Raw genomic sequence first — 72089 nt, forward strand, 5'->3', positions numbered from 1 at the left:
CACCTGTCATCTTCACCTGCTGCCAATCTCCTGTCATTTCACTCACTGGTTAAATACACCACCAGTTCCCTCAGTTAGCTGTCAGGTCTCGTTGAAGCAACATCAACTTTCTGACTCTCCCATACCAAGTAGAAGACGACGTCACTACTTACCTGCTAGCACACTTACCTGCATCTTCGGATTCCTCTGCCAGTCCATCGTGTCTCCTGTCTGCTTCTGCCATTCATCTCCAGCCCGTCAGCATCCTCTGTGCATCTGCCAGCTATCACCTGTAACAGATAAGAGACTTTGTCAGTGTTATCTCTTCCATTGATCCTTCCTGCTTAATTCATCACTCATCTACTCACCTGCCGTGACTGTTCCATTGTGCAAATAAACATCCTTGTTACTTTACCTGTTTGTGTCGTTCTGATTCCTGACAGAATGTCATTTTTATTATTTTGTCAGTCTGAAAAATTTTTTGGTCATTGAAAGCCTTTCATTACTGAACCCAGTCCGTGCGCACCTGCCGGGCCTAACCCTGGCCTAACCATAATTTCAAAGAATAGTACAACGGCGAGCGCGTCAAGTATAAACGCCTCGTCCGTTTGGGGAGGTGCGCGCGCAGTCTGCGGAGACTCGCGCTGCGGAGCCAGGCGAAAGTATAAACAAGGCTTGAAACGTCAGGTAAAGCGCACAGGCTCGCAACTGAAGGAATACATATGCCTACAAATCAAATGCTTTGGGAAAGTCACACAAATTAAACATTGAAGTCCATGTTGCAAAAAAATAAACACTGAAGTTTATAATTACTATGCTGTTGTTTTTTGTTTTTTTTTACAGTGGGTCATAATATATCATATATTTTAGTTTGTCAGTGCGTTTTGTGGTGTTAGGAATTGTTTTTCTGCGCATTTCCGCACTAACTCAAAACGTGCGTACACCATCTCCTGAGCTGGTGTAGGATTTGAACGTGCTGTACGCCAAAGTCCATATTGATAAATCTCAAAGTCACCGTGGTTTTGGGTGTATGCCAGGTGTACGCTGGAAATTTGGTGTACGCACTTTTGATAAATGAGGGCCACTGAGACTAGTTTTACGACCAAAAGGAATTTCCAGAGAGCTGCGACTCTTTTAAGAGTATTTTAAGGAATTTTCATTTCTTATGAGTTTAGTTCATAATTTAAAAATAACTACATATAATTAATTACCATGATTATTTTACTTAGGACCTAAATATTTGGATCTGGTTAATGATGTTTGGGACAAAAATGCAACAAATGTTGCACATACATTCCACCCCAGGGGCCCTGCAACGGCCCCGGAAGAGCAAACAAATGCACAATTCAAGTCCGGTTAGTGTATCAAAGACAAAATCGGCAGGACAACTGCTTATGCTATGTTAACTAAATTATGTTGGGCACTGTTTTCAGACATATATGGAAAGCTGACATAAAGGTTTTCTCTCAGTAAAATATAAAATTTCAGACTGTTGCTCAAGTATGTCATAAATGTTTGTACAATGAACATATTTAGATATCCAGTTGTCCATTAAAGATATTATTTATTTAACATTTATTGTTTCATTACTAAACGTTTTAAACTACATTACCCACATATCTCTGTCATTCCATCAATGGAACAGGAAACATGGTGCTGTAGTTCATTGAAATGTGCACAAATGCTTAGGGTTAGGGTTGGGATCTCGGTAAAGGAGCATTTTTTCACAACATAGAGACACTTTATAGTTAACTTAATGTATAACTACGTAATAATAACACCAAAACATACTTTCTAACATGAAGCGCCATTTTATATGGGTTAAAATATATAAAAGAATGTCACAGCCAATAACAACCCATCTGAACAGATGCATCACACTTACTTGCCCATTTATGGTAAATGATGACAAATCTCTTCTGGTTCCGGCTGCAGGGATAGATACCTTAAATATTTAATATTTGGGCTTTTAACATGTATTCCTTCTAATTAAATAATAAAACTCACATTTAAAAACCATCCAAATCATCCAAAAACGAGTCTCATGATCAATGACACAAATTTGCTTATTTGATTAGACTGATGCATAAATACATTTAAAAGAGAAACTTTTTTTCTAAGCAATGGCCTACAGCAGGGGTAGTGTACTAAAGTGCTTCTAACATTTACAGTGCATGTGTAATATATAAAAGGTATGTCAATTATATTCAAATAAATGTAACAAAAGCATAATGAATGCACACAATTTTGAAAGCATATTCCAATACTTAATGTCAAACTGTTTAAAGACAAATGTAGTGCCCAAATTACTGCACAACAGTATAAAAATCAGTTAATTCTATAAAAAGAATAAGCCAGATACAGAGGCAATCTATTATAATTATTAGGCACGTTGATTTTCTGATAATATTTTTATTTTTTTGTTACATTTTACCTTCCAAACCACATTAATTGTAATAACTACTATTCATTTTGTATTTAATAATTTATAAGTGATATAGCCTATATTAAAATTGTAAAGTAAATATATATCTCCATAGGATACAGTAGTCCAAAAATGTACAACACCTTACACCTAAATAGTGGCTGTAATGTGCCTGACAGGAGGTTAAAAGAATCTATGCCCCTTTCTTTTAAAATCCCTCCAGAAAACTAGACACTGATCAAATAACTAGGAAATAATACAATAAAGAAATGTTAGCATTATTATGCATGCAAAAACTAACCAACTATAATAGTAACATTGGCTCAACCAATGGCATGTGTTTGGGGTGGGACTATCTGTTTTTCCAACCAATGGAAGATGGGGGAGTGTTTGGGAAACCTGGTATTCTAAACAGTGTTTAAGATAATTAAGATAATTCTGAATATTATTTTTGGAAGACAATTGCATATTATTATGCATATTTTAAGCTACCTCAAATAAAACCATAAAAAGTTTAATAACATTCCTTAAATATGATGCAAACCAAAATATAATGTGATATAATATATGTCCAATTATAAAATACTTTACAAAACTCTCAGATGTCACTATGGTTATATTCATAACAATTTATTTATATTAATTCCACATATTCTCAATGCTTTTTACATGGAAGAGGTCTTTGATGATTTTTTCACCAGGGTCAGACAAACACATTAGCCATCTGAAGGTTTACACAAAATAACAACTGATTATTACACAGTTTTACACTGTAAAAGATTGTATACTCCAACATCTATTCCATTGACTTCGCAGGGTCATAATCAAGGACAAAATTGTCATGATTGTCGGAAAATACTCAGTTATGTTGTATCCCAGATGGCTGGTTTTAAAGTATTACTTATAAAGCTAAATTAATAACATGGTGCATGGATCAAAAATATTGCTCTGTAGTCTTATACATCTTGCAATGACAGTATTAAATTATCTAATTTTAGCCACTTGTATGGAATATGCAACTTCTTCTGTCAGCAAGTCTTTTTTGTTTGCATGACAAAACAGGAATAATTGCACTGTCCAAGAGATCAATACTCTCAGCCCTTACAAAAAGTACTGTGGTGGTACTGTGGTATCAGATGATAATACAACAGTACTTGGTACTGTACCATGGTACTGTATAATCACCATATTCATGTACTGTAGAATATACAATACATTGTCATCCAAGATATTTCAAAAATACCATGGTACCATGTCCAAAAACATGGTACATTTTTGTAAGAGAAGACAAACATACTATCTCTTTCCTAGAACTATAAACACACACTTCCTTATTCTCTCACTCTCAAACAGACCTCCCCTCCAAACACACAAACAAACACACACATAAACACTTATTAGAGCACATTAGGAATGAGCAGGTGTCTGTATCATTCCATATTGATGCATTCCATACTCTAGACTATCAATGATAACTATAACCTATATGTCATATATACACTACTCTTTTCCAGCGTCTTATTCTGAATTCTGTCTATATCTATGTATTACACCTTGGGCAGGGTGGGATTTGTCAATGCAAAAACTACACTACACAGTCAAACATTCACACACACTGACAACAACAACAACAACAACAACAGCAACAACAATAACATACGTAAAGATTACAATATACCTCTTTAAGTCCAAAGCTTTTCTTCATTATACTTCAAGGGATCAAAGAAATAGTCCAAAAAAGTCATAATATTTTCAGGGTCATAAATGGGACTGTGCTCTTCAATTTTTTTGTCCAAACCAAGTGTTTTTCAGTAACTTGTCCAGCTGAAGACCACAAGGTGAAATTCAAAGCTCCCCTTTACTTGTGGACAAGCTCTCAGCAGAGATTTGGAAAAGAGCAATACAGCTTCCTAACATCATCAAAGAGAATATGATGTACATTTACTGCTCTTTGCACTGCCTTTAAAAAGAAATATTCATCGAACTCTCACCCCACATATTGTACACACATATACACACACTCACACATATAAGCATTTCTCTGCTTAATGATATTTAGAAAGCTTGTCACATAGTCTCTCTTAAAATTGTGCTTATCTCTGGAAGCAGCAAGACAGCAGGCCATATTTGCAGGTCAGGATATGTACTTGCAGTACCTATTCTGGCCACTAGAGTAAGACGAAAAGCTGGTGGAGAATGAAAAGGTGGAGAATGATGTTAGTCAAAATTTAGATCTTAGGCTTTTCTCTGAGATGCTCAACTGTAGACTTTTACACACGTTAGAATGGAAGAGCTTAATTTGCCCTATCGAGATTCCAATACTGCTGAGGCATCAAAGTTGGTTTCGGTTGTCCACACTGAGAAAGTGAAGCTTGTGTGTTTCACACTTCCTAAGGAATCTAATATATTATTTCATTTTTAATCTAACATGGCATCCAACTGGTCCGCAAGGTCATCAAACATGCTGCCAATGTCATCGAGAATGTTAACTGTGCTCTTGTTGTCCACAATGGAGCTGAAGAGGAAAAGAAACAGAAAGTAGAAGAAAAAGAATGGTGAGTTTCAACAAGTAACATCATCATCATGCAATGAAGAGACTGCTAAGTGCCAAGGAGGAAGAACATAATTTGTTTTAGTGTCTAGAAACATCTACTTTTATACCTGTCATCCTTCTTAATCTTCTCCTCCACTACCTCCAGAGCAGCAGCCAGGGACGCACTGGTCTCCTCCAGTCTGAGTTGCACCATGTTCCCTGAACCAGCTATCAATAACCCTTGGCTTTCCACCTCTGTTTTTCCAACTCCATCTTGTGGTTCACCCTCTACTTGTGTCTGTCTGGCTACGCCTACCTTCCTTCTTCTCATTACCACCGGTTCTGCGCCCTCCCCTGTCTCTTTGAAATGACTCCCTGCTGAGGAACCTGAAATCAGGCCTTGTTCACCTTGAAATGTTGGATCAACCTGGATCAGACCTGCCCTTTCCATTCTAGCAATTCCGACTTCCTCTACTCTTTCTTGCTTCCTCACTTCATCTTCCTCTCTCTGTTTTTCTACTTCTCTAAGCCTCTTTTGCATGTCTACTCCAGGCAACTCCACTTCCAGAGGGCTTGGGATGTCCACTGAGAGACCAGCCATGGAGGACCTTGGGGGCTTCACTGGAGCTGAACCTGGTGTAGAGGGTGTTTGTGGGGTTTGGGGTGTCTGGGGTGTCTGTGGGCTCTGAGCTGGAGAAGTTGCTGGACGTGGAGACAGCATGCTTCCCTCCATTGGTTTTGGGGTGACCGGACTCAAAGTCTGTGGTAGATGTTCCAGTTGTTCAATTGAAGCAGGGCTGAAGGAGGCACTAGATGGGCTGAGAACATCAGCCTGAGGAGAGCCGGGAGTTCCAGTGGTATGGATTGGCTTGATTTTTACAGGTTTGGGCAGTGTAGGAGGTGGACTTGGCTTGGGAGATACTGGAGGGGGGATTTTCTTAATCTCCACTATAAAGAGACAAAGAAACCATGTAATGTACAACTTTGTTAAATCCATTCAGAAAATATCTCTGTTGATATCAAGCTAAACAGAGGACCTGGTTTCATTGAACTGCTGTCTAAAAATACCCATAAAATGCATACATTTCTATGTTGGCTTGCTAGGCTGATTTATGCTTGTTTGCCAGTTTGCAGGACAAAGGGTGAGATAATATAAGGAACACAATGACCTCATAGATAACATTCTTACCTGGGCTATGTTGACCTTCTGGTCCAGGTAATGGAACCCTCCTTGAAGGAGTTGGGGGATCGAATTTGCGAAGTGCCATTGCTGGTTTAGGTGAAACTGGGGGTTTCAGTATTTGTCTGGGAAGAGAGCCAAAGCTGTCGTGTTGCAGTTCTGCCTCCCTTCCACCATCTCCAATGCAAGCTTCTGATACAGGTCTTCTCCGAAAGTTCTCTAGCCCATCTCCATCAGTGCCGTTACTCTGTGGTGGAGCCAATGCTTTGGGCCTTCGCTTTATCGTACTCGTTTCTGTCAGGTTAAAATGTTCACTATCTGAATAATGTGGAGGTCGTGGTCTTCTCAAAGTTGCAGTGGCATCCATCCGTGACCACTCCTCTTGTGGCAGAGAAGAAACAACTCCTTCCAGATGAGTGATCATGGAACGTGGACGTGGCTCAGGGGCCTGTTTAATTGGGTGGGATTCACAAGGTGCTGGTCCATGATGTGTGAGGTCCTGCATGGCTCGGCTCATCTCAGCCTCTTGTACATCATTGTCAGGCTGCTTTTGAGAGTCGTAAAATTCACTGATTGTGCGGCGGCGACTATCTGCATCGGAATTCAGAACTTCTCGGTTCTGCCGAAGGAGGTTTTGGCTTGCCTGAAGAACAGGTAAAACATCAAAACTCAGTTAGGCATCAATACATACCTAAGCATGCGTAAAACATTGCTATTTAACTAATAAAAATGAGTCCAGGAACTATTTAAGAAAGTAAATAGGGACGATTCTGATGTCAGGTAGATTGCAATAATCAGCAATAATTGCTCTGAATCTTAAAGTTGACCACAGAATGATTGTTTTATTTTGAGAGTAACTGTTTAATTACCTGCAAATAACCACTTCCTTTACCACTGCTTCCAAGATTGGACATTTCAAGCATGGCAGCAATGTCTCTAACGCTGCCCCCAGATGAAGTTTTTTCAGAGGCAATTCCACAATCGCTACGTCTGCGCTCCCTGTATGTCACATTGAGTAGCAAATTGTTAGCCCTTTTTTCGCCAGACATAACATCATCAGCCACAGCTTCATCAGCCAGGTTACCAGTGGAAATGGAAGAGCACGAGCGTTTTGGTGGAGTTGGAGGACGAGTCCGTCTGCGAGGCCGAGCTGTAGCGAATGACTGACTGCGATTGACACTGTTGATGTCAAGGGTTTCACCAGAGGCTTTCGCTGAACTGCAAGGAGTGACCCTGTGTCCACCTAGTGTTGCGTATTTCACGGAGGAGTCTGGCAAAGGTAAGTCATGCTCAGCATCAGTAACGATATACTGTCCACTTCTTGGCTGGGATGGAGTTTGACCATTGCCCTCTTCGGTTTCTCCTTCAGGTGGTAGGCAAAGTAATGGAACATTACGAGCGTGAGCATGCAAACGGGGAGAGTCACAAGGCCCTCTGGCCCTGCTCTGTGTTTTTAACGGGGAGGAAGGGATGTGTGAAGGAGAATTTGAAGCAGAAGATGAGGTTCTGCCTTTAGTAGGGGTGTGTGGAGGTGTTGGGGTGGGACTCTCAATTGAGCTAGGTTTTCTCAGAGGAGGAGGGGCATTAGCTCTTTGTATGCCTCGCCCATGGGTGCTGTGCCGGGGAGAGCCACGGCCTTCTGTTCTTTTACGTATTCGAACAGAGGGGACGGAGTTCACATCTGGTTCTGTGCTGGTTTCTAATGATTGTTTTGAGTCTGTGCTTTCTTCTATCTGGCTCTCCTTGGTGGGAATGTCTGCTTCTGGAGATTCACTCAGTCGTTTGACAGCTAACATCAACTTCTTCTGGTGTCCTAAGTGGGAAAGAAAAAAAGAGGTGGACAGTAATTATTTTTGTTTGTGAGGTTAAACCTGTAATCTTTTCCCTGATGAAAAGACCAACATAAATACTAATGGTGGATCAGTGTAGTCATATTGTTTATTTTGACCAAAAAACAACAAAAAACCTGACTTATTTTCATTGTTATTTTACCAGCATTAATGGCACCTGGTACCCTGAAATTGGCATTGGGCACAAATGCATCATAAACATTAAAACTGATATATGTAAAATTAGACAAAAACATCATGCATAAAAGAAGACTCAAAGAAACCATATCACTATTAACATTCAGCAGACGCTATTATCATCCTTCTCACAAGTGAGGAACATTAAAAGTTTTTCATACAAGATCCAAAAGTACTCACAAAACCACAATGCTAAATTAAAAAAAAAATAGTAAAACATCTAAACCAGAAGTAAAATTACATAAAGTAAGAGAAAAACATTTAGTTTAGTAAGTGCTTTTGATTGTGGTTTAAGTAAAGAGCTGAGGGAAGATGTGTGTCAGCTTCTTCTTGAAAGTACTCGTGTCACCACAGAGGAACAAAGAATGTTTTTTTAACTTTATGGCTAAAACCTGCATATAATATACATCTAACATCCAACTTGTTCCATTTCTGTGCTCCTGAGCGTTCAAATGTCCACTTATTCCTCATGCTATTCAATATGGCCATGCTTGGCCATACCAGCACATGCATCCCTCACTAGAGAACATCATCCAAAACACAATATACTAGTGATCAACTATGCCAGTCTTTTCAGCAGGGATATCAAGAATGTTTTATTTTTTATTATAAATATTATTAAATATAATTATTTGTAGTATACATGCCTAGTTTAGTGATGCCGATCTCCTTTAGGTCCTCCAGAGTAATATCACTAATGAAGTCCATATTGTCGTAGCCGTTTTGAACCAGAGTCTGGTAATATTGATTCAGAGCAATTGCAGACAGCCACTCAGCCAGACTGGGCTACAAAGTTACACAGATATTTAGTAACGGATTTGAACAGCAAGTTTGTGTATATATATATACATACAGTGGGGTCCAAAAGTCTAAAACCTAATGAAATAATAATTTTGACTTTTCAAAGAAAAAAAAAAATATTATCAGCAAAACCCTTTTACTCATATTTGGTTTATCCTTCTTTTGCTTCAATGACTACACAAAACCTGAAAATCATGTTCTACAATAAACGTCACAAATGTGCTTATTTGGTGTGAAACAAAGATAGTATACAGATAAATATTTTGTCTTCGTTTTTTTTATAATTTTTTTTTATAATAAAGCTTTCTTTTTTTATTTCTTTTTTATTATATGTTTAAATTATATTATGAGTTCCAGACTTCTGGAACCTGACTTTATTTCTCTTACTGGTTTCTCTTGAGGTATCCAGTCTGGGATGTTCATTTTGCTGATCTCTGAAAGCATTTTCTTCCTGTGCCCTGGTTTTGTCACCCCAATAGCAGTGAGGTCCTGTGGGGTACACACACACACACACACACACACACACACACACACAAACAGAATTTTAATTTAAGTGAACTATTCCTTTTTAAGTTAAGTTATAGAACTATTTGTGTTACCTCTGGTGTCATTCTGCTAATGGTCTGCAGGTCATAACCAGCAGTGAGAAAGTTTGCCGTGTAGAACTGCAGCTGTGCACTAGTGAGCCATTCAACAACAGCCTCTGAGCTCTACAACACAAACACACACACACACACACACACACACACACACACACACACACACACACACACACACACACACACACACACAAACAAACACAGTATGGCAGGGAAAGACGGAAACGCATCAATAATTCAGATATTGCTTTGACAGTATCATGATTCCAAGTCCTAGGATGAAAGTGTGTCATGTAGTACACACTAAAACCACTGTGTGGCAGCAAAAAATATTCTTGCTTCAAAATCATATATCACTAACCAAACATACCATAGAAATACAGTGTTTTTTGGATATATTATTTGAAACACCTTAAGTAAACCCTGATATATCTGAATATAGTAACCCTTAAACAGGCACGCATGCACAAGTGACAATAAAGACATGACAATTATTTCCATTTCAAATAAGTAATGTTCTTTTGAACTTTCTATTCATCAAAGAATCCTAAAAAATGTATCACAGTTTCAGCAAAAAAAGTAGCACAACTTTTTTTAACATTGATAATAATAAGAAATGTTTATTGAGCAACAAATCAGAATAGAATGATTTCTGAAGGATCATGTGACATGGTCTGAAGCTTGTCTGAAGTTTAAAATCATTGGTTACCCATAAGCCAATCACATAACGTTTGGTTATGACGTGTGTTATGCGCCGGCTCAGCCGCATCGAACTTCCACTGTAAACACATGTATGATGCGAAAACAAAACCATCGAGCGAAATACCGGAGTGAACATGGCTGTGAACGACTTTTGCAGATTATGTGAAGTAAATCTACGCATCCACGGTACAATCAGCGTCTACGTCACGGCTTTCAGCCCGCCCTCTGTTCGTTGATTGGCCGGCTGTTTTGAGGCCGGAGGAAAACTGGGAGATAGGTCGCTATCTCAGACTGACTGAGTACAGAAGCAAACTGAAATTGAGCGGAAGTACGAAGTCTGACGTAGTCAGGCTAGTGACACTGAAGACTGGAGTAATGATGCTTTGCATCACAGGAATAAATTACACATACAAATATATCCCATTAGAAAAAATGTTATTTTAAATTATAATAATACTTCACAATATTACTGTACTGTAAACACATAAATGCAGCCTGTTGAGAATAAAAGATTTATTTTATATATATATATATATATATATATATATATATATATATATATATATATATATATATATACATACACAGTATAAAACTTTCCCAAACTTTAGAAAAGTAGCCTATCTGTTTATAAGTGATTAATCAATTTTACTTTCATACTAATATTTATTCTCATTAACACACTAACAAATATAGACACATTATGATTCACATGAACAAATCTGTGCCACCACACACACACTTGCCTTGCTCTCAGCTGAAACTTCATCTTTCCTCTGGAGCAATGGATCCACAAAGGGTTTTTTCTTTTGCTGGCGCGGGGCAGCAGATGCACTCTGAGTGCGCGGAGAAGACACTACAGCAAAAAAGTGAATAAAATGAAAACCAATTAACGATTCATATTTTTAATTAACAGGACTTTGAATACACGTATGGGCTTATTAAAACATTTGGAGGCATTGAACAATGGATATATGAGATGTGTACAAATGAGACATAATGAGACAAACCTGTATTCTAAGATCAGTCTAATATTTGAATGTAAATATTGGTTTTAAATGCATAAAATTCAATATAAATTACAATGGCTACCAAAAGTATTTGCACACACTTTTAAAATTGATCTTATGGCATTTTATAGCAAAACATCAAGCCAGGGGCATTTATTTGAAAGAAACAAAGTGCAAACACACTCTTCGAAAAATTATAAATCAATAGATTGTTTTGCTGACTTCATACATCCCCTAAAATTCACTTGGACACCAGTAATTGTACAAGAAAAGTGAAGTTAGATCTGAGATTGTTGGTATACATTTCGTAGTACCTGAATTAGGATCTAAAGACTGTGATTGGTCCATAAGATGTTCTTTTGCTTTGGCTGACTGGGACAGCACCGTGGCCAACAGCTAAAACACACACGCAAATGCACACATACATGATCAGTAATGTGAGAAATAGAGAGAAAGACAGACAAAGAGAGAATTTACACATCTGTCCTCGTGTGCATCTATGGTCTTTGTGTGCGCCGCACCTTCACGCCCTCGGCCTGAGCATGCAGTCCCGGCACATTGAGGCCATGTGTGTTAACTCCGGGTGAGTGTGTGGGGGTGGTCGGCACGGGCACTGGTGAGTTGGTGAGGTGAGCGTTGGCATTACTGCTTTGTCCGCTAGTAGATGAACGTCCACTGGTCAGACTGCCTGTGCTGCCCATGCTGCCCCCTGCTGGCAGGTACAAGTTATCATGCAAGAAACCAGAAATAAAAAAAACGTGAAGTATGTCCATGTTTGTGCATATACTTTATTAAGATAGTACATTCTATCGATAGACATTCTACTAACTGTAAGTAACTTTGCAACTACATGTCAACTAGCAGTCATTCCAGTATAAGTTGACTGTCACCCCTAACCCTGACCTAACAGTCTTCTAATACTCTAAAAAAGTTGCAAAGTTATTTATAGTCAGTAGAATGTCTTAAGTGGAATATTGAAATAAAGTGTAACCATATTTAGGTTGTTGACAGATAACTTAAAACAAACTTCTTTTTTTTTGGATCTTCTGTAATTTCAAAACATTTAAGCGTATTATGTCCCGACATGCATAAGAGCCACAAATAACATCACTGATGTCTGTCGCGACGGCTCTTGAAGCACCACAAATGAATCCAGAAATGAGATTTGATGATATTTTCAGTGAATAACCACTTAAATGTCTTTTTATCATCCTATGGTATTGTATTGCTTCAGAAGACTTGGAATATTGTGCATTGTACTTAATGTGCTTTCTTCCTTTTAAGAGCTTGACCATGTGAATCACTGTCTATTTCTTTAATTGTATGAAAAAGAGCAGGTCAAATATTCTGCAATATATTTCCTTTTATTTTCCATGGAAAAAATAAAATCTTAAAGCCCCCCTGTAGTCAATCATATTATCCCTTAAAACTCACCTTTGATCACCAAAATGACATATTTACAATTTTTTTCTTCATTGCTTGAATGTAACTCTACACCCTTGCCTCATTTAGAATATGGGGTTCTATGAATATGCAAATTAGCCCCGCCTCCACTCACTCACACCAGCTCAGAGATCCACTCGTTGACGATCACACATTGATCTGATTGGTTACAAGGTTTGTGAATTTGCACATGGTTTGTCATTAATAACACCACATAGACATATAAACGTTTTTCACCACAGAGAGACTTTAAAGGTTTGGAATCCAATTAAATAGTCCTTTTTATTTATATATTTATAAACTATACCGTTCAAAAGTTTGGGGTCAGTAGGATATTTTTTGTTGAAAGAATACTTTTATTCAACAAGGACACCTTAAATTGGTAAAAATACAAACAGTAAAGACTTTTATAATATTACAAAAGACTTCTGTTTCAAATGCTGTTCTTTTAAACTTTCAATTCGTCAAACAATCCAAAAAAAAAAAAAAAAGCTATACCACATATAACAAATATTAAGCAGCACAACTGTTTCATACATTGATAATAATAATTGATAATAATAAGAAATGTTTCCTGAGCATCAAATCAGCATATTAGAATGATTTCTGAAGGATCATGTGACACTGAAGACTGGAGTAATGATGCTGAAAATACAGCCTTGCATCACAGGAATAAATTACATTTTAAAATATATTCTAAACAGTTATTAAATTGCATTAATATTTCACAACATAACTGTATTACTGTTTTTCTGATCAAATAAATGCTTTCTGGGTGACCATAAGAGACTTCTTTCAAAAACATTGAAAACATTTTACTGACTCCCAAATTTTTGAACGTTAGTGTATATTTTTAAAAGTGTAAATATCCCAGGTAGTTTCCCAGTTAATATGAGACCATATTAGCAGCAAATATAATAAACATAAATAAATATAAATCGTTTTAGATAAAGTATAGCATATCACGCTACAGGTCACTGCTCACGTCACATCAACTGTCCATTGAAAAACTGTGTCTTTACCAGCTAAAGGTTTTCTCAGAACCCAAATCTCCTCATTTGTGCTGCTTTGCTGGCCGCTGAGGGTTGGAGAACCATGAGGGCTGGAAACGGATCCCCTTGAGCCTGAAATATATCACACACACACACACACACACACACACACAATCATAGTGAGGTAGGAATGAAATACATTGCTTTGCAAGCTCCTAATTTGCAAAACCAGATACACACAGAGGAAGCAGATAGTAAAGGGATCATTTGGGGGCAGTTCAAATGGACTGTAGCATATCCAACAGTAATCTGGGATCCTTGCTGATGAACATGTGTGTTATATTTGTAAATACAGTACCAAAAAATATTCAGAACCCTTAATGAATTACAAAACTTTAGTTAGCTGTGAAATGTAATGTCTAGCACTGAAATTATTGCACTTTATTTTACAGTAGGCTATGTGTACTTACAGTGTATTAAAGAAAGTACTGGGTAATATAAGGTGCAGTAACTATATGGGTTAAGGTCAGGTTTAAGGGTAGGTTCAGAGTTAGTACCTAGTTATTGTAATTATAATAAGTACATAGTATGTACATGGGAAACAGGACTGTAAAATAAAGTGCTACCAAGATTTCTCATGACTGTAATATAGTCATTTCTGCAGTATTACAGAAAAAAAAGTACTGTAATACAATTTGTTTTATTTAAATAAAAAGGCTAATAATACATGATCATCGCTTGTAAAATATGCTGGTTAGGTGCTCAAGGCACATTTCTTATTATTAATGCTGAAAATGCTTAATATTTTTGTGGAAACTGATTTCAGGATTCTTTATTGAATAGAAAGTTCAAAAGAACAGCATTTATTTTAAATAAATATATTTTTTTAAACAATACTATCACTCTTAATCAATTTAATTCATAATTGCTCAATAGAAGTATTAATTTCTTTAAAATATATATGTATATAATATATAATTACTTTTTCAAACTAACTGTGATACTTTTTTGCACTATATGATAAAGAGAATTTAGGGAAAATAATTATGCTAAATAGACATTTAAAAAAGTCACAGCAGTTAAACAAATAATAATAATTCTACCACAAAACTTGGAAAACATCATTTGTTTTACTTTTTTCTTGGGGTAAATATGGCCTGGACATGTTCTTCACACAAATATCTCTGATACTGCTAATTTTGTATGTTACACATCCAACTTTCTCAAAGACATTCAGATTCACATCCTGTTTACTCCATTTTACTATGGTCATGAAGTTTAAAAAAAAGCCAGGTGTATGATATGATATGCTTATGACGGGTAAATGTGTATTTTTCTGACTGTATGTGTGTGTTTATACCTGTCTCTTTTTGTGGCTCCTCTGAGCAGGAGGAGGCTGGTTCATACCCAATTGTGCTGCAGGTAGGCATATTATAGCCAAATGAGGTGAAGAGGGGCTGATGGGTAAGGGGCTGGGTAGGAGGGGGTGGGGGAGTGAGGGGCAGAGAAAAAATGTGGGAGCAGTCACCGTTCACCATGACAACTGAACCAATTGCTGGCGGACGGATCTGTATCTTAAGATACTGTTGGGTCGAGGGACCTGGGTACAACAGAACAACAGGCGACACCAAAAAAACACAAACAACAACAACAAGAACAACAAAAAAACAGGAAAGGAAACACAAAACAAAACATGTTCAAGCAAAAATATCTAACTCTATGGCTGAGCTTATATTTACCCTGTAAGTTAACATGCAAGATGAAAATTAACACTTTAGAAAACAAAAAAAAAAGAACTATACTCATGCATGCTATTTTCACAAAACATACTTGAAATGCATTCCCAAAAACACCAAATTTATAACTGATCTATGTGTTATGCATGCAGACTACATTCATGCACGAAAAGGGAGGAAATGGGGATTTGAAGTGTGTTGGAATGTGTACATCAATCAGTATATGTAACATTTCAATATTGGTGCATTTCATATTGCAGTGGTGTAAAGTATTTGAGAAAATGTAATTATGTGCTTAAGTATCTTTTTGGCTACTTTGTACTTTGAGTATCAAATATATGAAAGCTTTAGCGTAGGTTCTACCAGAAAGACTCTAATGCTACGTCATTCATTCATAACTATGAGGTCTGGCCAATCACTGCTTGACACTTGGAATATGAGTGCTGAACTTTCTCTTTTACATTGGCGGTTGATGAGGCGGACGTCCCTCTCCATCCTCCCCACCTCTACCAGGTTGGTCCCTGTCCATCCGTCTGGGGGTGGCCTCTGCCCCTGCCTTCATCTTTCGGCAGGATCAGCCCGAATCTGCTTCCCCCAGGATCTGGATTAAGGACGGGGCCTAAGCCAAAGAACTTTTTTATAATAATAACTATATATGAATCATTGTAGCTCACTACCATCTGTTAATACTTTATGAAATAAATATTATGTAAACATGCACTTGCCCTCTGAGTCTTTCTGGTAGAAATTAGCAACCTTTAGTCTCTACTTGACTTCATTTTTGAACATATTCAAAATATTCCAATGCATTTGTGATGAGGTATGCAGTTACTCATTACATTTTGCAAGCACCTGACTTTTTTTGCAGTAGTTTATTTCTTCTACAAAAGAAGCGATATCGCCATCTACAGGGTATTGAAGGTATTATATCTTGTGCGTTTTGCCCTTATTCACACCAACTTGTCAAAAAGTCTACTTTACGCAAATGCATTAGCAGGTAGTTGCTGAATCGTAAGTGTTTCATATATGAGATAAGGATGTGGCTTCAGCCGTAGATGAGGCTTAACAATATTTCTACTTTAACTTTTAAGTATGGGTTTCAGGTACTCTTTACACCAATGCAATATTAAAGTAAACATTTTTAAAAAGTATAAAGTAATAATGAATTTCATGGACACATGGTCCATAGAGTCCCACTTGGAGTCTATGGCACATATCTGTATTACTGTGTGTATCACTGAGAAATGTCCTGCTCGAGTCGTCCTTGCGATGGAGGTTTGGGTTGAATAACTAATGTTTCATCATTGGACTTGCGCTCACATTGATATGGTAATATCAACGTCATTGTTCATTACTGTGTTTAGTTTACGGTGTAGGAAGCCTCAGGACATGCAGACCTGACGCTGTCACGCACGCGCTGTACGCAGTAAACCACTCACAACAGACTGAGCTGTCTGGCCAACCAGAGCAGAGTAGCTAGCAGAAAGGAGGGATTTAGAGAGATTGATTCATCTGATGAGTCGTTTGAGAATTATTGAAAATGTGGTGATGTGCAAATGTATATTATGAGGAAATGACCTTTGACCAGTTTTTTTACCTTTGATGCATGTAAACCAGTTGTAGGAGACTCCAAAACAACATTAGGAAACTTTAAAATAGCATAATAGGGGCACTTTAAGAAATAATATTATTAAAATTATTATACACTAATATCTTACCGTAAAAAAGGGTATTCAAAAAAAAAAAAAAAGTAATGCTTCTCTTTTATTGGCATAAGCTGGTTTATAAGCATTTCTAAAGTTTGAGAAGATTGTTGGCACATGCTGCATTCCCAAACACACATTAAGCAACCCAAACTCAGAGCAGATGTGGAGATGAGTTAATGTGGAGCAGCTTTTACTGTGTGAACTGAGCCGCTCTGAGACACAAAAACCCTGGATCATGAACTCCATGCAACACAGTGCCGAACTTAACTCTGAAACATGCAGCCCATATATTTATTTAATTAAATCACAAACTTTGGGATGCGCACTAAGCCACATCACAATTTTGTTTTAATCACGCAGCCCTAGTTTTAATCACTGTCATTTTTATCTTGACTAGAAGCTCAGCTTCTCTTTAATGTTTTTTATTAAATAGCAAATTACAAACACCAGAACAAAGTAAATCTGAGTACATATTCTGACATTGATAAGTGATGTTGTTTCTTCACTCTTGAGAAGCAGCAGTCGCCACTGATCTGCATGTATAAATGTGTGAAAGCCTGTTTGCATGTGTGTGAATGTGCAGAAGTGTGAATCCACTGATGTGAGTTGAAAGGAAATGAAGGGGGGCATGGAAACGATGGTACAGGTGGACGCAGAGATGACCGAACAGTGACAGATAAATGAGCCACTCTCATCTGCCCTCTTTTTCACTCCCTCTCTTTCATGTCTTCGAGCTGACGCCTCTAATTAGAATCACTTGACTGGTGATAAAGGGCAGGGCAGTTGGATATAGAACAGTGTTGCCAAATCTACGGTTTTACACTGTTGCCGCGGTTGTTTTTGTAGTCCGCGGGTTGAAGCATTCCCCTCCCCAGAATGCGTTTTTTACCCCCTGGAACGTGATTTTTACCGGGGAATGCGATTGGGATAGTTTTGAAAGTGATTGGGATAGTTTTGATTTAGCAGTTGGGCTAGTTTTCTTGTGCAGACCTGGCAACCCTGATATAGAGCGAATGAACAGCCACCCACACAACCACACACATACACTAGGATTGGGCTTGAGTACTCATGTATTTAAAGACACAGAAGACAGCAGCTCCATCAAAGTTTATAATCTTCTAGGGAAACAATCATCTGATCACTTTGTTCAGCAAGCTTCATAATTTGAGGTATCATTTATGTCAGTGGCACAAACAGTATGTTTTTGGAAGTTTAATAGAGTGCAACAGCCAGGTTCCGGATATAAAACTTTTTGATTTTGAAAACGATAACTTATAAACCCTTAAAGACTGACCTACTGTGAGCTACAATGTTATAATTCAAAGGCATTTGCTTCTACTGAAGACGTCAGCCCACATTATTTCAGCTTATTTTTTAAATAATCGTGTTTAATAGAGAAATTCCTGGTGAAAAAACAACATTACCCATGATGCTGTATAGAAAATTACACCAATCAGAGAGTCAAAAAAGCAACACGCACCAAAAGATCTTGTTAGCTCCGCCCACTCCCATGAAGCAATGCGAATGGCGTAATCGAGTCAATATCTATACGCTCTCAAAATACTTACTGTTCAACACTTACTGTTCAGCAATTGTGAAATTAGCTGTTTTATGTTTCTCAATAGTTTTTAATCCAATTATGATATTCACAATGCTTTATGGGATTTAAGTTATTTCCCTCAATAAAGATGTTAAGTACACAGTCTTTTACCTATGTATTTTTTTCCTGATTTTCAAATAAAAAAATTAATGGGAAAAATATGTGCCGCTGAAAAAGGGGGTGGGCGCTAATGCACTCTATACTTAAACTTAGAAGTTTGTTCCAATAGTAACAGGTTGATGTACCAATTGAGTACTCAAGAAGACAAAATGAACAAAATGCTCATCCCTAATCTAAACACACAACAAATACACAAACACTCATATATATGCAGAAATGCATGCACTAAATACAAACTCACCAGAACCCACACACACATGAACATTTAAATGCCAGGTAGATGAGCTTCAGATTGACCTTGATTTTAAAGTGGATTAAAATGTGCATATGTGTCACATGACATCCTAGAAGGCTCATGTGACGATGCGATGGCACACCTGCCCTTTTGATGACTTCCACCATGTTGGACGGAAAGTAACCCACGCGGTCATTTCCTGTGCGGTTATCATGGATACAGCCCTTCCATCGTCCATCAGAATGCTGCTCCAAGACCTGAGGAGCAAACAGACATGTTGCAGAATGTGCCTGAAGTTGAAAACAACCAATACATTGCACTGCACCATGCAACAAAAAATAATTTTGGTTTAAAAAATGTATTTTGCCCATTATTATTTCATTGCATTAACTTATGTTAACATATACAGTAGAAGCTTATTGTATAGTCTTACCAAAAGGATGAAGTTATTAAGACTTTTAGGTCTAACCCAGGTTTCCAAAAAGTATACGACTTATGTCTCACACACTACTGTTCAAAAGTTTGGGGTTAGTAACATTTCTTTTAAAATATTATTATTTGCTCACAAAGGCTGTATTTATTTGGGGGGAAAAAACAGTAATATTATTAAGATTGTTACAACTATTTTATATTATTGTCACGAACACTCAGTTATCTTTCATTTTTGATTATTTTTCATGGACTTTGAAGAGTGTTCATGACAATTATAATATATAGAATGTAATTTATTCCTGTGATGCAAAGCTGAATTTTCAGTATAATTTGTCACATGATCCTTCAGAAATCATTCTAATATGCTGATTTGCTGCTCAAGAAACATTTCTTATTAATATCAATGAAAACAGTTGTGCTGCTTAATATTTTTGTGGAAAATATGATGCATTTCTTTTAGGATTCTTTGATGAATACAAAGTTCAAAAGAACAGGATTTATTTGAAATAGAAATATTTTGTTACTCTATAAATGTCTTCACTGTCACTTTTGATTAATTTAATGCATCCTTACTGAATAAAATTAAAGTATTAATTTCTTTCTTTTTTTTAATCATACTGACCCATACTTTTGAATAGCAATGTATGTAAAGAACCACTACTCCTGCATACAAAAAATATGTGCATGACTCAGGGTGTAAACTTGCTTCATTGTTACAGTAAAATAATTGCTTCTTTACCGTGATGATGTCGCCTGTTTTAATATTGAGGCTTGTAAGGTCATAGTTGTTGCAGTAATCCTTCAGAGCCTTCACTTGCATAGCAGCCGATGCATCTGTATGCAGGAAAACACAAACACACACACAGATACCAGTGAGTTCAGAAAGCCTTTGACTCTACCTTTCTGTATGAATTTATGTTTTTTCTCCCATTGTACCTCTTAGCATCTGTTTGATCTCCTTGCTGGCTTGGGTAGTGGTGAACTGGTTAACAATATCCAGCGCTGTCTGACAGAATGTGTTCCTCACCCCAGCACTGATACCACTCTGAAGAGAAAAGCCAGAATACACATTCACATGGTACATAGTGATTACACTGACAATACAGACATGAACACATTCACGTATATAACGATCATTAACATACCAGCAAACTCCCAAACACGACCAGTGTTCATATCAAACACACACAGATTTGGAATATTTATCACAACAAGGTTCACAGAGAAATGGAGACTGACTCATCTTGTACAATGCATGTAACGTTGCGTGATGACGTAGTGTGTGACGGCATACACGGAAGCTACAAAGGGACGCCGACACACAACAGCGTTAGCTTTTGCTCTTCAACAAGCGCTCTCTGTTATGTTAATTGTCTATTTGGTGTTGTTTGTGATATATATATTGTGAAATGGCAAGCGAGCAGTTTAAAAAGTGTGTGCATCCCTGCCCTCGTTTTATCACATTTTATCATGATATGTGTGTGTACTGCTTGGGAGTGCAGGACGTCCAGGCAGCCCTTGAGGGGGCCACTGTGAAGCACTATCTATCAGAGTGCTGCGCTCCCGCCTAGATGTATTTGATGAAGCCGGCCAGGCTTGCACTCCCCGCGGTGGGTGTCCCGCATCCGCCGAGGCGGCGCAGCAGCTCAGATCATGGGGCTCGCAGAGAGAGTTAGCAGAGGCTGCTTCGGCACTTTCTCGGTCCTCATCTAATAGCTCAGATCCCTTCACTCCCCATGTGGAAGCCCGCCCCGCGGCTTCTTCCGCTCGGGTTGAGAGCCGGGTGCTGCAGCTGTCTGACTCAGATGTAGACGTGCTCAGCATCGCGGCAGGGGATCTAAATGAATCAAACGTGCCATTTCAATCTGCACATGAGCATATGAGGAGCTCGTGGAGGTTGTGACGCGTGCTGTGGCCAAACTTAACATCAGTTGGCCACAAGAGAGGCAGGAGGCGCAGGCTACAAGCAAGCTTGATGAGCGCTTCCTGCAGCACCGATCACAGCCTTCCGTTCTGGAAAGAACGTGTTTGCCGTTCTTTCCAGACTTACACAATGAGTTGTGTAAAATTCACCAAGGGAACAACCCTTCAACTGACACCAGATCCTGCGCACTGTAGAAAGAGGGTACAGTCTGCAGTTCCGGGTCCGCCCACCGAAGTTCAACGGGGTGGTCAGAACTGCAGTAGACCCAGAGCAGGGTCGGGTTTTAGAACAGGAAGTTAACTCGCTGCTGGTAAAGGAGGCCATAGAATATGTTCCTCCACCAGACAGGGAGTCCGGGTTCTACAGCCGGTACTTCATAGTGTAACATCCAGAAGGATGGAGGGTTGTGTCCATTTTTAGATCTAAGACATCTGAATCGGTCCAACGTGATACCTTTTGGCCTGCTGCACATAAAAGCCCTACAGTGGTGTTTGAAAACCAAGGGGTTTTCCCTGAGGGGAAATTCGTTTCGCATGTTAAGGGTTACGTTCAGATGCCTTTGTTCCCTATCAATGTGGAAGAAACCTTGGTTTCTGTCCCAAGGTCCTGTGTTTGGAGCGTCATGTCGCTGGAAAGCCGTTTCGACAGACGCATCCCTCACGGGCTGGGGTGCGGTCATGGATGGGCTTTACAAGAGGTCTGTGGCAGGACCCTTCTTGGCACATAAACTACCTAAAGATGTTGGCGGTATTCCGGGCTCTGAGTAGCTTCCTACCAGACCTCAAAGGTCACTACGTTCTTTTAAAAACAGACAATGTGTCAGTGGTGTCCTATTTAAACCACTAGGGGGGTCTGAGATTGCGCACTCTTTCCAGACTGGCGCAACAGATCCTCCTGTGGTCCCACATGGGACCTGGCAGTGGTCCTTGAAGAGCTGGTTGAGGCCCCCTTCGAACCTCTGGAGTCGGCTGAGGCCAAGAACCTGTTGCTTAAGGTGGTCTTTTTCCTTGCCATCACCTCTCTTAAGAGAGTAGGAGATCTCTAGGCGCTCTCCATATCTCCACAATGCCTGGAGTTTGCTCCTGGGAGAATTAAGGCCATCTTGCACCCTAGACCGGGCTATGTCCCTAAGGTGCCATCTAATATGGCGAGGTCGGCGGTTCTGCAGGCATTTCATCCCCCACCTCATGTGACGGCGGAAGATGGGGGACTTAATTTACTCTGCCCTGTCAGAGCACTAAACATCTATGTTCAGAGGTCTTCTCAGTGGAGGAAGGCTGACCAGTTGCTGCTGTGTTTAGGGTAGGCCAAGAAGGGGCTTCCCGCATCCAAACAGACCATCAGTAACTGCATTGTTCAGGCGCGCAGTTTGCCTTCACCTTTGGCTGTGAGGGCTCACTCTACCAGAGGCATGGCGTCCTCTAGAGTCCTCCTTTCAGGGGCACCTATTCATGAGGTATGTGATGCGGCTGACTGGACCACTCCGCATACATTCATGAGATTTTATAGTCTGGTCCTCCCCTCTACACCCGGCGCACAAGTGCTCTCGTCCTAGTTGTGCCTGAGACAGCTTCACACTGGGACAGGCAGTGAAGCTGTGGCATAGTGGGTATTTTGTACCCCATAGTGTCGTCATCAATGCAGTGCGAGTTTCCTCGAAAGGGAACGTCTCGGGTTACGACTGTAACCCTTGTTCCCTGAGAAGGGAACGAGACACTGTGTCCCTTTGCCACTCCTCCTCCTGCCTGGGAGCGGCTTGCTTCATCGCGAAGCTAACGCTGTTGTGTGCAGGTGTCCCTTTGTAGCTTTCATGTATGCCGTCACCAGGGTTGGGGAGTAACGGAATACATGTAACGGCGTTATGTAATCAGGATACAAAAATCCAGTAACTGTAATTCGTTACAATCAGATTATAGTTACATTTTGAAAAAAGGGGGAATACATTCAGGATTACAATGGTTTAATTTAAAACTTAATAAATCATTATTTTGGCATAATAACACTATATTAAGCGGTGCTTGATTATACAGTAGTTCCTGGTTCTGTTGCCAGTAATGACTCATGTGTGCGACCCGGTCGCTGGTGCATGCGCAAATAACAGCTGTCTACAATCTCCTCAGACGCTGAATGAATCACTGCTGCCAGTAGAAACGTTGCCCGCGGGACAAAAACGCTTTCAATTCATGGAAATTCCGCTGACATTTTGTTTTCAAAGAAGAAAATGCAAACAACATGGTTGTACCAAAATGTCCTTTCTTAATCTCTTCTCACTTAACGGGATGTTCGCTGCCTAGGTAACGTAGGGGAACTCCCAACGCCCCAAGTTTAGTCAGGCAAATTAAGAAAGATCACGGCTTTAGTCAACATCTAGGCCTATTTTAAAATAAACTTATATTTAGATTGTGTAGAAATTTAAAATGTTGTGTTTTTTGTTTTTTTCCTTGTACATGTTAGTTAAAAATAAAACAAAAATAATCTGTAATACCACACAGTAGCCACTAGATGTCTGTATATCCCTTTACATAAATATTCAGGGCTGTGTGTTCCCAAGTTGTGGAAATGCGACATGATTGCTTAGTTTTAATAGGTTTTTAGCTACAACATAGTTACTTACAGCTATATGACATTTTCTTAAATAGTTTATATTTTGCAAATATTTTACACCGGACCAAATTCTTAATAAATAAAAGATTTAAAAAAAAAGATATATTTCTTCTTGCGTGACTTTATTTATATATGTGACCTTGAAGTAATCCAAAAGTAATCAGATTACATTACTTTCATATTGTGGTACTTGGATTACGTTACTGAATACTTTTTTCATGAAGTAATTTGTAACTGTAACGCAATACATTTGTAAAGTAACCCTGCCAAGGCTGGCCGTCACACGCTACGTCATCACGCAACGCCAATAGGATTGGATTAGCTTAATTTATGCTTCAGACACGTTACGCTAAGAGGTGTTCCCCATAGTGTCGTCATCGACGTAGTGTCTCATTCCCTTCTCTGGGAAAAAGGGTTACAGTCGTGACCCGAGACGTTTTCAACATTGATTATAATAAATAAAAAATAAAAAAAATTATTGTGCAGCTGCAGGTGGAAAGCGAGTGCGGGGGAATGGTAAGGGAATGGTAAGGGAAACGCTGGTTAATGAGAACTAACAGGTATTTGCACTTTGCAGTGAGTCAAGAGACGGGTGAAATGCAGAGGGCGTGAGTGCAGAGATTCCCTGCCTGGTAAGTGAGCTGTGCACGTGAAAGCCATGCTAAAGTGTTGTATCTGAGTCTGAGTTTCAGCTGAAAAGCTCTCGTGATATATTTTTGTTTCTGAAGTGTCTGAATAAATTACATGCGCTGCACAGTCACTCTCCGTCCCCTGTCTCCTTCACCTCCACCTCAACAAGCTTTAGCTTTCCCACACAATCTTATTGACTGGTAAATATTTTATATACAAGTATATTTAAAAAAAAAATGAATGCATGTCATTGGTGGTAAAAGTACATTTTGGACCCCATACATAATATAATGCATATAATAATGAAATACTCACATCCAGCAACAGTCGTACAGCCTCGATTTTCCCACAGAGAGCAGCTTCATGCAACGCTGTGCCTGATTTAGTCTGTCGGTTTATATCTATACCAGCCTGGATCAGTAACCTGAAAACATTCACACACAAAACGCATAAAAGCATTTTTTTAGTTAAACACTTAAAAAGGCTATCTTTCACAACATCATTCTAGCTATTACAAAGTTTATTAATATGAACATAGAAAGTTAAGAGTCTAAGATAGACTTTTTACACTCTTATTTCCAGGGAAAGATTATTAAAATAAAAAATCGAAGGGGTCAAAACACATCACATGTAAGTATCTGTAAGTAAATGTAAGTATTAAAGGAGACATATTCATTTTGTTTTTGGGGTCTACTAGAATAGATTGAATGAATTCTTGCTTGAATGTAAAAAAAAAAAAAATCACATATTTGACATTGTTGCAGCACTTCCCTTTCCAGTCTGTCTGAAATTCTCTGTTTAGTTCCGGTCTGAAGCCCCTCCTTCCAAAATCACTATGTGCTTTGATTGGTCGGCTGGATCACTGTGTTGTGATTGGTCAACCGCTTCAAGCGTGTTTTGGAAATGTCACGCCCCTTAATAACTGCGCATTTACTAAGTAAGGGATAATGTAGAGCAAGGCGGTTGTTATAGCGAATACAACACCTTCAGGCTGATTCAAGACCCCTCCGCTTCGACGATTGTATAGCTTCCGCTAAAGAAAATAGTCCGTTCCGTCTCTACAGTTAGAATCCTGCGTCCATAGCAACGCTCTGTTTTTCATGGCAACGGTGTGTTATACTTATCAGTGGTCTGTTATCAAGAAATAACAGACCGCATTCTACATTAGAATTCAACCAAGCCATGTAATAACACACAACTGAACCAGTCCTTGTCCTTTTCTTCCCGTTATGCATTGCGTTATGCAATTATTTAAATAAGGAATATTGTGATGTGTTCATTCCCAGAAGAAAACTCAATACTACAATCGAGGCATTTCAGGGAGTTCAGAAACAGTGCGCACTGATATAGAGAATAACTTCCTTTGGAGTGACTTTGTGCTTTGTAACTTTGCAGACCTTTTTCATGTTAAAACAGCAACATTACACACTAAAGAAATTTGAAAATGTAAAAAAGCATAATAGGACATCTTTAAAATATAATAATTCCTGCATAAAACTAAGGTAGATGAACTGTGGCCAGGACAAGTGCTTGCTTGCTCCAGATTTGTGCAGCAGATTTGGCATGTTAGTTGAGAAGCTGTGATGTAGGAACTGGTGTCCAGGATTGGCATTTAAAATGTGTCTTTCATATCCATCAAACCAAACACACATTCATACTGATCCACAAGCAGCCTAAAATGTGTGATGAATGATGAAATCACTAATTAACGACGTGCGTCACTAGGCAATGACGGCACTGTCCATCAAAGGGAAAAACGAGGACACTCGGTTTGAATGTGTGTGTGTGCGAATCTAATGAATGAAGCCTCCAGGGACTGATCGGACAGCTCACAGTGCCTTTCATTTCTCCCATCATCCCCGATCCCTTTGCTCCTGACCTGTCTTGCCACATCAGTCATGCAACAGAGACAGTTTTGTGTCACTGAGCTAAATGCTGTGTCAGGATTTTGCGGCATCAATGTCTGATTGTACAAAATGTATAACTGCTAAATGAAAGCAATATAAAACACTTTATCGTAAACATCCTCACATAACCTCCTTATTTGTTTTGCAGACTTTGCATATATTCTAAGATATATTCTTGAAATAAATATTTTAACCAAATATATTAATGATATTCAGAAATACTGATGATAATTGTGTTCTCATCAACACATCTAATCAGCGGATAATTTGAGAAAGTTGTAATATAATCATGCCAAAGCCTTGATCTGACTATAGGATATGTGCAATATGTTTTATAATAATGTCCTCACTTGAATGATGAGGCAGCTAAAAAAGCCCATGCAGTTCAGTAAAGATAGGTTGACTACAACCTAAATGACAACTTAACAGCTGTTAATACTTCATCATACATGCTGAAATAAAGTGGTAAGAACCAAGTCATCGTAGTTGCAAAGCCAAGAAGTCCAGTGAGCACCTACTTGATGATTTCGATATGTCCATTCTTGGCAGCCAAATGTAGCGGGCTGATGCCATTAGGATCGGAGGGCTTCGGTTCTAACATAGCAGCACACATGTTACTGCTCAGGAGCAATTGCACCACCTGTAGAACACACAGAAAACATGCATGCATTCACACACAGCTTAAACAGGTGTGTAGGCCTTATCCCAGAACAAAAAGCAGACTGTGGTAATACCGTGGTAAAGTTGTTGTGATTGTAAGATACTTTGATAAATACCATGGTTGCTGGATGATGCCACATTCATACAGCATGGTATTTGCACTACCGGTTTGGTTTGGGGTCAGTAGGTTGTTGTTGTTGTTTTTAAAGAAAGAAAGATATTAATACTTTTATTCAGCAAGAACACATTCAATCGATTAAAATGAGTGACAGTAAAGACATTTATAATGTTACAAAATATTTCTATTTCAAATAAACGCTGTTCTTTTGAACTTTCTATTCATCAAAGAATCCACAAATTTGGTTTCCACAAATATATTAAGCAGCACAACTGTTTTTAACAGTTTTTAATGTAGGCTACTGTATTTACATTATGACTGTTGTAAATAGTAGTAATCCAATTTACAACTAATACAATATTACTGTATATACAGTATTTATATCAAATTAATTAAGTTTTGGTGAGCATAAGAAACTTATTTCAAAACGATAAATAAAATCTTACTGACCTCAAACATTTGAAGGGTAGAGTAAATGGTACTTCAGTTATTTAATCGTTTCAACTATAAAAGTGCATTAGGCGTTTCAGTGTTTTATTTTAATTTGTATTAATATATATAACTAATAATAATTATAATTTTTATACTGTAAAAAATACATCAGTTAAAAGTGTTGTAAATATTTTTTTCTAGAAATATATCACTGAAATGGGTATCATGAGACATCACACCTGTGCTCTGTGACGGCTTTAAACTCTGTGAACAGCAAAAACGAATTTGATTGCTATTGTTTAGCCAATCAGAGAACTTTGAGGCGCTCACCGCCTGTCAGTCACTTTGAGCGTTCGAGTAAGCTGACAGGTTCGCTGACATGTTTTAGGAGCAAGATATTTTGGAGAGAGGGAGTGATCTAATTCAGATTCTGAGTCTGGCTGGAAGATAGCTAAACAGAACTCACAGCAACTTTAACATAAAAAATGTGATTCATTGCCTAAGAAATGATCTATTAGGACAAATAAAACAACAGGTCAGCAAAACAATATGTAATATGTCAAATAAAACAAAGGGGAATAGTAAAGAATAATTCCCTCAATGACTCACAATCATGTCGTTCTGAACCCATATGAATTTATTTCTTCCACTGAACACAAAAGAAGGATTTTAAACTTCAAAGGGATGCCAAATTCCATAAAAGTATCAAACTCATAAATTCACTTATGGACTCATGTATAGCGCAAGACGTCTGAAGTTGATAGGTTTATGTGAGGAACAGATAAGTCATTTTTCAATGGATTTACCCAAGCTTTCCTTGGAGTGTTTATGAGCAAAGCAGTGATTCATTTGTGAATGAATCATTCTTTTGAGTGGAATCTCCTGAGTGAATTGGTTGCTCCACTTCCCAAACGTGGGTTGCGTCTGAAAACTTGACCTGTTGCCTCGCTGCCTTATCAGACATTGACTTTGTAGGCACACGAAGATACCTCATGACGGTTTAATGATCTACAACAAAATAGAGAAAGCTTTGGTAATAACTAAGCAAATAGTTATTAATAGTTATAGGAGACTGGAAAATAAGCTAACATTGGATTTGGACGTTGATGCCTTCCTACCTTGAAATGTAGCCTCAGAAGGCAGCATTTTTAAGTTTTCGGACGCAGCCGTGGACAGAATGAGTCGTTGACAAATCAGACTGATTTAGTTCACTGAAGGATCTCAATGAACTTAATAACCTAGTTGCAATGGTAAACATGTGAAGATTATCAGTGTATAATGATTCAATTTTGCTCTGTTTCTCACACAAAACTATGGCTAATATGGCTTCATAAGATTTGAAGTAAAGTGTACATGGACGTTTATAATACATGTATGGTTATTTTGCATGAAAGAGGAGATTTTAAATGATTAAATGAACAAATAGAGATAATAATCAAATATACATAAAAACAAACAAACAAAGACATTCATGCATAAATAAGTGAACAAGGTGATTTGAAATGATAAAACAAATAATAATAAAAATACATACATGCATACTTCCAGTTGCATGAAAATAGCATTCAGTACAATTAAAAAAAATGCTCCTTTTGTTCCACGGAAGAAAAAAAGTCATACGGGTTTGGAGTTTGTAAATAATGACAGAATATTAATTTTGAGTGAACTGTACCTTTAACAAAACCCAAATCTAAATAAACTGTTATGTATAGGAGTCTCTTGAGCTCTTTTGCAAGCAGTGGAAACCGGGGTGTGAGTGCATGTCGGGCTTCCTATTGTACATTTGGCTGAAAACGTGAGAAGAGGTTTCTTGTCCCTTATTCCCACTGCGGAGCACCGCTTCTCATCCATCTATCACAAACCCCTGCGTGCCGTACACAGAGAGAGACACACACAAACACGCCGTAACTGACCGTGACACGTCCAAATTCGCAGGCCAAGTCTAGAGGGGTTTTCCCAGCGTGGTCTCTGAGGCAGGGGTTCGACTGATGTTGGAGCAGCATCTCACTCTGCAAACACACACAGTGCAGTACAGTGTGAGTGTGTGTGTGTGTGTGTGTGTGTGTGTGTGTGTGTGTGTGTGTGTGTGTGTGTGTGTGTGTGTGTGTGTGTGTGTGTGTGTGTGTGTGTGTGTGTGTGTGTGTGTGTGTGTGTGTGTGTGTGTGTGTACAGCATGTGTGCATAAGCACGCAAGTCTGACTGTTTATGTGCATTTACTCACTCCTTCATAATGGCCGTGTTGTGATGAGAGGTGTAAAGGGATCTGTCCCTCATCTGATTGGCTGTTGACTGATGACCCTGCCTTGAGCAGCATTTTCATGGGCTCACACTTGCCCTGCCAAGCAGCGTAATGTAAGGGCCGCATCCCTTCAGAAAACAGGAGGTAGTTTCAATGAGAAATATATTCACTACCATTCAAAAGTGTGGGGACTATGGAAGCTTGTTTCCTCCACGGAATAAAACTATTTAAAAGACAATTACTACTTTTTATCTCACAATTCAGACTTTTTTTTCCTCACAATTGTGAGTTTACATCTCGCAATTCTGATTTATTTTCGATTGCGAGTTACAAAGTCCAATTCTGAGGAAAAAAAGACTGACTTTTTTTTCAGAATTGCGAGTTTATATCTCACAATTCCAACTTTATAACTCGCAATTGTGTGTTAAGTCAGAATTGCTAGATATAAACACGCAAGTTTACAAATTTTTTTAATAATTGTTTTCTATTTTCTATCTAAAAAAAAATACTGTACCCCATAAGCTTGTTTCCACAAATGAATAAAAAATTAAAAAGGTAAAGGTGACTTTTTATCTCTAAATTATGACTTTTTTTCTCAGAATTGCATGATATAAACTCACAGTTCTGAGAAACAAAATTCAGATGATTTGATTTTGAGATATGATTTTTATAACACGCAATTGTGAGTTTATATCATGCAATTCTGAGACAAAAAGTCATAATTGAGAGATAAAAAGTCGCCTTTACCTTTTTAATTTCTTATTCATTTGTGGAAACAAGCTTCCATAGGGGACAGTATTTTTTTTTAGATAGAAAACAATTATTTTAAATTAAATCATATTTTACAGTTTTAACTGTATTTTTGATCAAATAAATACACCCTTGGTGAGTAAAAGAGACCTTTCAAAAAATATTTAAAACTCTTAGCGATTTTGAACGGTAGTCTAAGTATTTTAATAACTGATTCATCTGTATATTGAGTAAATACTGTACATATTGTACATATGAGACAGTTAAAAGGTACTGTGTGTGTTTGTACCATTCTGGTCTTTGATGTCAACGACGGCTTGTGACTCGAGCAACAGCGCAATCAGCTCCACATTACCATTAAGAGCAGCATGATGAAGGGCAGATAACCTATAAAACAAAAGCACACAAACACAATATGCATTAACCATTTTAGTGACAGAATCTGCACAAAAATATAATAATTCTGGCCAGGTTTCTAGGAGGGAAACCTTTGGAATCGATTTAAATATGGTAAAATGTTAAAGTAAGAGGGATCTTTTGGTATAAGAAACATTCATATGGCAAAAGTACTGAGCCAATAAATGACTCAAATTTAATAAAAGGTAATATTGTTACAATAAGAGTGGTGGGGTTTAAATTTAAATAACCCGTTGTATCTCAAATAATATGGAAGCCAATTTCTGTCACATAAGAAAAAAAAGTCATGCTTTGGTAAACCATTATGATGTCAAAGTCATATTATCATTGCAATATATGGATTAATTAATGTTACTGAATTTTTTTTTACCCTTTATTACTAAATCTTTTAGCATCAGATTCTGTCATTCATGTAAACTTCCAACCAGCGTCCTACTAGAGATAGATATTACTATGGATTCAAAGACAATAGAAGTTCAGGCAGCAGAAGACTTCTCAGAATCTGTTTTTGATTAAATTTCTCTCAAAGGCATTCATTTTTCTCAGTTAGAGACAGAACTGTGTGTGTCCTGAAATTTGTAGAAATTGCCCCCGTAATCACCTCTACTGCACTGTTATTGATTCCATTTAGAATAGACAAAAATAAAAAAATGTGATGTTGAAAAACCTGTATTCAACATGTATTTAAAATTTAAGTATTCAGCAGAAAATCTTGAGATTAATCAGTGTGTGTACTAATTTCTAGGCCTGCAATGGTCAAGATATCTTCTTCAAAACAGTCTAATAGCTATATGTCCTCATAATACCCAATCCTAATATATCAGTTCTTATTTCCAATTCAAGTGCTTTAAAGTGCCCATATTTTGCTATTTTACAGGTTGGCAATAAAAAAAAGTAAAAAAAATATTTTTTTTATTATAATTTTTTTTTTTAAAAGGTCTGCTGCCTACATTTTCAGACGCAGCCCATGTTTTAGAAGTGGAGAAACCAATTCAATCAGGAGATTCCACTCAAAAGAATGATTCATTCACAAATGAATCACTGCTTTGGTCATAAACACTCCAAGGAAAGCTTGGGTAGTTAATTTTCTCATAAAACCATTGAAATGGTTTGATCCAGTCTCTCTAAATCCCTCCTTTCCGAGAGCCTACTCTGCTCTGATTGGTCAAATGGCCCAGTCTGTTATGATTGGTCTGCCACTTACAGTGTATAAGAAAACCAATCGCTCATTACCATAAATGAATTTTGAAATTTGTTCAAACCTACAACATAGGTTCGAGCAGGAAGTACAGTAAGACTGGAATTACTGACGACTCGTTTTAGGCAGTTCAGAATTGGTTCTTTCTTTTGGGAGACAATAACTGCTTTTATCATGCACTTTGTTCATTGAAACTTTGAAGACCTTTTACATTCACAAACATCTATATTACACACTATTATCCAAAAGAGCATAATGGGGCACTTTAAGGCCTATGCGTAACTTTTTAGAGAGTCCCTAATCTGACTTCATTGCAGCTCAACTCTGCCACTTTACTCCGATCCCTCACTGTCTAACTGAGCAGGAGGCTATGACCTACTTCCATGAGTAACGGTACGTTCACACGGGGCGTCAGCGTCAACGCTTGACGGAAGGCGTGGCTGAAGTTTGGCACTGACGCCATGGTCATAGCAGCGTCAGCCAATGAAATTTAAAATGTATCCTCAGTTTGCTGCTCTTGAACAGGATGAACGTGATTGGCTGCCGCCTGGCTACTGTATTTGCATAGAGCGATCCTATTGGCTGACGCTTCCGTCTGCGGCGCTTCACTGGCGTTGCTCGCGGCAGAAGTTGAAAAATTCTCAACTTCTGCCGCGAGCAACGCCAGTGAAGCGCCGCCGACGGATCCACAATTCTTTTCGGCAACGCTTGACGTCACCCATTCAAAGTCAATGGGAAGCGTTGACGCTCACGCCCCGTGTGAACGTACCGTAAGAGATTTCTCTCTGCCAGAGCCCCAAACCACGTGTGTACACACACACACACACACACACATACACGCACACACTATCTCTCTCTACTACTAGCACACTGCAGCATCCTAATAACAACACACCTCTGCTTTAGCTGTAATCTGCACTGTCCACTAGCTAACTTAACCATGAACTCAAAATAGACTGCATGGTACTGATGTCATCAATCACTCGTAGTTTTCAAGCCCTTCCCTCCAACCACCTAATCGCCAATTCGTATAACATTCACTTTTCAAAATCCAATCAAGTGCCGAAGAATAAAATAACGTACAGCCATGTTTCACCTGGAAATACCTTACATTAAGTTGCAAACGCTGTTTCCTTTAAAGCTGCCGTCGGCAACATTTTTTTGATCATATTCAGTGTAATCGACACTATAATCCGACAGAACAACATAAATAAGGTGGTTTTAGAAAAAAACCCGAGCTTCTAACTCCACCTGGAGCGTGTTATTTGTTTTGCAAAAATCCAGCGCTCCCGCTTCATCAGGTCCAATCAGCGCAGGGGGGTGTGAGATCTGACTGTCAATCACAGGTCGTGCACACGCCACAGATCCCCCTCACTCGCGCACGTTAATATCACATGCACACGCCACGCCTGAAGTTCGCCTGGAGATTGCATGAAGCGTGATGGCGGAGAGAAAATCTACTAACAAGCTTCCAATTCCTCGGTTATTGCTATCTATGGCTAGATTAGCCAGGGCAGCCTACCTCCGAGTCCATGGTGTTGATAGATGCTGAAGAGACGGACGCGTTCACAGAAAATCAGGTACACACGCACAGTGACGCACTGACGAGCACGACCTCGATGGGAGGGTGCTCGCTGGTAGTGGGGAGGGGCATGAGAGTTGTAAACATTCAAAATTTTGGCTAATCGACCCAATCTGCCAGACTTGCCGACGGCAGCTTTAATATAGGCACTGGCCACTGAATAGCCCATATCATTTGATCACTACTCAATTTAATTGATTGACATCATGTGATGTCACTGTAGTATAGATGAAACTCACCCGTCTGTGTCCTGGAAGTTCACATTCACCTTCTTAGCAGCACCCAGGAGCTCTGCAGAAGAAAACAGAATATTTTGAACTCTGAACAAACAATAATGATAAAGAATGAATGCAGTTTATAATTGTCAAGGGAGATATTCCATTCATTTGGCCAAACGGACACATTTGTTAAACTAACAAAAAACATTCTTGGTCAGACATAAACATAATGCATGAAATGGTTATATATGAAAAGATGGCATGAAAATATAGTCAATCATAATAGCTTTGTGTTTACTTTTAATAAATAAAAAATAATTTTAAAACAATAATTGTATAGTATAATAAAAAAAAAATGTATGAGGTGTTAATTCCACAAGGTTCCACAAGGTAATGACAATGTTTAATTCCACCTGGTCATCTAAAATAAAATGTGTTAAATATAATACTTCTAAATATGTAGTTTACATTTCAAAATTGTAGCATTTTTAATGTTCCTGGAAATATGCATATGATGAAATGTTAATGGATATTTCATGCTGAAAAATTACAAAAATCACACATAAAATTGCACACTAAATTATGTGAAGTGTGCTATTCCCATTTAAAATGTATTCTTCTATGATGTCATACTTTAGTAATTCCTGCTTTAGTAATGCCTGCGATTTCAGCAATCCTATAAGATCATTACAAATCGCACTGTACAACATGGATCTAATAAACTTGGGTAGGACATGTATGTAGACTGTACGATAATGACACCTATTGAATCGTAGGCTACGACGCAAGTTATGCTGCATCCAATGAGGTTGGATGTGGGAATATCTCAAATTAAATGTCCCACCATTTGGCAATTGTGGTTTTTAATGTGCGCTGAAAAGAGGAGGAGGAAGTGAAAGAGGAGAATATGCATAGGTCATGGCTAGGGAAAAGAGGCAAACTTGGCATGCCAATTTTGCAAATGGAGCTTGAGGTAATAGTTTTAAGATTTAGCGCCATGTCGCACTGATCAATACGCCATTTCATGTTGCATTTTTATTGGCTAGTTAGTAGATGTAGGTCGTAGCAGCAAACACAATGTGACATCATCATGTTTAATTTCTGTGTAATAAAAAATTTAAAATGAAATTATATTTTTCATATAATTAAAAAATGACTGCAGGCTATCTTTGGTCTCAAGACCGTGACAACGGCCGTCTTTGAACCTCTCTCACTGTACGATGTAGGGCCACCTTTAGGATCCACGACCACAGAAATCGTCACGTTTGGTCATATTTCATCTGGGACAGCCCAAAATCGTACAATGTATACAAGGCATATGAAACTATCTGGGTTTTGTGCCTGTTTGGGTGGGTTTTGCATGCGATTAGTTCTTTTTCCTGTGTTTTCAGTTGGTTACCTTGGTTATTCATTGTTTGATTATCAGTTACACCTGTTGCTCATATTTCGTTGATTGGTTTGTTCTATGTATTTAAGCCTTGGTTTTCTTTCTGTTTTTTGTTAGTTCTCGTCGTGGTATTACGGTTGTTCTCCCGTTGAGTATTTTGAATTTTGTTTAAAGGAGTCATGACCTGTAATTTTCACTTTTCCACGAGAAAAAATGTATGTTATGATTGCCTAACGATTATACACTGGCCGGGAAGCCGATATTTAAAAGTGAAGCGTTTGTTTACCCCTGGGTTCGTCAACCAGCCCACGTGCACTCAAATACGTGATGTTAATTTCTGCGCCGACTTGACGTCAAGTCGGCGCAGGATATACCATATATGGACACCGCAGACCTATGCTGCAGGAAGCCCGCCCTGCCCCTCTCCCCCTCATATTCAGTCGAGCGCCGCCATGAATTCCGATTCGAAGTACGCACTCGACCGTGAAAGATGCAGAAACGTGGTGCACACGTGAGTTGCTCTGTTGTTGACTGCCAGAATCAACATGGAAATGTTTTTTCTCTCCCAAGAACGGACCAAGCTATCAGGGACCAGTGGATTAAATTCATTTTTAATGACGCGGTTCCTACAACCCTTCCCACTGGCTTAGGTGTCTGTGCAGGCCCGTCGCGACAAGGCAGGCAAACCAAGCAATTGCTTGGGGCCCCGAGCTGGCCTGGGGCCCCAAGACAACGACTGGTTAAGAATAAAATGCAACGACAAACTGTGAGCGCCCCTTTGATAGTCAATGCAGTAAAGTGCAATGACACTGTTATCGGGATCCCCCTCAAGGGGGCCCTCTCAGTAGTCGCTGACAGCAGCCAGCCAACCACGTGATCTCTGCTGCCGGTAGGGTTGCCAACCGTTCCGTATAATACGGAATCGTTCCGTATTTGACACATAAAAGTCTTGTTCCGTATTGAACTGATACGGAACGCACTTTGTTCCGTATTTTTGAGAATCAATTCAGTGCAAATCCATGACAGACAGCTTCTAATATATGTCAGACTATGAACGAAGACATTGGTAGGCTATGATAAGAAAAAAACCGACGGTGCGGTAGATACTCATTTCTAATTTAACATCTTGGAACATCATCAGAGAATGCCCTTTTAATTGGTCGTTTCAGTCATTGTGAGTCACGTATCGTAGCAACGATGACGACAAGTGACAACAGCGGGAAATGTAAAAATGACTACCTCCGAGCGCCTCCGAGCAGCCGGCGAAAAAGAAAAGAGCACAAACATATAGAATTGAATGGGAAAATGACTACCCGTGGCTGGAATGCGTGAGGGACAATGAATACAAGGCCGATTGTCCGGGCACAGAGGGAGCGATGTCAAGGTTCCTTGTTGTCCGTCAGACGTCTCCAGAGGCTGATATGGTAACTTAGGCTATGTAACGTTAATCATGTGGATTTTTTAAACTAAAATATAGTTGTGAAGAGAGTGATTATATTAAAAGAGATAGTACAGGTTTAGCCTGACATTGTAAAGAAATCAAAAAAGTGCACATGGAAAAAATAGCTGCACAATGTGCTTAGTCTGAAGGTTTATTTATTTCAGTGAGATTTTCCATGTGCATACAGTTGTTGTATTGCTTGAATGCAGTATTTGAGTGCAATATTTTAGATTTTCTTTATTAGCTGTTTTTTTTTATGTATTATTGTTTTGCACTGGAAAGAAAGTTAACTATAATGGAAGTATAATTATATAAATATATTTGCACTACACTTCCTTAAAATGTTGTCTAATTAAATTAAAAATATATTTTTTTGCACTGGAAAAAACATTCTAGAAGTCTAATTCTATTGAATAAGTTCGCACAAGGCTACAGAAAACTGTTGTGTTTATTTTTCTTCAAATGCAGTCTAAGCCGATGAGTTTTGAATGTTAGGCTATATGTTGTATTTGTTTAAGTAAAAATTAAAACGTATTATAAACTAAACAAATCTATGGTTCATTGTTGGCAAAATGATCATGATAGCCTTTATAGCCTAAATTGTCTTCCATGGGGGCATGTCACCGTGGATCTGAATCCAACCCCCTTCCTTATTTTTATTTCAGACAGTTGGCAACCCTAGCTGCCGGCAAAATACAAAAACTCCTCGGCAGTCATCATGAAGCGGAATTATGCTTCAGGAAGCCAGAAAAGAATGAATAGAAAGGAAGAGGAGGATAAGAAAAAACAAGATAGTGGTAAGTAGGGGTGTAACGATACACGTATTTGTATTGAACCGTTCGGTACGAGGCTTTCGGTTCGGTGTTCGGTACGCATTTTCAAACCGAACGGTTCGTTGGATCATTTTTCCTGCCGACCAAAATTTCGTTATTTCAAATGTAGGCGCGTTGCGCGTGGCAAGCGCGCTCATAATGTAGAGACGCCGGCGCGACCACAACATTGCCCAACATCAAATGGCAAGCGTAATGTAAGCGGAACGAAACTGCTCGTTATTGTGTGGTTGAAGGACCGTTTATCAGTTTGGACCAGTGCAGCGCGAGCCGATCGTGATCATGCGACACTGTTACTACACAGCGCTAATAAGATATCCAGTAAAGAAAGCATTTGAATTCGCCACAGAAGTAATAACATCGCTGCGAGATCTAGTGAGAAACATTCACATAGTTTGGCAGGAATAGTAGGCTATAATGCCTTCAAGTAACATTACGTCGGTTTTATTTTGACATTATGAATACAATGCAAATGTTAATCTTAACTAAAATAAACATTTGTTTATAACTACTACAATATTACATTTAATTTTTTCCAAGGAGCTGTTTTGTTTTATATGCTCCTAAGAAGAGCCAATTATAGCTCCAGAATTGCTCAAAGTAAAAATAAATCATATTTTATGATAAAAAAAGAAAGAAAAATAAATAAATCAAGGAAATTGGCATTTCTTTCTTTTTGCTGTATCGAAAACATACCAAACAGTAACACGTGTATCGTATTGAACCGAACCGTGAATTTTGTTACACCCCTAGTGGTAAGTGATAAATTACACTGGATAAAATAGCTCCACTTGTCTTGTACAAATGGTGTAATTTTGCAGCAGGTAGGCTAGAAAAAATATGTTTATGTTAGCTACCTGCCTGACGGCAAATGCTGCTTGTAACAAACAGTTAGTGCAACTTTTTTTTCGAACGGACGGAATATGGTTACATATTATAATATGTTTTTTATTGGGGGGGGGGGGGGGGGGGGGGGGCTCCATGTCCATTTTGCTTGGGGCCCCCAAATTACTTCAAACGGCCCTGTGTCTGTGCTAAACATTTTACAAAAATTGCGTTGCAATGATAAGATCTTTATTCACGCGATCACGTCTGTCATCTGCTCAGTCAGTGCTCATCATGCTGCAACCTTTCATGTGATGGAATAGATTTAAATATAATGCTTTAAACTATACTTTTCACGATTTGTTAATCTCGATAGCTGTAATAGTAAAAACGTAGTAAAAGTTTTCGAGAGAGTTCATGTAATACTACTAGCTATTTCATATGCAAGCATGTCAACCAATCACAGCAGTGGGCGTTTGCACTGCAGTCTCACAGCAGACACGCCCCTTAAAACAGAGCGTTCAAATCTGAGGCTGAAATCAGGCTTGGAAAAATGGCTTTTATTTATAAATTATGACAATTTTTTTATGTAAAAATCATACTAACATTATAAGGGCACCCCAGGCAACATTATAAAATAATAAAACAATCCAGTTCATGACTCCTTTAATACATATAGGTCTGGTTTCACAGACATGCATTTTAGTCTGGGACTAGGCTTAAGCCTTGTCTGTGAAACTGGTATATATTGACACTGCTGCAAATAGATCCTTTCCTCACGTTTGTGCAACCGTTTGTGACAACGTTGAAGCAGGATCCTAGTCAGCAGTTATAAAATACTTTCCCACCATGTTTATATTGAGGACTAAGGTCAAAGGTCAAAGTGGATCAGTCACAGAGGGGATTCCTCTCAGCCAAACCCATGAGCAGGTAGAGTTTCCATTCATTAAACTCAAACAAAACTGTTTAATCACAGCTGGTTATAAACCACCCATTCACACAATGACGTATCACAGCAAAACACTGACAATCCTAATCAAAATCATGCATTAAATTCTGGGTGATATTTCCATCAAATGTCTATGGCTTGATACATTAATCTCCAGATGTATGTGTGTGTGAGTGTGTGTGTGTGTGCTCTAAATGAAAGTGGTCCAGATGGCAGCCTTCTCAGAGGGTGAGACAGAGATGGGAGTGAGACAGACAGAAAGCGACAGAAATTTGAAATGCAGAAAAAATATCACTATTTTTTGTGAAATAAACAACCTGTATGTGTGTGTGATGCTCGTTTGACCTTAATAGCAGTCTTATTCTACTAAACATGCTTAAGAAGCTATTAATTATGTATGAATGACATTATTATTCATACTCGCTGATCACAGCCTAATCAATTATGCTTATACGGTGGTGGTGATGATAAATTAGTTCATTAATTTCCTTATTCAACTTTATCTCTAAATTAATAGATACGTAATTATTGCACATTTAATATACAACTAATTAAGCATCTAATTTTCGACAAACACACTCCCAGACACCTTCAGAAACACAACGGAATGGAATGAGAAAAACGCAAATGAGCATTTCCATGACGACTCGATGTCACTGTGATGCTAATTAGAGAATGTGACAGAAATACCATGGCAATTCCTCACCTGAAGTTGCCATGCAATGTCTGTCTAGTAACGGTGGTGATGGTATCATGATAAAGGAAGAAGTTAAGGGCAGAACCATACATTTTGCATACATACAAACAGGTGCACATACAGTCACACACCATGAGGTGTTTTGGAACTCAGTCATAATCCTTCCATGTGATAAATTATTCATACCATTATCACTGCAACCTCAATGGTGCCTGTTGCTATGGAAACCTTGACCTTAACCATGACAAAAAAAATCAGTGTTGCCCAGCCCCTGCTCACGAGCGCACAAAACCTCCTGTGTTTTAAACATTCTTTATTACTCATCTTCCCTTGGATCCTCTTTCAATATTGCATTCAGTTTATTCACAGCAGACCCAGCTGGAGTGTTGCAGAGTGTGCAAGACTTGGGAATCTACAAAAGGTTAAAGGTTAAGATGATATAATCCATCATCTGTCATGGCAAATGCTGAAATCATATATTTCCCCTGAAACCCAACAAGACTTCTCCCCAAGTAATTCTCAAAAAGAACTCAATCCCTGGCGTTATATTGCCATACAGTTTACGGACTTTTAAAGGATTACTTCACCCATGATCGAAAATCTTGATATCATTTACTCACCATCATGTCGTTCCAAACTCTTAGTTTCATGGAGCACAAAGTGAAAGATTTAGCGGAATGTCCGAGTTGCTCTCTTCCTTATAATGAAACCATATCAAGCTCCAAAAAGTAGCGTACATGCATTAAAACTAGTTCATTTGACTTGTGCACTATATTCCAAGTCCTCTGCATTCACAGAAAGCTGTGTGTGAGAAACAGGCTGAAATTTAAGTCGTTATTACAGAAAATTCATCTTTGCATCTGTGGTCACCATTCACTTTCATTGTAAGAAAAAGAGCCGCTTGGACAAGCTGGTTACTGTTTTATGTTCTACAGAAGAAAGAAAGTCATATTTTGGAAAGATATAATGATGAGTAAATGATAGAATCTTCATATTTGGTGGATATAATCTGGCAATTAATGCTAGTATGTGGATGCCTTCATTGTCCTCTATTAATGGTGAAGAAGCTGTATTGTTTATTTTTAATAAATCCCTCGATGCGCAGTGGATGTGATTGGATAACTGGACTAACCAGTGGACCTTTCTCATTGCACAGCATCTCAAATGTTGGTTTGATCATTCTGAAATGCCTGAGCCAAAGTCTGTCATCAGAATGATTTGGTTTAATTCCCTTCCAGAAGTGTCTCACATGATTGAGTTCCCAAACACCAGGAATCCGAACACAAGATATTATGAAAGCGTTTATTGCGTTTCGTCTGAGAGCTCTGAGATGCAAGTCATTTATGATGCAGGAAAAAAAGAGCCACAGTGGCTTCCCTGATTGCAGCAACTTCCATTTTTAGTGCCAATTTCCTTTGAACATAACGCTGCTTTATTCTCAAAAGTTAAATTCACAACTTTGGATGGAAACATAGCTATTGTGGGTATAAGGCAATGTTTTTGGACTTAAGTATTATTGAGCCATCATGACATGAACCAGTTAATTAGCTATGCAGCACACTGACAAATTTAGAAAGTCACAGCTGGGAAACATAAAAAAAATGTGCTCTAATAGTTCCTAATAAACCTACAATCTCTCACTGCAGAGATTCAAGTAGCACTCAGACCCTCTGATAGCCATGACTCTATGTTCTGTACCTTCTCTGGCTTTTGAATACCAGTCTCTTCACCACATAAAATCAAGACAGTTGTTGAAACATCCAGCCAATGGGAGGCCACCTGTAGCATGGTGATTTCATGCTACATATGGAGGATTAAATGTAGATGCCCTCATTGCCCTCTGTTAATGATGAAGAAGCGGTACTGCTTTTTTATATTAAATTAGGCAAAGTTAGGCTGTGGGCCAGATTAACCATATGCCCACACAACATCCACAGGACAGTCTTATTTTTGCATTTACAGTGTTGAACAGAAATGACACACTTTACTTTCAAAACACACCGTTTTTGTCTAGCCTGTTCTGCACTTTCTAATCCAACTCTAGTGCTGCATGAAAGCCTATAAATTACCTAGGCTCTCACACCTTGTTAACACTATTGAATCTCTATCTCTATCACTATCTCTTGTTCTCAAGAAAAAGGGATAATCATTGCACTAAAGCAGCAGTTTTAAAGCCCCTACATTGTACTTCATTTTGTTAGTAATTATGTAATCAATTTATTGACAGCCTACGACACAGACGCCTAGACAAGCATGTGACTGACTAACATCAGATTCACAATCACAGATCAATTCTAGAGCAAATGCTCAGCCCCGCAGGTTCTGTCTAGATCCAAATGACAGTAATGTATCAGTATATTGATACTTCACTGTAATTCACCCGGTGTGGCTTACAATAGGAACATTATGGATAAATACTAAAATAACACTGGTAAAGAACAGAGTTGAGAGAGAAAAGAGTGGGGAAGAAGCTCTGAATTATGTGAAGAAGCATCTTATAGGTAAATCTCAATAGCAAAAAATAAATATATATAATATTCTTTAAAATATCTTCTTTTGTTTTCCACAGAAGAAAGTTATAGGGGTTTGGAATGACATGAGGGTGAGAGTAAATGAAGACAGAATTAATTTTTTTTGGGTGAACTATCTTTTAAAATTGCAAAAAGTTTGTGATAAATACTAATTTACAAATGTACCCAATGTGACAGATACCCATGTAACTTTTAAAGTGCCCCCATTATGTTATTTAATATTTTCTTAATTTTGTTTTGGATGTCTCCTACAACAGGTTTACATGCATCAAAGGTCAAAAAAACACTTTCATTTTCTCATAAAACACATTGCACATCATCTGAAACAGTTCCAATTACAGCGCATGTCAGAAATGAAACGTCTTTTACCATATCTGAATTTCATCTCCAGAGGCTTTCTCAGCGCTTGATGTGATATGAACAGTAATGTTGGCGTCCTTTTTTCATAATTCCAGCGTGAGTCCTCATCCTTTTGAAGAGCATGCAGCGCAGAAAACAGCGTCTTCTCGACATGTCGACAACATGAACCAAACTCTTCCAGTCTCAGCTAGAACTACAGTGTTTTAGGGCGGGTCAAAGTAGTGTTTTTTAGTGAAATGTAACATAATTGCAACCAAAATGCAACATTGTAAAAAAAAATTTTTTTTGCTGCATGGGACATAAAGGTAATAACCTTAATAACTTACTCTTAACTTGCTTGTCTAATGGTATAGATCAGCTGTTTTATGTTTGAGAACCTCATAGTTAGTGTGAAGAAATGTTACATTTAATACTCAAGGACCTCGGAATGTTCAACATTCCAATCCAATGCAACATTAATCTGTCAAGCTGCATGATATTGATGCTATACGCGCGATAGGGTGAACACAGAACATGACTTACTGAGCTTCAAATCCCCTGCAGGGACGAGCCAAGACTTATCCAGCCTTATCAGTGGTTATGAAGATAGTGAAGGATACAACACAAGCTCAATACAAAAGAGGTGTCGAGAGCCACACACCTTTCATGGAACTGACATTGAGGTTAATATTCACAATTCAGGAATTAGATTAAGGTTACCCAAGTGAACTCCCACAAGAGGAAATGGAAAGGGAGTATAATTTATAGAGGATAAGATTCGTCCTGGAGGCGTGATATGCTTTATGGGTGAATCTCACCAAACCTTTCAAGAACATGTCCAGGTCATAATTCAAAACAAAATCAGAAAAAGAAGGGGGGTGGAGTGCTGATATTTTGCTTAAAGAAATTAAATTGTGGCATTATTTTCATTGCAATGAAGCCTCATAATGTAATTTTATACAAATGTATTGTTTAATTTAATTGTAATAAGAATCTATTTATATCGAGAATCTATATCTAACTCTTTTTCCCATTAGAGTAATGCTAAATAAATTCTATATTATTTCAGTTGTATTCATTCATTAATATATAATCATTCATTTTAATTTAATAATAATCTAATGAGAAAAATTGTCTTCCTTTCTTTATGCAAAATGTAATGTAAAAATATAATCCCTTCATTTTAGACTGATGTGAGATTCACCTTTAAAAACATAAAGAACTGCACACAATGGCACAGTGAGAAAATTATTTGAGTGACCTAATATATAATTCAGAAAAAAATGCATATAATAATGGAATTCCTCCATGCTTGTTTTCTTTTTTTAAAAAGGAAGTAATTTAATCTCTCAGCTCTGGAGCATAATCTGGGACAAGCACAATAATCTGAACAACACACACGCACACACACACACACACACACACACAAACACAAACACATTGTCTCCCCCCATTCTTAGGCTCTAACCCATAGCTATAATTATATTTAATGATTATCATTTTAAAATGACCCGAAAGCATGAGCACTATATATAGGAAGAATTGCAAAGCACATGCTGAACATATACTGCCACATTTACCACTTTACTCCCTTTGAATTCTGCGAGTTATATTTGGTTCTTTGTGTCAAAGTAAATGTACCACGGTCTCTTCAATACCACCAAAAAAAGGACTAGTGTGCACAGCATATTTACACACACTCTCACAATACACACACACAAACCCTCAGCATCCCTCAGCATCATCTAACTGTGTTCAGTTTAAAGCAGCCATGGCCTGAAGCTGAAGCAAGCTGACTGTGAAAAGAAAATGAGAGAGAGAGAAACATGGAGAGAACAACCATTTTCTTCCACTAGTTTGGCCTCACATGCCGTACACGTGACTGTCAGTTTCACACTAGACTCTAAAAATACATATGAGGGAACCCATAGAAAAGTTCCTCCTAGACAGCAATGAGATTAAATAGACTTGTTTAAAAAGTTCTCCAGATAACTATATATGGAGTATCAAAAAGATATAGCTTTTTTTTGTAGTTTAACACGGAGAGGTGGGGTGAAGTAATAATTACCAGATCTTCTCTGTGATTTTAGTCCCGTCCGAATGTGCCATCTCAGTAATCATTACGGACAATGTCAGTAAATATTACGGCGACTTTTACCTTCAGGAAAAAGGTCCGGAAAAATTACCTCAGGTAATACTAATCCCGTGCGAATAGACCCGCTGTAAATATGTACGTAAATATTTAATAATTTCCTGTTTAAAAGTAGTTTTCCGCAGTTTTTCAAGTATGGAGACGCTTGAAAAAGCTTCAGTTGCGTTCTAGACGCTGGGACAAGTCTGTGGCAAAACTCAAGTGTTTTCCACATACCATTCAGATCAGAAAGAAGATCTAAAGCACTTGTTTTAGAGGCACGAAACATCTTTTAGCATTAGGTAAGTGCCTATTACCAACACAATCCAATCTGAAGTTAATTAATAGGCCTACATCGTTCGACCAGACATAATATATATATATATAAATATAGGTTGTTTGCGCACGTGATATCAGGAAGCAACATAATACACACATGACGACAGGAGGGTGTCGGCGATGCGCAAATCGGGTTACTCCACCCACTTCTGCTAGTTTTACTGAGATATCTTATCCCATGCAAATTGGCCATTACTATTACAGACGTCCTGTTGTAAAATTACATTACCCTTGTAAAGATAATCCCATCCGAATAGGGCTTTAGACAAAGTTATATCTCATCAATGTAAATCCAAACATTTTTGTCCAAACTAGTTCAGGATATCTTGTCAATCGCTTGGTTTCTATTTTCGAATGTGTTGTGCTACACAGCCCCGCCCACCATGAAATCTCATTGGTCCAAAATTCCTCTCCACTCTAGACCTTATGTAGCCCCGCCCCTTTTCAGCGCTGCGCTCATTGTGTTCGGTCTTCCGGTTTGTATTTCCATAGCATTAAGGTAAGATCTTACATATTTTTGAATGAACAGCTCGTTTTAAAATCTTCCCGGTCTATTGACATCCGCTTCAAACATTACAATGCTCATGTTAACTTTCATTAACTCTACACTTAACTCTAATTACTCTTCAACAGCGATGCTATGGAAATATACAGAGCTACGGCAAAAACGAAAGTTCAAACACAAAATTCTAAAGATGGCTGCACACTTGTTTCTCCGGCGCATGAGGTCTGCTGTATGTGCAACAGTCTTTTTAACAATAACTTTTAAAATGTTAAAGGTATAGCGGAGGATCTTTCCAAATTTTAGATAAGACCCGCCCTCTCCACTTTTTGAAAAGTTTGATTGATTCACCAGAATGATTGACAATTAGGAGGACCACTAGTTTAGACTACCCACCAGGAAGTAAAACATCCTCTGCTATACCTTTAAATACAGACTTATAGGTACTATACTGTGAGCTCTGAGGTTGTTTATCAATGATGCTTTTGTTGAAGCCATCAGCATTATTTCAATTTTTAAAAATTTTTATAATCATGTTGAACAGTATCATTCTTGGTGAAAAACTACATTACCCATGATTCTGCAAAGAAATCTCCAATAAATCAGATGAATGGCCCTTCGCTCTCAAAATTGTATAAGCCTATTTTGCAATAAACATAAAATAAAGTGATTCTAAAGATTTATAATCAACATCTTTAAATCAATAGCTTTATAATTCTCCATAATTTTTTTATTTGATTACGTCATTTGCAATGCTTCATGGGATTGTAGTTCTTTCTCTCATTAAAAGCCTTTATGTGCACAGTCTTGTACCTTTGCCTTTTTGTCTACATTTTTGCTACAAATCATTGTTGTGGTTCACCTCATATCTAGTTGGTTTGGTTCACGACTAACAACGACTTTTTTTTTTTTTTTTATCCTTATGGGAAAAATTAACTGGAAAAATACAATACTGGAAAAGTGGGTATTGTTGCAGTCTGATAAATGTTAAATATATGCTGATTGGCAGACATGCTTCTTGCTGGTGTATGTGCACCATTGTAATGAGATAAGTAATTTAATATTAATAATATCCAATGTAACAACAAGAAAAGGCAGCTTCAGATCTCAAGTTCAGAAACAGTGTTGTTTTTGTTCCTCTGGTCATTTCTCGTCACCTCAAGGATTAGCCTACCCCACCAAAACACACACACACACACACACACACACACACACACACCAACACAGAGCCTTAAGAGGATAAAAAACGGATGTGCAATATGCCGATGCCCAGACACGCGGCTCTAGTCTGAGCCAATACAGATGCTCAGCATTGCCATGGTCACTCAATTGACAAATAGTTTTATGCATAACAGTACTTAAGCATGTACAATGTCTCCACATACACAAACACCAGTTGTTCATCTTAGGAGTAAGAAAAACAACATAAAGCATGGAAGTGAAAAACAATGAGCAAATTATTTCCTATATAGCCTTAGACCTCAAATACTATTTCACAAGCAATATCACAATATTTTGAGTATAAAATATATTTGAAATATGATATATCATATGAAATATATTTACTGGAAGAACTGTTGGAAGAGCAAACCAACTGTTTATATTCCCTTTGTGTAGAGGATTATTTAAACATGCTCCCTATGTTTTTGAGGGTAATCTTCCTATTATTTGAGTCAGAATGATAATATCCTCATTAAAGTCACTAAGTTATTTAAGAGACAATCCCAGCTGAGGACAAAATCACAAACGAGTTGAAATTATGCTTGTAGGAGATTATGAAGTACTTTCATGCTGTGTTCTTGTTGCCGTTTCTCCATAGCAGAATCATATAACAAAATGTGAAGCTTCCTTTGAAGTCAGCATCAAATTGAAAAGTCTCACCCAAACAAGAAATTCTGTTATCATTTACTCAACCTCATGTTGTTCCAAAACTGTTTGACTTTGTTTCTTACATTAAAAAGAGAACCAGAACGTTGAAATATCTATTTTCCATTCAGTTAAAGCATCTGGTGCAGGTTGCACCAGCTTTGCGTACAGTAAGTTACTTAACTTAGCCTAGCTGTGACGTACTTAACTTAGCCTAGCTGTGACGTAAAGGGGCACCAGCTCATGCACTACTAAATATTTTAGTTTAGTAGTGATATAAACTAAACACAATTGGCTATTTTAAAAAAGGGGAGGGGCTGTTCGATATGTCCCGCCCTGTGGAAATTACGTCAAAATACTGAATAAAGCTGCGCGTTTCAAGGCTCTTCGGTGGGACTTTACGTATGACTTAGTTACAAACCAGCTAGTATTAATGTGTACCTAGTGAGGACTTTACGTTCCAATTTAAGTAAAAACTTACGAAAGTCTGGTGCAACTCTACCCAGGCACTGATAAGTTCCAAAAAAAGATAAAAAAAAGCAACATTAAATGTATATTTGTGCTTAAAGTATTCTGAAGCCATAAAATAGATACGATTTTCTGTGAGTAGCGATTTAAATGCTGTCCTGTTTGGAATAACATGAGGGTGAGTAGATGATGGCACAATGTTTATTTTGGTGTGATGTTTCAGATGTTATTTTCCAAATCCCAGAATGAACCCACAACAGCTTTACAAAATGACACACGCGGAACCAGCACAACAAGTCATTTTAGTGAAGGCCTGCCTTGTTCTGTTTTCATCTCCAAGACAAGACCTGTCAAGCTCAGCTCAATGCAGCAAAAACCTGTGCTGTCCAGACTCCAGCTGACCTACCATAACCTCTGAAATATCTTACTACACATTAACATCAACAGCTTCAGGTGCTAGACAACACACACACCACGCTGCTGCTGCCTGTTGTGCAAATGTGTGTGTTTCTTTCCTATACCTTTACTTCTGCCAACATGTGGACGGAAGGGCTTTGCAATTGCACTTGTGAGTAAATAAAAAAAAGAATGTATGTTACTCTTTTGAAGAAGCAAATTTAGACCAATATTATTGCCTAATTTAATAAGTATGTCATCTGAATACTTAAAACAAGCTAGTTTGTTATACAGGGTTATTTAATTAAAATACAGGGTTAATTAAAATAAAGCTGAAATAAAACAAAATATATTAGTTGAAAATCTAAAACTAAACAAAAATGTGAAATGTTGTCTTGGCAATAAACTGAAATAAGTCGAAGTTGAAGCACTATAATTATTAACCAGAAATGAATAGAATGTCAAAATAAATAAAAATAAATGACACCAAAAAATGGATGGATGGATGGATGGATGGATGGATGGATGGATGGATGGATGGATGGATGGATGGATACACATACATTTTACCAAGTAAATACTGGGATGTTGTAAAAGTCTACTTCCTTCACATAGCAGCAGTGTCTCTAGAAATGCCACAGTGAAGTGGACAACTAAAGTCAACAGAAGAAAAAAATAAATGAAATACATCTGCCACCAAATGTTTCATATTAGCCATGAAAAGGACCAGCTTATATGAATCTGCAATTTAGACAAAATTAAATTTGTACTGAATGATCTTCTTTCGCCGTTTTCACCTTATGACTTGGATAGATACTCAATACAGGAGTTGTTGTTTTTTTAGACTCTAACAGGAACATTGATACACAGAATGGAGCCAAAGCAAAAGGTTAAGTGCCCTTCTCAAGGACACAAGGGCTCTGGTCAGAGTAACCGGCCTGTGCAGGAATCTGTGTCACCCTGTTGAAAGTGCAGCACCGCACACACTTGGCCTTGTACACACAGATGAATCTTCAGCGTTCACATTCTCAACTCCACATTTGGCCTCAAGTCCAATGAAACCTCCTTGTCCGGGAAAATTACAGCCCAACCAATCAGTGTCAGCTTCAACGGCGGACGGATCAGTTTGAGTTTACAATGCGAAGATCTGACAATGACAACGACAAAACCAGTACAGGGGAAGCCATCGTAAAACCCACTTTAAAGATTCGGCAGTTATGGATGCATGAAAGAGCTGGATGCAAGTAATTGAACTGCTACTAAACACACTTACTCCATCTTCTGATTTGATCTAAGGTCAGACAGCATTCAAGGAACCAAAAACGTAAAAAAATACACAATAAATGTTTGAATGAACAAAGCTAAATCATAACCTGTGGCCTTACAACTACAATTTTGGCTGAATAACCAAGCTAATAAAACATCAATTGGGAATGTCAGTGCTTTAAATAAAAGACCCAAGATGGCAGAATTAACCCTGTGATGAAGGAATTTTTAAAACACAAATGTTAAAAAAATAATCATCTTAATCATTGTGTTATTTTGGTTTTATATACTGTTATAGTATTTATTAATAATTTTTATATTTTTATATTTGTTTAAGTTTTAATCATTTTATTATGTGGTTTTGTCATTTTTATTAGTTTTTATTTTGCTTTATTATTTCAGTTTTAGTAATTTTAGTACTTCAACTTCAACTTATTTTATTTCAGTTAGTTGCCAAGACAACATTTCTAATTTTCATTTGAACTTATTTAAGTTCAAGCTTTTCAGATTATATTTATATTTTATTTTATTTCAACTTTAATTCAATTTCAATTAACAATAACAACACTTGTGTTTATTTAAACTTCTAAACACAAACATAATGATTCCATATCTTAATAATATGGAAATAATAATTCAAAAATGATTCATTCTGAGAGTTACACATCTGTAGTGTTCACCATGCATCAGAGAGTTAAATGCAAAATATGTAAATGTACCAGTGTGTAAATGTACCAGTCTCAATTGAGGTGAATATATCTGTAGTGTAGTGATATATAGTCCCTGGATGTGGGATACGCATACAAACATTTCTGTCTATGAAGTCTTGCGTGTTCTCATGTGCTCTCCTTTAGGGTGAGATAAATGGTATTTCCTTCTCTGTCTCTCACTCCCTCTTTCTTTTTCTGAGAGTGCATTGATGTTCATGGCTGGTTGAGCTGATGTGTTCTGGCATTTTCTTTTCGCTGGTTTGGGAATGTCCTGCTCACACCGTACACGGTGGCTATAGTACACACACACACATACACACACTGTGCAAAGATGAGGCCCTGTGAAGAGGCACAGTTGCAGAAAAACAGTTACACATGAATATAAATGAAGTAAGTTCATGTTAAGCAATGTAACTGTAGTCCAAAAACATCACTCAAGTTTGTGAATCTGCAAACACAATGCCTGTTTCCACCTCGAAAAGGATTTATCTGATACACGGGAAGCAGTTCCAATTGTCAAGCATGGGTTTCATTTTGTTTGTGTATGCGATAATGAATGAGTCAGTGCTGGAATTTGTTATTTTTAATATTTTGCTGACTGCTCAATGAGGTTGTTATCAGTAAGCAGAAAGCATCAGCTTTTTTTCTCCGACTCGCTATCTATTGTACGGAAATCACAAAACTAATGTGCCGCCACTCCTGATAACCATCCACAGAGGCAAGTTTGGTTCATTAAAATAGAAAGATTAGAAAATAAAATACCTCATACACAAAGTGATAACACTTGCCCAAAGGATGCCAACATTTTCCAACTTAGGAACCTCTTCCAAATAACTTCTATTAAAGAGGACCTATTATGCTTTTATGCTACATTTTCAACTTTCTTTAGTGTTTAATGTTGCTGTTTGAGGTCTGATTCTTATCAGTGCGCACTGTTTCTTAAACTCTCTGAAAGCCTCGGCTGTAGTCTTGAGTTTTCTTCCAGGAATGAACATATATTCCTCATTTAAATCATTCCCGCCCAACGCATACGCAAAAAAAGGACAAGGCCTGGTTGAGTTGCATTAGTAGTGTGTTGAAACTCGCTGTTATGGTAAGGGGCGTGACATTTCCCAAACACGCTTGAAGCAGTTGACCAATCACAACAGACTGGTCCAGCCAACCAATCAGAGCACATTACACTTTTCGGAAGTATAGACTGGAACTAAACAGAGCGTTACTGAGGTGCTGCAGTAATGTAAAATATCTGGAAAAAATAATGTGTATTTTGAATATTCAAGCATGAAAACCAATTCTAGTAGACCCCAAAAACAAAATCGAGACTTTGTAAAAGGCCCTATTTATAACATTAGCAGACAGTACGTCGTAGCTTCTTTCAATTAAAAAACAATAGAAGAAATTAACTGCATTTAGAAATAAACAATGATAAAATAATACATTTCACATTTTAGTCCACTGACCCAAAGCAGTACGTTCAAGAACCCTCACAGACCCCCAATTGAAAAAATGTCAGGTTAGACAGATGATTAATACTTGACATTCAATCCTCATATTCAACTCCACTGTCCCCATCACTTCTTAAAGTGACACTCATGCATTTAACCTGTCAGAAAATCACATTTACAGAAAACGAATAATCCGGCCAAGAAAACTAGCCTCAAGCAAGTTTTCTGCAGTCATATCTGATGCAACAATCCATCTTTTATTTTATGGCTATATTACAATATACTAATCTCTAAATGCAACCACAAACCAGCATATATATATAAACAAAATTACCATTTAAAACTATTACAAATGCTGTTAGCTGGTAAATTATCAAACATCTGGTCCACTTGGATTTTCTTTTATCTCTTAAGACCTTGTGGGAAACATGAAAATGAAATCACTGACAGAAATATACAAAAAATAGGTCAAATTACTAGTTACACTTACTTCATATAAGGTCAAATATACGCAAATCTATATGTTCATTCTTAAAAAAGAAAATACAAAACTATTACAAATGCTGTTAGCTGGTAAATTATCAAACATCTAGTGCACTTGGGTTTTCTTTTTTCTCTTAAGACCTTTGGGAACCATGTGAAAATGAAATCAGTGACAGAAATATACTAAAAATAGGTCAAATGGGCTTCTTTGTGCATGGATTTTTGAAAACCATTTATGCTGTGAACAAACATTTCTGAAATGCTTTGATTTTTCCCTGCTTTCCATCTGTTCTGCTGCTTGAATGAATCTGCGCGTAGCTTGTCATTCATAAAAGATCTGGAATAACATGAGAAGTAATGAATTTTTTTCACATCTCCAAATCAAATAAGACTTTGTATTACACGCACAAAAAGTTAAACTATGTGTTGTTACTTACTGAAGATATTTTTTTATTAAATTACATGAATTGATGTATCTGATGTGGTTAATTCAGTCATATTAAACAGGAAAATTCTTGGAAATGCTCAAACGGAACTGGAATCTACTTACTGCTCTATATGCTAATCGCAGTAGCAGGTGTTTAAAGTGCCCTGGTGTCAATGATCAGTGATCACTGCCCATGCAAGAACAACATTTAACTGCTCGAGAACAAGAAGGAGTTTCTCGAAGCAACGGTGTCAAATCAACCTGCTTAAGATATATAAATCTTTTACAGGCACTAATTTAATCTTTTTGGAGGTCTAAGGACATCTGCTCTACTGAATCAATTTGTTCAGATAATGGTGAGCAACATATGTTGTTTAAAAGAGATCTAGGAGAGAAAAAATACTTTTTGATTTTAAACTATTTAAAGGTATGTGGAAGCACAAATGTGATTTATCTACATAGAAATGACTAGTTAAATGTACTTTATATCAGGTCAGTTATTTTCGCAAATATACACATTCATTCATAAAAATTACAAAAGCAGACAATGCTTCAAAAGAAATGTTGGAATGTACCCAGTGTCGCCAACAAATTTAAGGTTTAGACTGATTAAAGCGCTAACCTCCATAATGGTGGCTTCATAATAAAACAGCATAAATTAGCACACAACCGCATTATTAACACTAAACTGAATTAAAGCAACTATAGCCTTAATTACCAGCATCAACTATTTACAATCCTTATTTTTTGCCCTGCCTACCTAATTAAGTATCCATCTTCAAGAGTCAATGGCCACTCCCTCAAACACCACAGTTGAAACAACATATACATATATACAGTATAAAGATATACAATATATTATATATTGTATTTTAACAGAGCAGAATTTGTGTTAAATGCACTTTTTTTCTGATGTAGTTTCAGGGGAAGCATGAGGGAAATGGTATCAAAGGTCAAGGGAAAGAAAGTTCAAGGAGATCATGTAATAAACCTTTAGAGAACATACATTTTAATTTATGAGTCTCTTGAGAGATGATGTAGCTTTCTGAGATCTACAGCCCAACAGCAGAACATATTGGACATTGACATAAAGGTGTTAGCAAGGGTTTAGCAACTATCACAGAAAGGATGTATGCAGTCTGGCATACTGACACATCAACTGATCCTCACTTTTACTATGCCTTCAGAGGAAAACAATAACTACTCTCTTAAAATAATATCTACAAAGGTAAATATGTCTTCATTCATGTCTTTATTCAGCACACACACTCAACAGGTATACATAAAAAAAAAAAACTGTGCTCTTTTTTTCTAGATGATGGTATCTAAAAAAGCACCAGAAAAAAAGGTTTGTTTCTTTACCAACACAAGGAAAAGAAGGGCATCTTCAGCTATTATTGTAATACTGTCTCTCTCACACACACAGAGAGAGAGAGAGAGAGAGAGAGAGAGAGAGCGAGAGAGAGAGAGAGAGAGAGAGAGAGAGAGAGAGAGAGAGAGCGAGAGAGAGAGAGAGAGAGAGAGAGAGAGAGAGAGAGAGAGAGAGAGAGAGAGAGAGAGAGAGAGAGAGAGAGAGAGAGAGAGAGAGTGGCCTGCTTTCATTTCAGGCCGCCCCTCCTACCATAGCAGGAGATGCATCTCTGACCACCTGGGATGTTACCCAGCACTGGAAGTGGTAATTGCATTTCAATTATAGGCATGTGTCCGCGTATGTTTGTGTGGCGTGTGCCTGATCTTGTGCAACAGTCACTGTATGTATAGTATAGGACTGTAGTATAGGATTCATTGTATAAATAAGAGGAAAGCTATTCCAAACGAGCATGATTTGTGACCCACCAAAACAGTCAAATACGATCTCTATCCTCAATATGGATGCAGATAGATAAAACTGTCTGTTTTAAGGCCCGTTCACATCGAGGATGATAACTATAATGATAACAGAACATTTTAAGGGATGTTCAAGGATGATAACTATATTATACGTTGTTATTATACAACAGTTATAAAATCATTCTAAATGTAAAGGAATAGCAGTGTTCACACCACAACTATAATGATAAAGCCACAGAGGAATTATATCATGGAATCACTTTCAAAACAATTTTTCCAGCTGATGAAAGATCAAAACACTGACAGCCAATCAGAATCCATCCTACTTTAAAGACCTTGAACATTTAAAGTGACAGATCACAAAACTGCAGCGCATGCTTATAATGTAACTGTGCATTGGTGTGGATGCTAGTATAGTTATTGTTATGGATATGTTTATAGGTATTGTTCTTGGTGTGAATGGGCCTCTATACTTGCCTCAGAAAAAAGCATGTGGTCATGCAATAGCCTACTAAAAGTTCACTAAAAACAAGCTACATATAGGCTACGTGGACCTATTTCAAACAGTAATGTGACCTGGCGACCTCCAATGATAAAAGATTGTCAGCGTGAACGCCCCTTTACACGTCATAATGGACAGACGCCCAAACAGCTGAGTCTCTCTCTCTCTCTCTCTCTCTCTCTCTCTCTCTCTCTCTCTCTCTCTCTCTCTCTCTCTCTCTCTCTCTCTCTCTCTCTCTCTCTCATGTACTCACACACTTTATTACTCTGACATCTGGCGCTTTTCACTAATATAATCCCTCTTCCCTTCCCAAGCCTCATGCTTCCCAACATGGACAAACAAGATGGTATCTATCTATCTATCTATCTATCTATCTATCTATCTATCTATCTATCTATATCTGTCTGTCTGTCTGTCTGTCTGTCTGTCTGTCTGTCTGTGTCTGTCTATCTATCTATCTATCTATCTATCTATCTATATATCTATCTGTCTACCTACAGGTAGCTGGAAATAAAATAAGGACAACGTTTCCTCTGATAGGAATAACAGGTACTTTGATATAATATAAAGATGGTAGCCTATCTATTTATCGACATTATAAATCTATATAATATGAAGAATAGTCAGGTTCTTAATGAGCCATAACTGTAAAATGCCAATATCCATCTGCACATGTTTCCTTCAATACTCCATCTCTTTAATCTTTGGCGATCTTGAGCCACCTGCCATATCTGAGCGCGCGCTCATCTGGACATCAAAGCGGATTTGGCGCGGCCCGCCACAGCGAGCATCAAGTATTGACGATCCATCTATACTGAGCGACGCGACAAAAGTGGAACGCTTCCGTTATATTCAGCGAATGTAGATGTCTGCGCTGATAATAACAAAAAAGAACCGACTCACGCCAGAGTCATTTGGATGACCCTGCCGCGCTGTATGATTTTGAGTCACTAAACGGAACGTTTCGTTTAGATATCGAACAGGACGTAAAGGGTGCTCCAAAAAAAAAAAAAAAAAAAAATGCACGAGAAGCGTTCGTGAACGCCACAAAAATAATTTAGTTTTGGTACGTTTTAAAAATGTAAGCGGTCCTTAACCAGAAACGATTCTCGGTTCCCAATCTAGACGCGTAGCTATACGACACTTACATACAGAAGGCCTACAAAGTCATTTTTCTACATGCTCTTTAGAGGGAATTGATTGAAAATGCACGAAATTGTTCACCACACATTTATGTATTTCGCTAAAGAAAAGTGCTTTGCCATATAATATCACATATTCAAAAGCCGCGTCGGTTTAAGTGGTCATTGAAGCAATAGCAAGGGGGTGTGTGGAGGGTGTGATGAGACATTTAAGATCGGTGGGTGTGATACTCACTCGCTTTGCCCTGTTTGGGTCTCTGGAGGAGCCGTTGGACGGTAATCAGATCCTCCGTCTTCACCGCCTGCAAGAGTTCCTGTTCTTTCCCCATCCTGTTCAATCACACACTCAAGCACCCTCTCTCACACATGCGGTCATTGCTATACTTTTACATCCAGCGCATCTTCAGGGGACCAGGCGACCTAACGGTGCCGTTAACGCCAGCACATCCTCGCCGTTCATCGTTGAAAGGTCGAGTGCGCAGAGAGGCGCAAGACGCGTTTACATGCCCAGTGAAGTGACCAGTGGCGTCCACGCAGTCGCTAACGACGAAAAAAGGTCTTATTGCGTACTGAGGTGACAGAATCCACTCGTTTTCAGGTTAAAGGGACGGCGCGGAAACCTTGCGCGTATTTACGCACGGTGACATGGCTCGTTACAAAAATATCAGATGTTGTGTAAATCAAAACAGAAGCCGTCTCTTTGACCCGAAGCTCGTAGAGAGACCGTATATATTACGTAAACATCCAGGCAGATGTGCGCGCGGGCGCTGGAGGTTGTAATCCGCTGTCGCTTTCTCATGTGCGCATGTATGTGTGTGTGTGTACTATCTGTGTATGTATGGCAAGCTGATTTAACATTTATTCTTTAAAAAAAAACTGACTAGAATAAAAATATATATATTCAGTTAGTACTAGAAAAAAAACTAGAATAGTTGTAGTAAAAACACAATCAGTTACCAAAAAAAAAAAAAAAAAAAAAGAACTGTAACTAATCTAACTGCAATTAAACCATCAATCTTTTTGAGCTATGACAATTTCCAATTAAATTATGTTCATCCAACAAATAACTGTGAGTTAGGGGAACTTAATAATTTGTAGCATTAAACGCAAGTTTTTAATATCATTAAGGCCCCGATACTCACGGTGGAGTTCTTTTTCTTTCTTCACTTAGGGGCAAAACGAAGTTCGAAATACGTGACCAGCGACATACTGTTAGCAAACATCTGATGCCGCCCACTCTGCTGAGAGTGGCGTTTAGATGAATATGTAAATATGTGCTGCGTACTTTCCTCTCAATAACAAAATAAACACAGCAAAAATGAAAAAACAGTATAAGAAAATCATCTCATAGTAACGTGAATATGTTTGCACAAGCTCTGCAATTCGGCACTAGTAAAGTCATGTCACGTTTATTATTTTCAGTTAAAATAAACAGCTAACATAACACAAACCAACTTATTTAACATATAAATCTAATGAACAAATAAAACATTACATGACAATGGCATTATCCATTGCTCATTTAGTCATTGTTGAGTATACCTTCATGCACATGCACAACTCTTCAGCACAATAACCACAAAACTTCAACCTCACAGAAAGATGAAGTAAATCAATACATTCACATTTTTAACTTGCAAGTAACCATGCATTTATTTAAGTTGCAGAAATGGGTCTCCTGGATTTATTTTTAGACTGTAGTGAATTAAAAAAGGGATACTAGTCTGGATGACACACTAGTAATTATAAAGTATAAGTACTATTAACATTAAAACACATTAAAGGAATTAATATTAAAGCAGCTTGCCACAGTGTGTGTGTGTGTGTGTGAGAGAGAGAGAGAGAGAGAGAGAGAGAGAGAGAGAGAGAGAGAGCTTGGTTAAATTGATGGTGCTGCATCAATCAGGGTGCGTGACTAAATAGACCATGAGCTGACAGATTAAAAGGGAGGGAAGCAGTGTGTGTTGTTTTTGTGTGTGAGCGAGCGAGTGTGTTTTTGAGGAGAAAGGTCACAGGACAAATTTTAGTGGGGTAGGTACTGACCGTGTACACTGAGCCAAAGGCACGCGGTCCTTTAAAGAAGGGGGAAGACGCACACTATTAAATGAACATGTCATCCAAAAAAATGTATAATACAATTCAGTCATTGTTTAAGCTACTCACCCATAGCTATTCCAAATCTGACCTTCTTTCTTGCAGCTGAACACAAAAGGGAATTTTATCACACAATATCACAAAAGCATACAATGACAGTGATCACAACCTGGCAAGGTTATAAAACAGAAAAAGCAACAGCCTGTGAGCAACAGATGAACAGATGAAAATGTAAGTTGTATTTAGTGAAAAACCTTGATGGTGCATCACACTAATATCTGTTATGCATATGAAAATGATGTTCCGGTATGGTGAAACATATGAAAACTTCTATTCCACAGAAGAAAGAAACACAACAGTATTCTCTCTTCTTCTTTTTTTTATTTTTAAGTGAGCTGTTCCTTTAAATCTCATTGGTGGCCCTCAGACTCTGATAGCCACACTGCTCTGATTATTATCATATAATTTAATCGCTCTCTTACTCCTTATCTCTGTCATTTCAGACATAATTTTTGGTGACAATCTTACAATTAAAAGTCTCTGATTCGATACATTCCTCCCTAAGGGTGTCAGCAGAACCAGAGCAGATGTCTAATTTGGGCTCGTTCTAACCCACATCAGTCAGTGGGTAATTAGCCGTTCTTTACTTATTTTGCACTGTCAGTCTTAAGGACTGCAATAACTAAATTAATACCCAGTTATTTGTGAGGTAAAACTTATTCTCCAAATTATCCACAGGGAGATTCCCCTCCTACCAGTTCCTGGCTCTGTCCAACCTGGAATCAGCTACTTTTGTGTTTGCCAACCTTAATCACTAGTTCACCAACCGTTCCCTCCTGCAGAGATTGGTTCCAGCTGTAATGAAACACAACTGAAACAACTAATTCAGCAAGTGTGTTGACTGGGGCTGGAACTAAACCCTTCCAGAAGGTACAGTAAATATCCAGGAAAAGGATTGAGCTACAGTAAGAGCGCACTTATTTTTTTCAGCATGAAAGTGTAATGTAGCGTAATGCATCCAGATGTGGCTTTTCATTCCTATTTCTTTTTCTATGTGTGGATTCTCATTAGATTCTCATTACTGTAATACTGTACAATGATTTTTTTTAAAGACAGCGCAATAAATACTACTATATATTTATTTGTTTCTTTTTTTTGCATTGCAGTAATGAGGGTAATAATTATTATTTTGCATTACATTAATAATAAATGGGGGGGGGGGGGGGGGGGGGTCCAAAGTATTAGGTTTAGATAGATTCTTATACTTTAATACTTTTATTCAAAGATGCAGTAAACGGATAAAGACTTTTACCTGTTATTTCTTTCAAATAAATGCTGTTCTTTTGAACTTTCTATCAAAAAATCCTGGAAAAAAAAGGGTATCACAGTTTCCTCAAATTATTACTGTTTTTAACAACAAGTCAACAATAATAAGACATTTTTCCTGTGCAGCAAATCCATATATTAGAATGATTTCTGAAGGATCATGTGACACTGAATACTGGAGTAATAATGCTGAAAATTCAGCTTTGTCCTCATAAGTTACTAAAAAAAAACATATGAAAATAGAAAACATGTATTTTAAATTGCAATAACATTTGACAATATCACTGTTTACTGTATTTTTGATCAAATGAATACGACCTTGGTGAACATAAGAGCAAATTCTTATCCGCCATACACTTTTCAAAGCATTAAATACTGTGAAAAATATAGTATCAATATAATAAATAACTCAATGAGAGACAAAAAGTCACCGGAAACATTTACACTGCCATCATTTAAAACTGCCAAGGCCAAAATAAAATGACATACTAGAAAGAAATACTCTTGAAAACAGTTTTTTTTTTTACTAATTAACTTTATCATGGGTCAATTGTGGTGCATTTTCAAAGAAATTAGATTGCAAATACTCCTTCCACACTGTCAAATAAAGTACTGCTAATGTGAACAGTGACCCCAAACACTAAAGGTATACTTATGTCCATGTGTAAGATTGATGCTGACGGTTAGTGCATGTGTGTGTGTTAATGGCTAGCACCAGTGGGTGTTTAAGTAAATGATTCACTTTGTTAAGTGTGTCTAGGGATGTTTTTTAGACTCTGACAGTCACATTAGGTTAGTTAGATCACACGTCTAAATGCTCTGATTATACGTCTAAGCGTGTGTGTGTGTGTGTGTGTGTGTGTGTGTGTGTGTAGCCATTGGTGTTTGTCTCTATGTGCAGGTGCATGTGTAAGTCTCTGAAACCCAAACAAGCATCAGGGTTTGTGTGTCTTCACGGATGTGTTTCATCTGCCTTGTTGTTTTCATGTAGGTGCAAGTTTGCTTCATTAAACTGATGTGTTTAATGATCAATTCACACACAGAGCCGGCTGACCGGAACGCCTTGTGTCTTTCTAGCCTCTTTGCCTTGTGGTCTTAGTCTGTGTGTAGTGTGTGTGAAGGCAGGACATGGCGTCTAACTCTACCACTAAATTTTCCGCCCTTTCCCAGTCTTTCAGCGTATCTGATATCATTGTAATTGGAGCGTATTTTTTATTGAACGTCGCAGTTGGAATATGGGTGAGACATATTTGTGTATCGCATGTGTGTGTATTAGCTGTATCAAACATTATATATATTTTCTGTTGTCACAGTGTTTTTACACTCTTAGAAAAAAAGCTTCAATGGGGTTGAATGTACTTTTGCAGAAAAAGGTTATACATACGGAGAAATGTATTAAATGATTGCATAATACTTTCATGTTTAAGGGATTATTTCATTTTTGTATTCTAGTGATAAAGTATGTTGTTTCATTCATTTTTTTTTTAAATGATTAATTAATTAATTAAACTAAATCCATAAAATGATCCTATGATGGGAACCCCTAAAAGGTTCTATGAAGCGCAGAATCCTTTAAGGTTCTACATAGAACCTTTTTCTAAGAGTGATATTTAAAAAGAAAAGAAAAAAAAAGATCACAATTGCATTTAAGAACATGTGGATTTAGAAAGGAATCTTTTTTTAAAAACGTTACTTTATTCTAACATCTAAGATATTAGAGTGGGAAATACAACTTTCGAATACAAATTTCTTATAAACTATTGTGTTTCAGTCATCTTGCAGAGTGAGTCGAAACACACTGAGTGGATATTTCCTGGCTGGCAGAGACATGGCTTGGTGGCCGGTGAGTGATAATTAATGTAAACTGAACCAATTTAAGCAATATATAAGCATACATTTACTTTATTTTATATTGTTTAAGCCTTATAATGAGGAGATAAATTACAAATACTTAGTTTTTTTTTTTTTTTTTTTTTTTTTTTTACTTACAACCTAAAAATAAAACTTTACTTTTAAGTAGTAGAGTAATAAACTACAAAGGTTGATGTGATAAAAGTGATCTCAAGACAAACGTTTTATAGACAATGTTGAAAAAAGTTGTTTATTTTTTTAATAGGTAGGCTACAGGGTAAAATAACATGGACATGAAACTACTTATTTTCAACATCCAAATTTTAGGTCAGAATTTATATACAGTGGTGTCCAAAAGTCAAACCTCAAAACCAAATTTAAATCTATAAATAAGCCCCAAAAAATTCCAAATTAAAACAGTTTGCTCTAATGTACAATTATGATCCTTCAGAAATCATTCCAAGGGTACGTTTACACGACAACGATGTACTAAAAACTGAAAAGTTCTTCATGTAGGCTACAGACGACAATGTTGTCAAACCGATCTCCGTTCACACGGATCCACGAAAACTACTAAAAACACTATTATGCATGTAGTAGATGTCACTTTGTAAAGAAACACTACTCGCTTATAGACTGAACACGTAATACGCATGCGCATGACATCACAGTTTTCACAAATTCATGTTTTTGTAGTTTAGAGACAATAACAGTATCGTTTTCAAAAACTTGCACTTTGAATCCCGTTTTCAAAAGTTTGTGTTTTCAGGTTCCCAAAACGCTGTTGTCATGTGAATGAACGGCAAAAACGCTTGAAAAGTTTTCCGTTTTTAGTTGAAATTGGTGTGGTGTAAACAGCCCCTAATATGCTGATTTACATGACACTGTTTCCAACTAAAAACAGAAAACCTTTTAAGCATTTAGGCCGTTCATTTACACAACAGCGGCTTTTTGGGGACTTGAAAACACAAACTACAGTGTTTTTAGTCGTTTTTGGCGGACCCTTTTGAACAGTTTTGTCAACGTTGTCTGTAGGCTATTTGTGAAAACGCAAACGCAACGTTGTTGTGTAAACATGTCCTTATTATTATCAATGTTATGCTGCTTAATATTTTTGTGGAAACATTGATACACTACCATTCAAAAATGAAAAAAAAAATAAAAATAGGGTAAGAAATTAATTAATACTTTAATTCAGCAAGGAAGCATTAAATTGATAAAAAAAAAAAAATTACAGTAAAGAGTAAAGACATTTATAAAGTTCAATTTAATACATTTATAAGGCTACGTTCATGCAGCTGGAGAGTCAAGCAAAAGATGGACACACCAAATATATATTAATGTTAATTAAACCTTTTGCTCATATTATTATGTATAATTTATAATAAAAAATACCCCAAATAAATTATTTTAACTAGTGGTTTGAGACATTTTGACCCCTCTGTAATAAGAGAAGGCTTATATTTTAGGTTCTCCGTTTCATTTTCATCACATTCTTTTTCTTTTGCAGTGGCTTTAATTAGTCCTGCATAGTGACAAATACATTTGTACAATTCCATGTACCATCGCAATTAAAATGAGGTCACAAAAAATTAGGTCATACAAATTTAGCCCTGTATATAATTATTATACATACGACATATGTAGAATATAATAATTATACACGAATTTCACATTGCTTTTCACAATACATACTGTGAAAAGCAGCTTCACAGAAAATGCACAGTGTCCAAGTTATGTATTTCAGAAATGTATGCATGTACAAATCACACAGTTAGCTAATAATGTATTCATTTAAACCATTTATTAATTTAAGGCAGAAACAATGAGCTCATTCAAGTAATGAATACATGTTTGTTAACAATTAATAATAATTCAAAAAGAAATGTAGGCTATGTCACGCAGCATGACACTGCCTAACATGTCCTGTCAACGATCTTGCAAATACTGAGTGTGAAGCTGATTGTAGTAAATCAAGTTGTTTTACGTCGTCCGTCCTGAGAATGGCACTAATATGCAGGATGAATGTGTGCAGATTGGTGCGTCTCTGTTTGCCAGCAGTGAGGGTTCAGGACTGTTCATCGGTCTGGCTGGGACAGGAGCAGCAGGAGGGATCGCTGTTGCTGGATTTGAATGGAATGTGAGAGACATCATTTTTTAACGCCTCATTTCCCATTTACTCCAAACAAATGCAAAATATGTATTAGTCATAATTCGTTATTGATCATTACTTTAACACGAAAAAATCTAGCAGTTCATTTAAATGCACCAGCATTCGATCAGCACTAGGGGGAGAAAAAGACCAGATTCTGTCTTAAAACTACATTATTTATGGGTGCTTAAAATTCAGTTGCACTTTATTTTACAGTACGTGTACTTACAGTGTACTTACCTAAGAAGATACTGGGTAATAAGGTAACTACAGGGGTTAAGATTAGGTTTAGGGTTAGTACCGAGTTATTACCCAGTTATTGTAATTAATTATAATAAGTACATCATCGCAACAGGGCTGTAAAATAAAGTGCTACCGAAAATATAATTCTTGGTTTTTGTCTAGAATGTCAGTAAAAAATATAGTATCTTAAGGCTTAAGTAGTTTGTCTTTTTACTTGTACATGTTGTCTAAATTTATAGAGGTGTATATGTGAAATGTGAAATAAATAAAACCTCATGCTTCTGACTAAACTCCCAAAAAACAATGTTAGACTTAAATTGCACAAAGTTATAGTTCACCCAAAAATGAAAGTTCTGTCATTATTTATTCACCTTCATGTCGTTCTAAACCTGTATAACTTACTTCTGTGAACCACAAAAGAAGATTTTTTTTTTTAAAGTCTGTTTTTTGTTGTTTCTTCTCCATACAATGAAAGACAATGATGTCCAATGTCATATTGGACCCCATTAACTTTTCATGTTATGCATGTAAACAGATGAAATATTATTCAGTAGCCTATATCTTCTTTTGTGTTTTCTGGAAGAAAGAAAGTCATACAGGTTTGGAATGACATGAGGGTGAATAAACGGTTTCATTTTTGAGTGAACTATTCCTTTAAGCTGTTTGAATGTCATTAGATTGATGACAAAATATAAATTTAGATGCGTCTTAATTTTCAAAATATGGGCCACTGTATATTCAATGCAAACACAATGTAATATCTCATGCAGTTTTGCTCCTCAAGCAAAATGATCTTGTTGTAAAATGAGATGTTTAAATGTGTTTTACTGGAAAATAAATTGTGCACTAAGTTAACTCTTTCTTTCTTTATTAGGCAACTTATGTCCTGTTGGCTCTTGCCTGGGTCTTTGTCCCAGTTTATGTGTCTTCTGGGGTGAGTTTTAGACGTACACTGACTCACTGTTCATACTGATGTTCTAGCTGAGCTATACTGTCCTATGTGAATTAATAATTCAGAACTTATGTTTTATACTGCCACGTGTTATAGACTCACAATCTCTTTCTCTCACAGACAAACTCACCACATGTTCTACTTTCACAGATTTGCTTATTAATTTGCTTAGATCATGCCATGCCATGCCCTGCTCTTCCTCTCTCCCTCTCTCTCTCTCACTCTCACTCTCACTCTCACTCTCACTCTCACTCTCACTCTCTCACTCTCACTCTCACTCTCACTCACTCACTCACTCACTCACTCACTCTCTCTCTCTCTCTCTCTCTCTCTCTCAGATTGTCACAATGCCAGAGTATCTGGGTCGGCGGTTTGGAGGAGAGCGAATTCGAACGTACTTGTCAGTTCTCAGTTTGATGCTGTCTGTGTTTACCAAGATCTCAGTGAGCATGAAAACACATCCATTCACTCATGTTTTTTGCTGTCTCATTCACACAAAGCTAAAAGTCAAACATTAATCTACAAAGGCTTCATTTATTCGGTCCTGTATTGCTGTGCTGGCATGTTTCTGCACCCAAGGAATTTAAAGTTGTGAAAGAGAATGTAGTTTAGCTGTTTCAACATCTGTTTTTCACTGCAGGCATTTAAAAACACTCACACCCTAATGCCCGTGCTTCCTTGCTGGCTTGCTAATAAACCATTAATGCTAGGTATCAAACTTTGGCACAAAATTTACCACTTTATTTACGAAATATTAATCTCCAACACGCGTTCAACAACGTCTGTTCTCGCATGTGGCGTGGTGCTCTCGTGAACGTGCTGTTTTTTAGTGCAAACACGGCTCTCACGTTGCTTCATAACACTGAGGTTAAACCACTGGGTGACATGTAGCTGGCAAGGTAGTTGCGTAGACTGTCAATGGAAGGACAGAAATCTCTCAGATTGAATTAAAAAGATCTTCATTTGTGTTCTGAAGATGGACGAATGTCTTACGGGTTTGAAACAACATGAGTCCGAGTAATTAATGGCAGAATTTTCCTTTTTGGGTGAACTAACCCTTTAATGTTTTGTCAACAACTGTCTTTACTTTATTAACAAGAGTAAACAGAGTTGATACTCAAATGGAGTATAACTGTAAAAAAAAAAAAAAAGGTTGTTGCCTTATATTTTTAATAATCAACCTGGATGTTTAAGTCATTTCAACTTAAATTGCATTAAACTTAAGCTGATTTTAAAAATGAATTGAATCTTATATAACTTATTAAAAAGTAAAAAATTGCTTAACATATTTTGATGAGTTAAAGCAATGTAAAAACATATGTTGTCATAACTTATTGATCATATAATTTTTTATAGTGATGAAAACACTTCACAATTAAGTCTCCTATATCTATGAGCAACCTAAAATCTTCAAATCCTGTATGGTTTGCAGACGGACCTGTACTCTGGAGCTCTGTTTGTCCAGGTTTGTTTGGGCTGGAATCTCTACCTCTCCACTGTCCTCATGCTGGTCGTCACTGCCCTCTACACTATTGCAGGTTTGTATTTCTGTTCAAAGGTTTGGGGTCATTAAGATTGTTTTGTGTGTTTCAAAAGAAGTCTCTTATGCCCACCAAAGCTGCATTTGATAAACAGAATTAAAAACAATCGTATTGTGGAATGACTGTTTTCTATGTGAATACATTTTAAAATGTAATTTATTCCTGTGATGTCAAATTTCCAGCATCATCAGTCTTCAGTGTCACATGATCCTTCAGAAATAATTCTAAAATGCTGATTTACTGCTCAAGATTCTTATCATTATCAGTGTTGAAAATAGTTGAACTTAATATTATCTTAATATTTTCGTGGAGACAGTGATACTTTTTTCAGGATTCTTTGATAAATGGAGAGTTCAAAAGAAATGTGTTTAACTGTCTTACTAACCCAAACTTGAGAATGGTAGTCTATTTGTGTATTAGGCATCACAAACTAACAATGAACAATACTTCGAGAGGATTTATTAATCTAGGTTAATGTTAATTACTAATACATTTCTAATGTAATTACTAATGTCTACATTACTAATAGGCTACATTTTGTGTAGGCTACTACTCAAATATAAATGAACATTTGTTAATGTTTGTTCATAATACATGAATCAACAATGAACAATAGTATATTTATTACTTCGCATCCATCTAGATTAATAAATGATCATTGTTCATGATGCTTATTGTATAAAGCGGCACCACTACATGTTTCAGTAGTGAGTAGTTGCCACAATTGAGCTTTTTCCAACAGTCAGCAGTGTAGCGTGACAAAACATGTCACACCGTTGTCGCAGTATTAAAGAAGATTCCTCTTCAACTGCAATGTTGTAAAACTGGATAGAGTGGCATAATGGTTAAAACTCTGAGTTGGTAACAGGAATGTCGCTGGTTTGAGTTGTTGACAGTGCAAACCTCGAGCGAGGTACTTAACCACAGTATTACTGTCAATTGCTTGGATAAAAGCTTCTACTAAATGATTACTTGTTTGAACTTTCTCACAGAAGCCCAGCGGTTCAGCAACAGTTAATTTCTGCAGCAGTAATTATAGTCTACATGACTGATTCCAGCATAATTGCATAATGACTTTAATCCGCTGCTCTGCTGTCACTGTATTTACTCCTCTGTCTACAAGTGCTGATTCAGACTTGACCCCGATGACTCATATCATATTAAACCATCATGAGAGAATTGAGCAATACCGGCTTAGTCCTCTGTTTCTCCAGGTGGCTTGGCTGCTGTAATCTACACCGACACTCTTCAGACCTTTGTCATGATCATTGGAGCAGTCATCCTCACCATTACAGGTCAGTCAGTCTCAGGCTTCTTCTTTTATTCTCTTCTGGCAGGGATTTAATGTCAGCTGTCACTAGGGAAGTAAGAACATCTTGTGAAAGTGCCACTGCTGAAAACAGATGGCAGCTGGAAGAGAACAGCTATGGCAGACACATTTTCAGGGTTATATGTGGTTTTTAACCATGCATTCCATGTACATATATGTCATATGTTCAGCATATAAATGCCGATACCTAAATGCAGATAAAATCAGTTTTAGCTTGACTTATCTGTGGTTGTCTGCTGGTATGATGAAAATAATAAAATAAGTAATAGTATAAATTTGAGATAAGAGTGAAATTTGGTTCAATTGTTTATCTATTTTCCAAATAAATCCAAAAATAGCACAAATAACTATAAACAAATAGCATGGACTATTAGAACTTTTTTTTTTTAAATAGGCTACATTTTCCAGATAGCGTAAAATAAATACGTAAATTAAAATGTATATTTGCATTAAAGGGATAAATTTTGGTATGTTTTAGCTTACCTCAAGGGCATCCAATATGTAGGTGTTTTTTTTCCGCAGTAGTTTCAATTTTGATATTTTTAGGTCAAACCGTTCTTGTCTGTCAGTCATATAATGCAGGTCTATGGTCACGGTCTCAAAGAGCATGCACAGAGTCCAAATTAAAACAATTCCCCATCGTCCAAATTAAACAATTCCCCATCGTAAGTACACATTGATGGCCTAAGACACGAAACGAGCGGTTTGTGTGAGAAAACGAACAGTATTTATATCGTTTTTACCTCTTGAACACAGCCACGTCCAAGTGATCTGAGAGCGCGCGCGGGTATAGAAATATACACTAGATGTCGCATTGGCGTACGGTTTCACAGTAGCCAATGCGACATCTAGTGTATTGTTTAATTTGGACGACGGGGAATTGTTTTAATTTGGACTTCTCTGTGCATGCTCTTTGAGACAGTGACCATAGACCTGCATTATATGACTGACAGACAAGAACGGTTTGACCTAAAAATATCAAAATTGAAACTACTGCGGAAAAAAAACACCTACATATTGGATGCCCTTGAGGTAAGCTAAAACATACCAAAATTTAATTTCAAAGTGAGCTATCCCTTTAGGTCACTTGATGGAGTTTTTCGGTTCCTTGCCACTGTTGCCTTTGGCTTGCTCAGTTGGGGATATTTAATTTAATTTTATCAATCAATAAATTCCTCTTGAAACAAACTTTGTTGTATTATTTTAATTTAATACTGTGAAGCTGTTTTGATACAATCTGTATTGTGAAAAGCGCTATACAAATAAACTTGACTTGACTTTAATGCATACAATTTAGCACCGTTAATTATTCTTAAAATGCATAAAAAAAATTATATTCACCAAACGTGAATATTCAGTGCAAATAAAAGCTTTAATAATAATAAAAAACATTCCAACACTCTTAAAAATAAAGGTTCGAGAAGAGGGTTTCTTCAGTGATGCCATAGAATATACATTTTGGGTTCCCTGAAGAACCTTTCAGTTCTTAAAAGAACCACTTTCTTAGTGTGAAGAACATTTAATCATCTAAAGATCTCCTTTATCCACTATAAATAACCTTTAGTGCACTGGAAAGGTTCCTAATGGAACCATCGATGCCAATACAGAACCTTTAATTTTTAAGAATGCATGGTGATAGTGAGGTAATGGTCAAACTTTCACCTTATGATGGAATTTGCCTTTCCTCAGTGAAAGTGAAAACACTACAGGATGCTGCACAGTAACAGGCAAAAATCTACATATTTGGTGTAATTTGGAGCAGATTTCACTGTGGCTGTCACAGGCAACAAACGAAATGTCCCGTAACTCGACACAGCTGTTCAGAATGAACAAAAACGCACCTCACATTTTTGTCAAAGAGAGAGGTTTTATCGCATCATGTCCGGATAGGACACATTGAAACACTTTAAAACCTGCATAGCTGGTTTGCATGGGGATGTGGTAAATCCCATGACTGTCTTTAGCCACTTACAGAAAACCATCTGTAAAGTTTTTAAAGAACCGAAAAGTAAATGAAAAATGCACGCACACACAATGATACACACAAGTCTAAACAAGTTAAAGAAATTTAAATAATACTTTTAATTGTATTCAATTCAAAATATACATTGTGTTTATACAATGTAGTTAATACTACAAAGATCCATTTTTTATGCCAAATCTCTACATTTTACCCAAAAGAGTAGTAGATTTAGCTGATATGTATTTATGTACGTTACAGCATTCAATAAAATTGGAGGCTACAATAACCTGGAAAGCGTGTATTTGAAAGCGGTGCCATCTAAGATCATCCCAAACACAACATGTCACTTGCCCAGGCCTGATGCCATGCACCTGTTCAGAGACCCTGTTCACGGAGACCTACCCTGGCCAGGCATGACACTGGGATTAACCATTCTTGCAACATGGTACTGGTGCACTGATCAGGTATGCTTAAACACACACTTACTCTCAAAAATAGATAAGTCTACCCTGGTTCTCACACAATGTAAAATGCCTCATGTAGAGGACAGTATTGCAAATGTAATTTGCATTGTGACTTGCATTCTGTTATAAGATACTGTATTTGATGTACCACTTGTTTGCCAAAAAGACTGCAGTTTTAGAGATAAAGGTTTAGGAGAAAAAAAAAATCTACCAAGCCTAAAATGGACCTAAGTCAGGGTAGTGTAGACCCATCTAATTTGACGCAATGAAAACAAGACTGTGAGAGATTCGCATCAAATTAAGTACAACTACCCTGACTAAAGCCTACGTTGACTCCTGCGTCACTGAAAACATCCCCAAATGATTCAAGTATATCCTACAGAAACTGTAGGAATCAGTGTGTGCTGACTAGCATCTTTAAAACACCTTGCTTTTTAAGCTTTATTTATTTAAAAACATAAGCACAATGGTTGAGACCATTTAGAAGACTGTCTTTGTACTAATTAAAGTTGTAACACGTTCTTTCTTTAAAGTATAGTGCACATAACATCTTTAAAAAGCATTTTATTTCCAAACCTCTTTGGAAGGCAAAAAAAAAAAAAAGAAGACAAATTATTAAATTCCTAGAAATACTGTCAAGAGTTGGAATCCCTTCAAGGCCCAATAAATGTTGTTTTGGTCTGAGTCTTATTACAGTAGGTCCTCTGGTTGTTGTTGGGGGCTCCTCAAATCTTAAAAGTCTTGTTTTGGGTCTTAGCTAAGGTCCTCAGCCGTGACCACAGTTCAACACCTCGCAAAGTGGCTCAGTATCTGAAATGAATGCTGCAATAAATTCAGCATTTTCTGAATAAGAAATGGACAGGTCTTGGTCTGGATGTTGGAGGGATTGGCCTTGACTCCAACTCAAAAGCTTGAAGGCTTGTTCACACCAACACAAATGTTTGGCATGAAAATGTGGTCAAATATCTGCATGCAATTTTTCTTTTCAGACAAAAAATGTAAAAACCTGTAGATGGGCTGAAAGAAAATACAAACTTACTTCTGAAAGTAGGTGGCGCTTATGGAAATCCCCAGGTTTATAATCTGTTTCTAAGCAAAACAGTCTTTTAGATTTGTGTGTACCACAAAGTCGTAGTTTTATGTAACAGCAGCAACTCTGGGCATGTGACCTAATGCGCAAACCTTTTAACCTTATTTGTAAAAAATTGCATTGACAGCAAGCTAATGTTTAAATCAATGTGAAAAGATGCATTAAAAGCTGTTAACTAAAATTAAAATGTTTATCACAACTAATTTTTTGCACAAAACATCTGTCCTGGTGTGAACAGGCCTTGATCTCCTCTGATAAAACCAGGGACAACTGCAGACTCAGAATATTAGTGTGTGCTTTTTAAAAATATAACCCACTTTCAGTCTGTACTGTAACAAACTTTCAACGTCCTTTTCCCAAAATCTGAGACACCAATTA

The 72089-nt window shown here is 37.4% G+C and overlaps 3 protein-coding genes across 3 annotated transcripts in view; 1 reads left to right on the plus strand and 2 right to left on the minus strand.

Moving 5' to 3' along the window:
- Window positions 1–2914: 2914 nt before the first annotated feature.
- Window positions 2915–57504, minus strand: LOC309495088 (caskin-1). Its single transcript, XM_082164634.1, has 22 exons — window positions 56941–57504; window positions 34221–34272; window positions 31074–31171; window positions 30017–30162; window positions 29709–29804; window positions 27104–27225; window positions 24994–25102; window positions 20457–20565; window positions 20260–20354; window positions 19231–19345; window positions 15052–15291; window positions 13722–13823; window positions 11778–11968; window positions 11571–11652; window positions 10993–11102; window positions 9545–9655; window positions 9333–9434; window positions 8792–8930; window positions 6987–7930; window positions 6127–6760; window positions 5066–5885; window positions 2915–4919 (listed from the first exon to the last, which is right to left on the minus strand). The coding sequence occupies exons 1-22, from the start codon at window positions 57032–57034 to the stop codon at window positions 4823–4825; spliced, it is 4608 nt and encodes a 1535-aa protein (XP_082020760.1). The 5' UTR covers window positions 57035–57504; the 3' UTR covers window positions 2915–4822.
- A 3700-nt stretch (window positions 57505–61204) lies between these two features.
- The window catches only part of slc5a10 (solute carrier family 5 member 10), a 27361-nt gene continuing 16476 nt past the window's right edge, over window positions 61205–72089 (plus strand). Inside the window, exons 1-8 of the mRNA XM_082163814.1 lie at window positions 61205–61364; window positions 61897–61968; window positions 64012–64116; window positions 65246–65305; window positions 65662–65766; window positions 66756–66861; window positions 68079–68159; window positions 70416–70621. Of these exons, the coding sequence (XP_082019940.1) occupies window positions 61254–61364; window positions 61897–61968; window positions 64012–64116; window positions 65246–65305; window positions 65662–65766; window positions 66756–66861; window positions 68079–68159; window positions 70416–70621 (846 nt within the window). The 5' untranslated portion in view covers window positions 61205–61253. The remainder of the gene's footprint in view (window positions 61365–61896; window positions 61969–64011; window positions 64117–65245; window positions 65306–65661; window positions 65767–66755; window positions 66862–68078; window positions 68160–70415; window positions 70622–72089) is intronic.
- The window catches only part of fam83gb (family with sequence similarity 83 member Gb), an 8392-nt gene continuing 7399 nt past the window's right edge, over window positions 71097–72089 (minus strand). Inside the window, exon 5 of the mRNA XM_082163795.1 lies at window positions 71097–72089. This exon is cut by the window's right edge and continues 797 nt beyond it. The gene's annotated coding sequence lies outside the window, so the exon portion shown is untranslated.

The sequence above is a fragment of the Leuciscus leuciscus genome, assembly GCF_965113295.1.
Source record: "Leuciscus leuciscus genome assembly, chromosome: 3".
Lineage (NCBI taxonomy): Eukaryota > Metazoa > Chordata > Actinopteri > Cypriniformes > Leuciscidae > Leuciscus > Leuciscus leuciscus.

Bases quoted from the DNA above. Each gene is read 5' to 3' on its own strand.
- LOC309495088 (XM_082164634.1), bottom strand. From the start codon at position 57,034: ATGGGGAAAGAACAGGAACTCTTGCAGGCGGTGAAGACGGAGGATCTG. The intron at 29,805-30,016 runs GTGAGTAAATGC...GTGTGTTTGCAG, and splicing joins AACACGGCCATTATGAAGGA to AGTGAGATGCTGCTCCAACA. The intron at 9,435-9,544 runs GTAACACAAATA...TGTACCCCACAG, and splicing joins TTAGCAGAATGACACCAGAG to GACCTCACTGCTATTGGGGT.